A 72,089-nucleotide genomic window follows, 5' to 3' on the forward strand; every position below is an offset into this window, starting at 1 on the left:
TTGGTTATACAGTATTTCATTGATCCTTGTCATGTCATACATTATCATCATCATATATATTAGTAAATCAAAAGCTTTCCGTGTCCACAATCCGGCAAGAAAAATCCTTTTTATTGGTAAATCAGACTAAGAAAATTCAGTGGCTTGGCATATTCCCTTTATGGCTTCATTAAAAAAAAAAAAATAATAATGTTTTTTTTAAAATGTTTTTGTTATTTGTTTAATTGTGCAGGGTTATTGGAGCAGTGTTGATTGTGGTTGGACTATATCTTGTCGTGTGGGGTAAAAATGAAGAGAGCAAGTTTGCTAAAGAAAATTTGGCAATTCCCTCAATGTCTAAGAGAACATCTTCTAGCAAATCTCCTCTCATCCAACCATTACTTTGTTGTCAGTGTGAAAACGGTGATCACTAGAAGCCACTACAATCTACATCCAAAAGTTGTACCACGCCAACATTTTCAATTGTTGAGGCCAAACCTCCCTTTTTTTTTTTCTAAAAAAAAAAAAACACACACACACACAAACAAGGGAGAGGGAAATGGGTAATTGTTGAGGCCAAACCTGTCTTTTGAAAAGTCTTGATTTTTTTTCCTCTGTTGAGAATCCTCAAAATAATTCGATAACCATAATTTAGTGAGAATTTTCCCCAATTCTATACAATGGTATGTTTCTTTTCTTTTTTTGGTTACCACCAAATAAAATCATATCCAAGAGAGCCTTGTAAAACATATTGTCGCCATGTTTGCTAGTCCCTGAACTTCTTGGAACACTGGTTGAGGAGCAACTTGGATGTGAATGTGCGTAATCATCTTTTTTAATGTTGCCATGATGTGAACATTCTCCAAGCTAGCTAGTAAAGTGATGTGTCTGAATTAGCTTCACTCCTTGATTTGATTTTATAAAAAGGATTATCTCTCTGAAACCTTGCATCCATGCCTCATATAATGCTTCTCTGATTATGGATAATTGGTTGTTCTCATCATTGCAGGAGTGCCATCAATAACAAGCTTTACTAATTGATTAGCCTAAATGACTTTTGATCACAAAGGCACCTCCATTCCAATTAGTTTCACACGAACGCTTTTTTGTGTCACCTATTATTATGGCTTGCCAATTTTGATTTTGAAATGAAATTTGGTTTTCAACAATTATGACAGTTGTTGAACCATTTTGGAGACAATCATTTGAATTTGTTTTCCATTCTGTCAGGAGTTTTTTGGTGTTTGAAATGGCTTGTTGAACATCAACAGTTTTATTTTCAAAGATAACATTATTTCTGTTGGTCCAAATCACCCAAAGAGTGGCACTAATATCTTTAAGAACTTTATCTTCCTGTCCATTACCTGCTTTGCATTTTTTGAGAACGGTTATCAACCATTGTCGAACAGATGGAATAGCTTCAGATCGAATGTTTTGAGACAAGACAAACCATAAAGCTCTGGCAAAAGGACATTTGAGAAAAAGATGATCCAACGTTTCATCTTCTTGATCACACATTACACATTTGGGATTGACCATTATTTGTCTTCTGATTAGCTCCATTCTAGTGGGTAACCCATTGTGTAATAGTTTCCATAAGAACATACAAATTTTGTATGGGGTTTGTAGTTTCCAAAGATTTTTCCAACCCATTCCATTCATACCATAATTAGCTATCCCATCTTGCTCCATGGTAACTAATTTGTATCCCTCATCAACCTTGTATATCCCTTTCTTTGAATGAGACCATAAAATTTTATCTGGAAGTCCAAACTTTGAATGTGGGGTATTTATAATCTCTCGTGCAACTCTTGTGTCATATATATTTGCAATGAGTTCAACTTTCCAAGTACTTGTTTCAGAATCCATAAAATCTTGAACTGTGCCTTTGTCAAGTCGGTATTCCAACAATGTTGTTTCATTACAAGGTTTATACCATAGCGGATCCCTTAATTTAATGTTATCACCCATTCCTACTTGCCATTTAGCTCCTGAAATTTGTATTTCTTTTGTTTTCCATATTCCTTTCCATATCTAAGATGTAGTAGCTGGACATCTTTCCATACTCCAATGGTTAGGAACTTTTGGAAAATACTTTCCTTTAAGAGAGGTGGCTAGTAGTGATTGAGGATTCTGAGCTATTCTCCACTATTGTTTGTCTAGGAGGGCTTGATTGAACTATTCTGTCTTCCTAATACCTACACCACCTTTTTCCTTAGGCTAGCAAATTATATCCCATGCTATGGTATGTAATTTCCTTACTTCTGTAGTGTTTCCCCACCAAAAATCTCTAATGATTCTATCAATTCTGTTGCATGTGTCTTTTGGTAATCTATGGATCAACATAGAATATATTGGCATGGCTTGCATGATTGATTTAATTAGAGTTAACTTCCCAGTAGATGATAGGAGTTTACCTTTCCAAGTTTGCAGTCTACTTTATAGCCGATCAATGATTTAGTGGCCAATTTCTTCCTTGTTGTTCTTCGGTCCACCGGGATCCCTAAATATTTCACAATCTTTGCTTTAATGTTTACTTGCAACTTTCTGGCTAAGTCTTCTTTTATAGCTTCATCGTAGTTGGGACTAACTACCATGACTGATTTGGTACCATTTATCTTTTGACCAGACATTTCACAAAAACTTTGAAAGGTTTGGCTCAGCTTGTCTATGGTTTGATTGGCAACTTTGAAGAAGATGATAATGTCATCCGCAAACATGAGGTGTGAAATAGGAAGCTTTCCTTTATTTATTTCCACTCCCTTTAGCATGCCTTTAATTTCTAAATCCTGCAACATGCATGTAAGAATATTTGTGCAGATAATGAATATGTAAGGTGATAATGGGTCACCTTGTCTTATACCATAATTGGGTTTGAATTTTTTTGTAGGAGCTCCATTGACTAGAATGATGTATGTCATTGTGCTGACACATTGCATCACCAATTGAGTCCATTGTTGGCTAAAACCCATTTTCTGAAGTGTGGCTTCAATAAAATTCCAACTTAGTCTATCATAAGCTTTGCTTAAATCCACCTTCAATGCAAATGAAATGAAGTCTTCCCTTTTTTTCTTCTTAATTGTGTGGAGTAATTTATGAGTCAAAATGATATTGTCAGTGATCAATCTGCCCTTAATAGATGCATTTTGATGAGGAGTGATAAGATCATCAATGATTAGTTTTAGTCTATCTGCTAAGACTCTGGCAACAATTTTGTATGCCACATTGCATAGGCCGATAGGTCTGCACTCATAGACTTCCTCCAGATTGAGATTTTTAGGAACCAAAGTGATAAACGTGTTATTGAGTTCCTTAAGAATGTAGCCTATTTTGAGAAAGCTTAATGTTGCTTGTATTACTGTTTGTCCCATTGTATCCTAACGTTTCTAGAAGAGCATTGCAAGAATGCCATCTGGGCCTGGTGCTTTCCAAGAATCCAGTTGGAAAGCAGCCTCTTTAATCTCCTCTATATCAAACTCCCTATCCAATATTTGTCTATGTAGGTGCGAGAGTCCTGGTAGTGTGTATGTATTCAAAACCTCCATAATACTCTCTAAACTTTTGTTTGATTCTGATTGGAAGATACTTTGGAAATGTTGTTGTATATGTTCCCTTAATTTCTGATCTTCATCTATCCATTGATCTGAGTGGTTCTTGATTTTTGTGATGTGATTGGTTGCTCCTCTTACGAACAATAGCATGGAAGTATCTAGTATTTCTGTCACCTTTTTTTGTCCAATCCTTCCTTGCTTTTTGTGCCTAAAACACTTCCATATTTAGAAGTTGTTGGAGTTCTTTATGTTTTTGTTGGACAATTTCTGGAGTGTCACTATGGTTCTATATATATGTAAGCTCCTCATTTATTTTGGAAAGTTTATGGTGTAAATTTCCAAATTCATTTCTATTCCAAGTGATGCAAGCTTGCTTGACATTGTACAGTTTAGATTTAAGGATGTAAGCAAGGCAACCTGAAATTTTTTGCTGCCATTCCTTCTGGATTATTTGTTTACATCTTGGGTGCATTAGCCACATAGCTTAGAATCTGAAGCCTTCTTCTATAGATGGGAATGTTGTTGATGTCTAAAATTAGTGGTACATGATCAGATACCGTGATAGGCTAGGCTTCAAGAGTGCAATGTTCAAAAGTACGTAACCATGCATTGTTAATGAAAGCTCTGTCTAATTTTTCCAGGACTAGAGCATCCCCATCTCTTTTATTTTTCCATGTGTATTTGACTCCAGTTGATTGTAATGGTATCATTTTTGTTTCTTGTTGACAAGTGTGTAATTCTGATCCTCTTGGGCACTTTTGGGAGGTTGAAGATTGTTTATCTCCATTAGATAACACTTGGTTGAAATCACCAATCCAAATCCAAGGTCCATTTATATTCTCCTGGAAGGAGACAAGTTGGTTCCACACTTCCTTCCTTTTACAGGTTTTTGGATGCTCATAAACAAAAGTAAAATAACACAAACCAAAAGTAAGATGTTTCATTCTAATATGGATGAAATTTTTTGAGGCATCTAATACAATCAAATTGATATTTTTCCAGCACAACAAAAGCCCCTAATAATCCTACTCTTTCTACTTCACAAAAATTTTCAAAATTCCACTTATGGGTCCAATACTTTCCCCTTCCTTTCTTCTACTTTGTCTCCATTAAAAATAAGATAGAAGGGTTGATAGTTTCAGCGATTTCGAAGATAAGCTAAACTGCATAGGTATTGCCGAGGCCTCTATAGTTGCACACCAATGTCCTCATGATTGCTGCAGAGGCCTTTCTTAGGCTGCTTGCGAAAGCCTTATGTTAGACAAAAGTTGCATTAAATTAGTAACTATACTCTGCTGATGTTGAGATCCTGCATTCTATCTGCTCCAGATAAATTTATTCTCTTGAACCTGAGTTGATCTCCCTGTGAATCTAAGTTTATGAATAAACTCATTATTCTCAAACTCAATGTTTTGAAGTGAGGTAATTATTTGATTAGCATCTTCTTCCAAGTTGCGAGTACTATTGCTAAAATTCCACTGCTCCTGGCTCAGTCTTCTACTATTAACACTACCTGTCTCTCCCTCTTCCTCGTCACGCTGTCTCTTAGGGGAAGATGGTCTTGAGCCAAAATCTGCGTGTGTAGAAGGAAGTAATCCTTCCATTGATGTAGGCCTACATGGAACATTGTCTTCAATTGCAATTCTTGTTTGCCTTCCAAGAAGTCAGTTTGCTGCTGAATTTGAGTCGTGGTTAAGAACAAGATTTTGAGTATTATAGAACCACATAGGGAATAGTTGTTGAACAAAGAGGCCCATTGATTGTAAAGAGTTCTGAGAAAGCAGCTGAACTAGACTAAGAATATAGCCAGGGGATTGTGTATTAGACAGATAGACCATCATCTCTATTCCCATTAAGAATGGGTTGTTAGTGCTCCTACGTGCTTCTAATTCCAAATTATGTATTTTGCTGTGTGAATTCTGCCCGTCAATAGTTCCTTGATTCCAAGGGCTCTCTTGTGGATCATCTTGTTCCATCCTAGTAAGATGACCAGTTGTGATTTGGATTTCATCCAAATCATTTGTTGTTTCACTACTTTCCCCCACATGAAAATGAGAATGCCCATTCCACCTTGTTTCATTTGAATCCTCATAAGCCTCTGGGCTGTTCACTAGAAACAGCTTTACACAGAAATTTTGGCAGCCATCACATTCCATGTTGCATAGTGTTGCTGATTCCTAATCTACATTAACAATTTTTGCATTAGTCCATCCACTGAAACCTTATTCAACATCAACTAATCTTAGATTAGAGCCTTTTGATGGCATCCAAAATTCAGATTGGTTTGCATTTTGGTCGGTTGTGGGGTTGATATGGGATTGGGTGGTTGGGGTGTTTAGTGGATCACGTTCATGTTCTGAGTCCATAAAAGGATTATTTTCCCAAAAGCTATCATTTGTTGGAATATTAGGATTGATGTGGCTAGCTTCTTGGTGATGTACATCTAAATCATCTAAATTGGTTACCACAAATCTATCAAATCTAGAAAGAGTAAAGGAATAGTGAGTCGTCGTGTTATTTGGAGGATGTGGTAGTGTATTGAAATCCTAATTTGGGGGTTGGTGTGCTGGTTGTGATTGAGTTTGATTTGGGTGCTGATGTGTTGGTTGTGTTTGAGGTTGGTTGGGTTCAGTATGACTAGGATTAGAGCTAGAATCATAACTGAACCTTATGGTCCTACGACTTGGATGCCTACGAAATGCTCTGATGTCATCAGTGTGCATTACTTCCATAAGATCAAGAGCAAACTCCATGGGGTATTGAACTCGAATTCGATAAGCCTGGTCTCTCAGAAGTTCTTCTATATTAAACATGTCCATATGGCATTATGAACAGGCATGACCTATGATTCCACATCTTTTGCAAATCTTGAAGACTCTTTCATATCTATATTCCACCCAAGTATATTGCTCATCATCCCTTTTAAGAATGAAGCTAGCTATCAGTGGAAACCATGGGTCAATCTTAACTTGAATTCTCATAAATGCCAGTCAATAGACACAAATTCTCCCATCAAGTTTCCAAGGAAATGAGCAAAATCAATATCATGGTATTCTAGTGGGAGATTGTGTATCTGTACCCATAGAGCGGCAGAGAATAGTTGTGTTTGGCTAAGTGTGAGGTTAGGGGTCCATTGCTCCACAACTATGTAGACACTCAATTTTGCACCCATGATTTAATCAAGGAGAATGACTTGAATGACTATCCATGTACCCTAAAAATCATAATTTCATCACATGCATCATTTTGTATTTGCATTACATGCATTAATTCATTCATTGCATATCATAAAAAATGATCTTGAGATTCTAACGATTGCAACGGTATTTCTAGTTTTCAAATCGGACCATCGGATCTAAAGATATCATATGATCAAGTTTGCACGGTTAACATGTATTGTGTCTAGGTAGGATCGACCACACATGATCAATTTAAATTAATTCTGATTGGTTAAACAATTAAAATTAATTAAATAATTCTGTGATTGGTTGATATTTAGTGTTTAAAATAGGGATGCATGCATAGGAATAAAAGGGATGATTGGATAGCATTAAAATTTTGGATAATTTGAACTTTATCAAGATTTATTTTAGGGTATTTATCTATAAGATAATTGTTTTTAAAAAGCCTGAATTATCCAGAAAAGAGGCAAAAAAATTATAAACGGAGGATGAAAACGGGCAAGGGAGACCATCACTCCACTCCCTTGACAAGATCAGGAAATTTTTGTTCAGCCCCTTGTTAGATTCGGGAAGGCATTGGATGAGCCTAACCTTGGGATACCTTGATTTCAAGTAGTACCCCTGCCCCTTTAGACGGTGAAAGTTATAGACCCAATTGACATCATGGTGGGTTAGACCTAAACCCATTTTTTCATTGAGGGCATCCACGGAGCCTAAGATCCTAAACATATTGGGAGCACACTGAGTGGGAGCCAACTTATGAGCTTTAAGGTAGTCTCTAGTCCACCCATGGGGATTTTCATCCCTCTTTCTATGAAGGCAATCATTGGAATTACTACCTCCCCGACTTGCCTATCCTTGTGCCATTGACCCTCACTACAGTACCTGATGCCTACTCCTAGAGGGATCTTGTAACGAACCCTAAAGCTTTCTATCCCCTCCTTGGAATCTACTAAGCTCTTAAACCTACCCATTTCTAGAAAAGGCTGGAAAAACTAGAGAGATTGAGAAAGGAAGTTAGAACCGATGAGAAAAAGAAAGAATGTGAAGAAAAGAGGAATGTGTAGAAAATTAAAGAGTAAAAATTCAAGAGGACTTACGGAAAGAATAAAGGTGTCCTCGGACAGGTCTTTAGTATTTGTAAGGGCTCAGGTGAGTTGAAAAGGTGTGTAGGTTCAAGGTATATGCACTAGAATGAAATGAATGCAGGTTTAAGAGATATTTATACCAAGGAGAGAGTAGAGAGCGGGAAAATTCCCGCTCAATTCCCAACGAAGCCCTCAACCTTAGGATTCGCATCACACCGTAGAACGTAGGGGACAAAGAGCTGCCAGAATTTAATGAGGACATGTCTCGAATGTTGTAACGCCAAGAGCGTGTCTTGGGCAGTCAAAAGAGCATCTTTATAAGCAAAGGAAGGGTGAAATGGGCACGAAGCTAATTTAGGGATATTGAAATCCTCCTTTCTTCCTGAGGAGCCAGAAAGGAGAATCTCGAGGGGCTATTGTAGGGCCCTTGGGCCCAGAAGTTCATTATTTACCCATATATTGGGCCTATGGCCCAAGCCCAAAATAATGATCTTCCCGAGGAGGAGAAGTCTTCGTCAGAGGAGACTATGCTGATGAATAAAAGGTGGAGTTTGATCATGATAGCTCAAGAGAGCTCGTCGAGGATGAAAGAGTCCTCGGCTAGACAAAGCCGAGGTCCTATAAGATGGGTTATCAGCAAGGATGACAATCTCGGAAATTCAGTTGGAGCAGACAGGCATTGCAGAGACATCAGATAAGGAGGAATCCCGAAATATCTTAGAAGAAAGGTGCTACCTCCGCATTAAATGCACTGCAGCTAACTCTCTAGCCGCATTAATGTGGAGGCGATGCTTGAACAGTGGTTTTCAGCCTTACAGCTACTACATGAGGACTTATAAAAAGTGCTGATGGGACAAGTATCCAGATCAACCATCTAGAGTGCACGTGGAAGGTGGAAATAGAAGGAGAAGACAGTATAAAATGAGAAAGAGGGAGTAAGACAAGGGATCGAAAAATTCAGGAAAGAAACATTGTATCAATCTACAGTCAAACTTATAACGTTACCTAAGAACTATAAATAAGAACCAGGGTCCTTGGACTTTGCTGAGGACCTTTTTTCTTCATATTACAGTTGTTTATTTTCATCTTTTTGTCATCAAACCTATCTAACTCGTTGTTCGATCAACCCAAGCCTAGTTTTCTAACCCATTCTCTACAAATTTATTGTTTTGGGCTTTTTAGGCCTAAGTCCATCCACGTATTGGGTTAGGATTTCAAATTTGGTCCTTACAACCTTATATTACATACTTAATAAGTTGTTCCAACCGGTTTTGAGCTCTATTTTCTTTGCCATTCTTAGGTTATGTTTGGTAACAGTTTTTGTTTTCTATTTTTAAAAATTTGTTTTTGGGAATAAAAAAAAGTTTTCTTGTATTTTTTAAATAAAAAACATGTTTGGTTAGTTGAAATTAAAAAGATTGTTTTTTGAAGAAAAAAAATAGAAAATACTAAAAAATGTTGTTACTAGGATTTGAATTCTAATGCTAACTCATTAAATGAGATAGATTTATTAAATTAAATGCGTGTTTTTATTGACTTTTGAAAATTAGAAACTAAAAACAGCATTTTGCATGTTTTCAGTTTCCTTCACAAATTGAGTTTTGAGAACAATTTTTTGTTTTCTGTCCATTTTGGGTTTCCAAACAAGTTTTTTAGTCTCAAAAACAGAAAATTGTTTTTGAAAACAAAAAATAAAGGGAAAAAAAAAGCTACCAAATATACCCTTATATTTTTTCGTATGTGTAGGAGAGACAGACCACCAATAAGAAATTCTCTTTTGTTACAACTCTTCTTCCTTGGCCTTATTGGGTACTTTTTCTTTTCTTTTTTGAAAGGAATTGTAGATTAACATATGATTAGCAAAGTTTTTCCCAGTTACAGTCTTGGCTTTCAATTCTGGCAGGATAACATGTGATCAAGGATTCTATCTTCTGGGTTTGAACAACACTTCAGCCACCTTTGCTTCTACAACAGAAAATTCAGTTCCTGCTATAACCTTTCTCATGGCTGCCATATTCGGGCAAGAGAAATCATTAATCTTCTTATCTCTTTCTAAGTCTAATACCTTTAGTGAAATAGGTCACTAAGAACCAATATTGATTTTGCAGAATGGAGCAAGTACACTTGAAAAGGAAAGATGGTATAGCCAAGGTGCTTGGAACTGTTTCTTCTGTTGCTGGATCTCTTGTGATTACTCTTTACAAGGGACCAACCCTATTTGGATCAAATTTAAAGTCACACCAATCATATTTCTTAGGGACAAGTTGGACTTAAGACTGCATCTATCTTATTGGTCACTGCCTTTGTTGGTCCAGTTGGATTGTCTTACAAACACCGGTCTTAAAGAAATATCCAGCTCGGCCTTCGATTACCTCATACACTTAATTTTTTAGTATTTTTCAGTTTCTGGTAGTAGCAGCGCTCTTTGAGAAAGACTCCCAAGCTTGGATAGTTTCCTCCACTGATGAACTCTTTACTATTTTCTATACGGTTTGTAAGTCTAACTAATATCATGATTATCTGTGATTTGTATAGCGTAATAGTCTCATTGATCAACCATGCACATGTTTCAGTATTTTGATAAGAGGTGCAATCTTAGCATGTTCCTTGACTATCATGACAGTTTACGAACATTACTTTTTTCATAACAAATTTCATAATTGTTGAAGTGATATATGTGAGTGCATGGGTCCATAAGTGTCATTTGTGTCTATAACTCATAGTCAACCACTTTATCAAATATAAAATTTGTTGTAAAACAAGTTGTGTTAGTTGTATTGCCATGACAATTTAGAGTAAGATTTTCCATTATCAAGTAAACCTAATGGAATGATAGAGCTGGTTGCAGGGATTGGTGGCTTCTGCAATGGCATATGCAATACAAATATATGTAATTGACAAGGCAAGGCCGGTGTTTGTTTAAGTTTATCTACCTCTACAGACTTTGCTTGTTGCTATTATAGAAGACGTTGCTTTAGGTAAAGAATTCTACTTGGGAGGGTAGGTCTCATTACTCTAGTTACAAATCAATTTAATTTTAGTGGGTTCCAGTTAATTCAACTAGTAGAGATCGGGGTTCAAACTTGCCTACACCAAAAGTTGATATGAGTCTTAATTTGGTGATAAGAGCAATCATTATGGAGTGGACACTATAGATTAAAATATTATCTATAAAAAAAGAGATATATATATATATATATAGTTTTTTTTTTCCTTGAACTTTTCTTTGCGCGCCAAAAGTTTTATCATCTAAATTTTCTTACAAACAATACTCATGATTTCATAAGCGTTGTCCATATTTTTTAAGTATGTCCACGCTTAACAAATGTGTAATGAGTATTGATAATATATATTAATGTGTGTTTTGTAATTAGTTTCCTTTTTAGAGCTATGTACTAAAGGCTTAGGTTAAGTCTAGGTAACTTGATAGTAAATATAAATAAAAAATAAAAAATTCTAGGTAACTTCCCTTGATCCATTTCAATAATGTTTGTTAGATTTTATTTTTCTTTGTTCTGATATGCAGGATTATTTGGAGCAGTTTTTATCGTAGCTGGACTATACCTTGTTGTGTGGGGGGAAAAAATGAAGAAAGAAAGTTAGATGAAGAAAAGCCCTCAGTGTCTGAAAACAATAATGGAGAAAGTTTTAGCAATGTCTCAATCATCCAACCATGGCTTCCTACATCTAGCAATTAAATTTTTTTTTTTTTTTTTTTTTGATGAACCATCTAGCAATTAATTTTGTCTATCCACTTTTTACCAAACTTATGCAATTAGTAATGTACTATTGCTTTGGCTGTCTGTCATATGCGCGGGCCAAAAATGTGTGACATTTTAGATTTTCAAGGGCAAAATTATAAGTTTCTAGATTTTAGGAACGAAACTTAACATGTACCACATTTCAAGGATTTTTTCCTAGATATTATTTACTTTAAAAAAAATGGGTAAATTGCAATTTTGGACAATTGAATATGGTACCTTTTTTTTTTTTGGTCCCTATTGAGGACTCTTTTTATTCTCTTATGTTGCAATTTCATTGGTTAACCTATGTCAACTCATCACATTTTATGAAGAAAATGAATGGATTTTGGGATAAATTTTTTTTTTAAAGCCCAAAAGACCCTAATTTCAAACAACTACTTGGATTGGGTCTTTTGCCCAAACTTTTCTTGTGCATAACAGGTTGGGCTTTTGGCCCACATTTCTTCACTTCTTGAAATAGGCTCACGGACCACTTTTTTTTTTTTTTTACTCCTTGGATTGAACTCATAACCCTATTTGATTTACACTATTGAATGAGTTTATGGCCTGTACTTCTCTTGCATCATAAAATGGGCTCAAAGCCTGGATCTTACTAGTTCATGAATTGGATTCACAACTAACATTCTTACCGACATTAATTTGTGGGCCCATGACCCATACCTTCCTTTAAAAATAAGAATTGGGCTCAAGCCCATATTTTTTTCTCAATGGGTCAAGGGTCACAGACTCGGAAGCCATTTTGGTTTAGTTTTGGAAGAAATATGTTTTTTTTTTTTTTTTCCTCATCTTTCACCGAATAGGCTTCCCTAACGAAGGGCTTATATTTACACAAAATAGATTTTGGAAGAAACTTCAACTCAATTGCTTAATTTGGGTTACAAATCATGAGGCCCATTAACATCTTCAAGTATAAAAAATTTTGTTTTCCATGTTTTTCTTATTCTTCTTTCAAAGTCAATTTAATGTCGATTACATTCTCAAAAAATTTAATGTCGATTATACATCTTATCTCTTCATCGATTTTCGAATAGGAAAAGTCAAGCAGATTCGGGAGTATTTGTTTTGGCTACATGGGATTGCAATTTGCAAGCATGTGTTTGATCTTATTGCTTATCATTTCCGTTGGGAATACAAAAGTGTAAATCATAATTGATGGAGACAGAGAGAACCATGCAGCAAGTGTAGCACAACTGTATTAGGCATATAAATAAATAGAAGTGTAGAACTGCACTGACAAAGGTCAGAAAATTAGACACTTAAAAATTCTATTTTAATCTAATCTAAGTATATATATATATATATATATGTGTGAAACTCCTTTCTAAAGATTTGAACCATAATCGTTACCTATCACACCCCACAAGTACTTATATTTGTAGAGTGACTATTGTGTCAAGGGTACATAATAGTTACAATTGATTATTCTAATTCTTGATGGGTATTTGACTTGGATATGGTCATAAAGCACATTTTATAGTGGTTATCTAATAAAAAAATTAGGTTTAATTTTTTTTATTTTATTTGTAATTACACTTCCTTCTTTTGAGGTTTGGAGAAATGACACTCCTCCTCACATTTGAATACAAAAACCATTTTCCCCATTGACATTCGATTGACCAAATTTTGTGAAATTAATATTAAAAATATTGTGTATTAATCTACCTAGTTTCCAAATTATCTCTTTCTCAAAAAAAAAAAAATCCAAATTATCTTATTTTATAATTAAAATTTATTATTTTAAACTTTTAATTAAAGTGTATTTTAAAATATTAACTGTGATTTTTTAAAATAATTTTGAATGGGTTATGGAAAGATTTGTCGTTGCAAGTATTTTGTTACTTGATAAATTTTGCATTTTTATTCTAAATTTATAAGTTATTTTTCTACTTACCTTGGTTAAAATTTTGTAAAGAGATTTTTATAAAAATTTAGAATATTTTATTACTAATATAAACAAAAGAGGGGGGGGGGGGGTTAATTTCTTCAAATCTAAAGGGAGGGGAGTGTTTTTTTCCTTTTAGGTTTGGGGTGTCATTCCTCCAAATCTCAAGAGAGGAGAATGTAATTACCCTTTTTTATTGTGGAAGCTAGGGTTAAATTTTAGCTTGGGTAAATAGTTACACACATAGTTGTCAAATCGTGAATCGTATCGTGAATCGATTTTTGATTTTTTTGTATTGTGTATCGTATCGAATCTTATATCGTAAGATACACAAATACCTAATAAAATTATAAAATAATTATAGATATACATATATAAAAGGTATATTCATTATAAATTTGAAATATATTCAACTAATGACTAATTTAATCATTATTTTTGTAATAAAATTTAACAAAGCTAACTAAATAAATCAAATTAACTTATGTTTATAACATGCACATTCAAATTGATTAAACTCAGAGGTAATACATGATATATGAATCAAAATAATAATATCTTTTTATCATCTTAGCTAATCAACCCCATTTAAGTCAATATTATCATCATGTTCAGCATCTTGCAAAATTAATTTTTAATAAACATTTCCTTCATTATTATCAACATTTAGTTTTTTTTTTTTTATTCTAATAATTTTTTCTTTATATTTTTTCTTGGCATTCTAGCTTTTTAGACTCAAAATAATAATAACAAAACAAAAGATAATTATATTTTCATTTAATACATTATTAATAGCATGGAAAATAAATTTGCATATATGAAAGTGAGTGTTATAAGTATAGTCTAAATTTTGTAGGAGAAAGAGAAGAGAAGAAAAAAAAAACTCATGGACTTGCTATTTTATTAGACTCAATTAAGTTTCCTAATAATTTTGTGTTAAAAAAGTCTATCAACTTGTTTAAATCAAATATAACCACAAATTTTAACAAAAAACTCATTTTAAATTCACATGTCTATGTATCGTACGATACGTACGATTCACCGATACAATACGATTCATACGATACACACCTATGTATCGGATGATTCATGAGCACTAACGATACGCCCTTACGATATAAAACTTTTTGTACACGATACGATACGTATCGCGTATCGTACGATACTGACAACTATGGTTACACATTACAGGTTATTACTTAACAATAAATAATTAAATTTTAAAAAAGTGAATAAAAGCAGTGACGTGTCCAAACGCATACTTTATCTTGAACTGAAAATTGTGAGAATGAGTGAACTCATGATTGAGTTCAAAATAAAACATGTGTAAGAATGACTGTATACGGATTTGTGTACAAAAACACTACCCTTTTTATTATATATCTTCTCTCTAAGTCTAACAAGCTATGGGTCTCATAAAATCACAATCCTATGAAATCCGAGTATGTCAGAGAGGATACATATTTTCTAATGGTGAAAGATCTTGTCTTTGGATACATGAAACTAACTCATACTATTTTTTTTTTTTTTTTTTGGGTTCAAAATCATATTTCTTTTTCCAATTCACTTTTATGCATGTTGTGAAAATTGTGAAATAATCTATTTACGCAAATTTAAAAAATAGAGAAAAGAAAGTGTGATACAAGAAATTTACATGATTCAACAGAATGCCTATGTCCACAAGAGGCGACAAAATAAAATTTTACTATAACTTTAAAGATTACAACAATAACTTGAATAAATTCTCACACAAATCTAAACCCCAAATATATCCTTAGTTCTCTAACAAATTAATAATTAGTGTTAGAGATATATATTAAACATATATTAGCCCAATGTAATAGGCCCAAGCTCAGTCCTACTTGTACTAGTAGTCTAGGGTTTAGTCGCCAATATATACTCATGTTAGGGTTCATTGTAACATAGGAGGTTATGGTACTACACTCTTATACAATAAAGATGTAGCCCTTAAGAGATTCCTCCGTGGATATATGCCGTCAAGGCTGAACCACGTAACTCTCGTGTTCTCAGTATTCCTATTCTATGCTTCCTCTTCCGCATTCACTCTAGCATACACAATATGATATAACACATCGCATTGCTAATATAATACTAATATTCTAAAATTAGAAAATATTCTATTGTATTTAGACAAGAATTGCAGGATACTCTAGCTTCCTATCTCTGGAGCGCACAGCTCTTTGTTTTTTTTTTTTTTACCATCTCATTAGGAACTCTCTTGCATCTTCTCTCAAACTCACCATCTATTTTTTAGCTGGAGATTCAGCCGAAATGAAAATAGTTTCAGCACATGTAAGTTACTTGGTCAAAGAAAATGGCAAGCATTTATTGATAATGGAGTCATCCATTTCGGCTACAAAGAGCAATCCAAAACTGGATTGTATATCAGATGTTTATTTTTGGTAACCATATGTCAGATGTTTATGATTGGTAACCATATGTTAGATGTTGTTCCTTGCTTTTTGAAAATTCATGCAAGGTAACATTTTATGTTTGATTGTAATGTCAATCCACCGACATCAAAATTCAAGCCATTCCAGCAATGCACGAATAATGACAGACTATAAACTAATAAAAAAAAATCATAGAGAACATTAATTACGTGATGGGTTCCAAATTTCCTGTTTTTGAGATCCTTCACATACGGTCATATATACACCTTTGTCTCTTACTCCGACGAACAACTCAGCTTTACCTCTCTTACTCAACTCTTCCTTTGCCTGAAGCTGTTTTGACCTTCGCTAACAGAATGGGAGTAGTGCCTGAACGTACCAAACTGCACTTAGCCATGATTGTCTGCCAGCTAGGTTTTGCAGGGAACCATATTATCTTGAAGATTGCACTTAACATGGGTATAAGCCTGCTTGTTTTCCCAGTTTATAGGAACATCGTCGCGCTGGTTGCACTAGTTCCCTTTGCGTATTTCTTAGAGAAGTACGAGGTTAACCTCATATTACAAACTTAATAAGTTGTTCCAACCTGTTTTGAGCTTTATTTTCTTTGCCATTCTTATATTTTCTTTGTATATATGTATAGGAGAGACAGACCACCAATAAGTACTTCTCTTTTGTTACAATTCTTCTTCCTTGGCCTTATCGGGTAAGTTTTTATATTTTTTTGAAGGAATTCTGGATTAACATATGATATGCATGCAAACATTTTCCCATTTACAATTTTGGCTTTCAATTCCGGCAACAGAAAATTCGGTTCCTGCTATAACCTTTCTCATGGCGGTCATATTCAGGCAAGAGAAATTATTAATCTTCTTATCTCTTCCTAAGTCTAATACCTTTAGCGAAATAGGTCACTACAGTCTACAGCAATATTGATTTTGCAGAATGGAGCAAGTACACTTGAAAAGGAAAGATGGTATGGCTAAGGTGCTTGGAACTGTTTCTTCTGTTGTTGGATCTCTTGTGATTACTCTTTATAAGGGACCAACCCTATTTGGATCAAATTTACAGTCACACAAATCATATTTCTTAGGGACAAGTTGGACTTTAGGTTGCATCTCTCTTATTGATCACTGCCTTCAGGGCCGGCTCAACGAATTTGGGGGCCCTAGGCAAAAGTTTTAAACGGGGTCTTTTATTATAAATTAATATATATTTTTTCAATTAAAATTTATTTTTCTTGCTTTTTGAGAGGCAAAATTACTAATTAAATTTTTGCATTCAAGTTCCGCTAACATTTCCTTTTCAATTGATAATATAGCTAATCCACTTAATCTTTCCTGTGACATAGTTGATCTTAAATATGATTTTATTAATTTTAATTTTGAAAAACTTCTTTCTGCGGAAGCAACTGTAATAGGTATAGTTAGTAATATTCTGAAAGCAATACATGTATTTGGAAAAGATTCTAGCCTTTTTATATAATTTAGTACATTAATTGGAGAGTTATCATTTATTTGCAAAACTTCTTTTAAAACTTTTAGTTCTGAATATAAATCTAAGCCATCAATATCAGAATAAGTTTTATGTGTAAGAAAACATTCAAGATTAAGACAATTTTTTTTCAAACTATCATCATCTAGTGATTTTAGTTTTTCAAAATTAAATAAAAAACCAAAAATATTTTCATATATTTGAAATTGTTCAAACCTACTTTCAATTGAAAAAATAGTTTGATCTACTATATATAAAAAATAATTAATTCTAAAATATTTTTCAGCGGATTGTGTTGTCTCATCATTGACATTCTCATCAAATTGTTTCTTCCTACGAATTATACGTTTTTCACGAAATATAGACTCTATTTCCATTTTGCTTGCAATTTCTTTAGATGAATTCATAGCAGATGTAAATCCATATTCTCTATATTTTTTTAAAAAAGACATGAGACCTTTTAATTGATCTATAGCAATATCAATATGCATGTCTTTCGATTGTAAATTTTACTAACAGAGTTAACAGCAAATAATATATCATACCAAATAGTCACAGATAGCAAAAACTCAAAACTTTCAATCTCATATGTTGCTAAACAATCAGCTTCACTTTTTGTTTTGGGATCTTCACTTGTTTTTGCCAATTGTAACAAAGCATCTCTTATTTCTAGAACTTGAAATTTTATTGCTTTCACACTTTCAATTCGACTTTCCCAACGTGTTTGTGACAATGGCTTAAGAGTTAAACCTGTCACATTATCTTGTAAAATGTTCCATCGTTTTGTGGAAGAAGAAAATAGTGTGTATATTCGTTGTACTACTCCAAAAAAAGAAATAGCTTTAGGACAAGAATTAGCCATATCACACAGGACAAGGTTGAGATTATGACAACCACATGGTGTGTAAAATGCTTTAGGATTTATATCAAGAATTCTTTTTTGTACCCCTTGTTTTTTCCCTTTCATATTAGACCTATTATCATATCCTTGTCCACGTACATCATTAATATCAAGTTCAAGATTTTTTATTGCATTTATAATTTCATTGAAAAGACCTTTTCCAGAAGTATCATCTACCTTTAAAAATTCCACAAAATGTTCGTCTATTTTTATCGGACTTATTGAAATATCCACACATCTTAGTATGAGAGTCATTTGTTCTTGATGACTTACATCGGGGGTACAATCAAGTATAATTGAAAAGTATTTTGCTTCTTTAATCTTTTTTATAATTTTACTTTTAATTTCATTTGCTAATAATTGTATCACTTCATTTTGTATATTATGTCCAAGATAATGATTATGGATTGCTCCATTTTGAATACGTTGAACATGTTCTTGCATTATTGGATCAAATTCTGCAACCATTTCAATTATACTTAAAAAATTTCCGTTATTTTCTTGATAGATCTTTTCGTTTTTTCCTCGGAATGCTAAATTATTTTTACCAAGATTTTTTACCACCGCTATTATTCTTAATAACACTTTTTTCCAATGATCTTTCTCTTTCTTAATTTGTTCTTGGACATTTTTATCAATTGTTTTATTCTTCAATAATCTAAGTTCTAAATCAATCCAAGTATTCATATTAGTAATATGCTCATTAGTTGTTTCGTGATTTTTAAGAATATAACTAATATTTTTCCAATCCTTAGTTCCTCCATTAGCTAGTTGATTTGTATTAGATTTTCAATTAAACAACTTGCAACAAAAACAAAATACTTTATCTAGGTCTTTCGAATACACTAACCATTTTCTATCATGTTTCTCTCCATTTGGTAATTTTCGAATATAATGCATAGTAGAAAAATGTCTAGAGTTCTTATCTATAGGAAAGTTTAGATTATCAACTCTTATTGGACCATTTTCTACTAACAAATCTCTTTATTTTATATCAATAGTTTTCCATTGACTTGGATCAAAAATATTTGTAGGAATATAATTAGGTTGATCATTAATACTTTCACTCTCCTCTAAATTATTTTGAGCTTCATTATCAAGAATGGTGACATTACATGTTTGAACATTATCATGACCACCTTCATTATTATCATTTTGTTGTATATTTTCATTATCTTCTAACTCTTTTTGATGAATTTCTTCTTCATTTATGAAACTTTCACTCAAATTTTCTACAAGATTTTGTTTTTTACTAGTAATAAATTTGTCCATAGTTCCTTTTTGAGATTCAATTAGTTCTTCCCTTTGTCTTTTCTTTTTTAGTTTTTCATATCCGGATGGATATTTTCTAGTAGACATTTGTAATTAAAAAAGATTTACGAATAAATGAAATACAATCTATAATAATAATAAAAATTACAATTTAACTAGAATAATATAAATTTAACGTATAAAACAATAGAACCTGGTTTATAAAAAACACAATTGTAACTTTACTTAATATGATCACTTTACACTTTAAACCTGCACAAAAAAAATTAAAATTAATATTAATACAAAATAAATTATTCTAAATTTATAATTTTGTTATCAATACTCTTCACTAACAAAATATGTAGAACTCAACTTGATTCACACATTCACTAATACTAAAAGTTCATCACGGCATCACACTAAAAAAATCTGATTTCTTAAAAAAAAAAAAAAAAAATCAAATATCAAAAAGCAAAAGGCAAAACGTGTTCTCTGATTTTTTAAAAAAAAAAAAAAAAAAAATCAAAAATCAAAAAGCAAAAGGTAAAACGTGTAAGGCTTTCTCTGATTTCTTAAAAAAAAAAATCAAAAATCAAAAATCAAAAAGCTAAAGGCAAAACGTGTAACTGTGTAAGGCTTTCTCTAGAAGCCACAGCCAGTGAAGCTTTTTTTCACTTTTTGTAAAGTGAAATCAATGGTCCGGATGATGCTTCTAGAGATATCTTTAAGGGCCCGGATCAACCTTCTAGAGAAATCTATTTCTCTTTTCACTTTTTGTAAAGGCAAATCATTTAGTCTCTGTGTTTGTTCTCTTGTCGCAGCTGCTTGTGCTCTTTACTCAGCAGCAATGAGCAATAGCAGAGCTGAGCAAACTCCTCTTCAACCAAAAAAAAAAAAAAAAACCCAGCAAACTATGAAGAAGACGAAAGAGGCAAAGGAGGAGAAAACAAAAAATGAACCTGAAATGAAGATCTGTGAACACATCAAGTCTGTTGCCAACACCAATTGATGAGTAAGTCAACAAAAAAAAAGAGTGTTTTTTTGTTTTTTTGAATCAAGATGGAGACTGGAGAGAGTCAGAGAGTGGGCGATTTTTTTCTTCTTTCTGCCTTTTGTAATATTTTCTTCTACAAACCAAAGATTATTGCTTTTTGTAATCTTTTCTTCTGCAAGTTAAAGATTTGATGATGGGATTTCATGTCACTTCAATGTAAGTAACGGGCAAATTTTTTTTTTTTTCAAGATGAGAAACGGGTGTTTTGTGATCTTTTCTTCTGCAAGCTAAAGATATCATGTCACTTCAGTGAGAAACGGCCCCCCCCCCCCCCCCCCTTTTCTTTTCTTTTTCTCCTCAAATGAGAAACGGGCCCTTTTCTTCTGCAACCTAAAGATGTGGTGACTTAAATGTGAGAAACGGTTTTTTTTTTTTTTTTTTTCCTTCTTCAGATGAGAACACTATTATATACTACGTTTTTTTTTTTTTTTTTTTTCATCAGATGAGAACACAATATTTATATACTATATATATATATATATATATATTTTTTTTTTTTTTTTCAGATGAGAACACAATATTATATACTATATTATTGCTACTTGGGGGCCCTCTTACATGTGGGGGCCTTAGGCGGCCGCCTAGCTCGCCTATAGGTTCAGCCGGCCCTGACTGCCTTTGCTGGTCTAGTTGGATTGTCTTACAAACACCACTCATAAAGAAATATCCAGCTCGGCTTTCGAGTGCCTCGTATGCTTACTTCTTTAGTATTCTTCAATATTTGTTAATAGCAGCAGTCTATGAGAGAAACTCCCAAGCCTGGATAGTTAACTCCACTGATGAACTCCTTACTATTTTCTATACGGTTAAGTCTAACTAATATCAAGATTATCTGTCATATCTCATATGTATAGCGTAATAGTCTCATTAATCAACCATGCACTTGTTTCAGTATTTTGATCATAGGTGCAATCTTAGCATGTTACCTAAGACAGTTTACGGGCATTACTTTTTTTATAACAAATTTCATAATTGTTAAAGTGATATATAACAAATTTCATAATTGTTAAAGTGATATATGTGAGTGAATGGGTTCATAAGTGTCATTTGTGTGCATCTATAACTCATAGTCAACCACTTTACTGAATATAAATATTTTTGTAAAACAAGTTGTGTCAGTCGCATTGTTGTGACAATTTGGAGTTAAGATTTTTCATTGTCAAAGTAAACCTAATGGAATGATAGAGCAGACTGGTGTTTGCAGGGATTGGTGGCTTCTGCAATGACATATGCAATACAAATATATGTAATTGACAAGGCAGGACCGGTGTTTGTTTCAGTTTATCTACCTCTACAGACCTTGCTTGTTGCTATAATAGAAGCCGTTGTTTTAGGCGAAGAATTCTACTTAGGAGGGTAAGTCTCATCACTTTGGTTACAAATAAATTTAATTTTAGTTGGTTCTAATTAGTTCAACTAGTAGAGATCTAGGATCAAACCCACACCTACACCAAAAATAGATGAGAGTTTGAGTTTGGTGATAAGAGTAATTATTATGGAATGGAAGCTATAGGTTGAAATTTTATATTATAATAATAATAATAACTTAATTTTTTTCCTTGAACTTTTCTCTGTCAAAAATTTTATCATTTAAATTTTCTTACACATAATATCTATTGTGGGGCCCAATAATTTGTGGCCCTGGACCATTTTTACATTGGGGCCCAAGGCCCGAGCCGAGGAGGGATATAGCCGAGGACGTATAATAAAAGTCTAAGTAGTCTTGAGACATAGCCGAGGATGACTCTGTCCTCGGCATTCCCAAGGTCCTCCTGAAAGAAAGGGCAAGAACGGTATAGGAACAGTTTTGGAAAAAATCTAAAATATCTATGTCGATAGAGAAAGGGATGCTGGATAGTATAACGCTCAAGGACAAAGGGAAAGCTGCCATTACTGCCATTGAATACTCTGCACCTGACAGAGCCATGCTCTTCAGCTTTTACAACCACCCCCAACCACTTTGGGTATGGGCTGATGGGATAAGTATCAGTCCTGGAAAGTCGATCCTACACGTGGACGTAGGATAAAGGGTACAGGCTAATATAAAAGGAGAAGCAAGCAATCCGGAGAAGAGGCTGAGAAAAAAGGCCAAGAACCAGAGCCTCCCAGACTGTTTTAAGGAGAAAGACTCCACGAAGCGAACATGGCTTACTTTTGTATGAACACCATGATCACCCACCGATCAGTGACTAAGACCTAGCCCTTCAAACCCACGCTCTACAAATGATATTGTTTGGGCCCTCTTTACGTACGAGTCCAATATCATCTTGGGATTGTCACGAATTGAGTTCCTACAATTGGCGCCGCCTGTGGGAAGGGCTTGTGTCTTGGCACAGACGGTGGGTTGAGACAGTCCCCCCATCATTTCCAACAGCCGGTTGTAGTGTTCTAGCATAAAGTTCCACTAGGGACTACGTTTCTTCAATAGGGGCTACGTTTCAAAGCGTCAGTGGCGCGGATGGTTCTAAGGGCTTGGCCGAGGAGTTAATCCCCCTAAACCAATGTCCCACGCCATTGCCGAGGGGTTAATTCCCCCAACTACTTAAAAAATCAAGTTTTGGACAGAACCAAGGTATTGCATGGTCCTCGGACTCAAGCCTATGGGGAAACCAACTACTTAAAAAATCAAGTTTTGGACAGAACTAAGGTATTGCATGGTCCACGGACTCAAACCTATGGGGAAACCAACTACTTAAAAAGTCAAGTTTTGGACAGAACTAAGGTATTGCATGGTCCTCGGACTCAAGCTTATAGGGAAACCAACTACTTAAAAAATCAAGTTTTGGACAGAACTAAGATATTGCATGGTCCTCGGACTCAAACCTATGGGGAAACCAACTACTTAAAAAAAATCAAGTTTTGGACAGAACCAAGGTATTACATGGTCCTCGGACTCAAACCTATGGGGAAACCAACTACTTAAAAAAAATCAAGTTTTGGACAGAACCAAGGTATTGCATGGTCCTCGGACTCAAACCTATGGGGAAACCAACAACTTAAAAAATCAAGTTTTGGACAGAACCAAGGTATTGCATGGTTCTCGGACTCAAGCCTATAGGGAAACCAACTACTTAAAAAAATCAAGTTTTGGACAGAACCAAGGTATTGCATGGTCCTCGGACTCAAACCTATGGGGAAACCAACTACTTAAAAAGTCAAGTTTTGGACAGAACCAAGGTATTGCATGGTCCTCCGACTCAAGCCTATGGGGAAACCAACTACTTAAAAAGTCAAGTTTTGAACAGAACCAAGGTATTGCATGGTCCTCGGACTCAAGCCTATGGGGAAACCAACTACTTAAAAAATCAAGTTTTTGACAGAACCAAGGTATTGCATGGTCCTCGGACTCAAACCTATGGGGAAACCAACTACTTAAAAAGTCAAGTTTTGGACAGAATCAAGGTATTGCATGGTCCTCGGACTCAAGCCTATGGGGAAACCAACTACTTAAAAAATCAAGTTTTGGACAGAATCAAGGTATTGCATGGTCCTCGAACTCAAACCTATGGGGAAACCAACTACTTAAAAAAAAATCAAGTTTTGGACAGAACCAAGGTATTGCATGGTTCTCGAACTCAAACCTATGGGGAAACCAACTACTTAAAAAATCAAGTTTTGGACAGAACCAAGGTATTGCATGGTTCTCGGACTCAAGCCTATGGAGAAACCAACTACTTAAAAAAATCAAGTTTTGGAAAGAACCAAGGTATTGCATGGTCCTCGAACTTAAACCTATGGGGAAACCAACTACTTAAAAAATCAAGTTTTGGACAGAACCAAGGTATTGCATGGTCCTTGGACTCAAGCCTATGGGGAAACCAACTACTTAAAAAATCAAGTTTTGGACAGAACCAAGATATTGCATGGTCCTCGGACTCAAACCTATGGGGAAACCAACTACTTAAAAAGTTAAGTTTTGGACAGAACCAAGATATTGCATGGTCCTCGGACTCAAACTTATGGGGAAACCAACTACTTAAAAAATCAAGCTCTGAACAGAACCAAAGTATTGCATGGTCCTCCGACTCAAACCTATGGAAAAATTAGCTACTTAAGGAGAATTCTAAGTCGCTCAGTTCTCAGACTAAATACCAGAAAAGACTAAGGCTACGGAGGTCATTAGGAAGATGGCAAAATGCCTTATTACTCAGCGACCTGTAGGGGCTGTTCATTTTGGGTTACATATCCTCGGATGATTACTTCCTACATAGCACCGAGCATTCAGCCATCATCTCGTTCAGTATGGGGTATACAACCCTTTTTCAGGTCGGTCTTATTGTGCAAGATAGCTTCAATAAGTTCATAATAACATCTTTTTTCTTAATAAGGGTTTCAGCCCTAAGTATCGTTTTCTCAGGTTGGCATTATTATGCTAGACAACTCTAATAAGCTCATAATAACATCTTTTTCTTTTTTCTTAGTAAGGGTTTCTGCCCTAAGTATCATTTGTTCAGATCAGCATTATTATGCTGGATAGTTTCAATAAGCGCAGAGTAAAGTCTTTTTATTAACAGGGATTTCGGCTCTAAGCATCGTTCAGAGTATAAAAATGAAAAGAAGTCATACAGTAGTACGTCCATTCACGGCATAACCATTGCAGGGAAGAAAGAATACATAGAATAAAACAATAGCAACTTTTATTAATATAAAGAAGTAGTACAACGTACAATGAAGGGCTTAAACAAGCCTATATAGGAAACAAATTACCAGAACTAGAATAAAAATAAAAAAAATAAAAAGCAACAAAAATAAGAAGTCTCGCTAAATTCTGCTCTAGTAGCTGCCATATTGAGAGGAGGACCTCTTTTGATGGATGAGGAGAAGAAGAGGAAGAAGGAAAAGCACCAGGATGGATCTGGTGATGGGAAAGAAGAAGAAAGGGGGACAAAAGGAGGCACCAGTGAAGGAAGAGAGGAAGAAGCGGGGATACTTAGTTCCTACATCAGCCCTTACTCCTAACACGCTAGTGCCATATTAGCTATACTCATAGGAGAGTGGATGGTACTGATGATGAGCAACCCCAACTCAATTGCACCAAAAACTTGATGCGATTAGCTCCTGCTTCGGATTTTGGCTGAAAGAGGATGAGAAATATCTTGAGTCTCTGCCAACCCTGTCCTGACTGAGCCATCTTAAGTTTTGGAGGGACACGGTGTTTTTGGAAAGGATGTGATCTCTTCACCCCCATTTCTACCTTAGACATATCACACTATAAGATTTGACTATGCTGATAAGGAAAACTTTGAGCGCAGCTTGAGGTTTAAGGCTTTAGAAACGTCAAAGGGTCTTTATGCAAAGGAAGTACCCTCTCATCTTGCTTCTTATATGAAAGGTAAATTTAGTGGCATTTAATCCGTACAGATTTCCAAGAAAAGCTGCAAACGATATAGTGTCTGTTCAACTCCCCAATGTCATCTATAACTGTCAGATTTGATTGGCCTCGTAAAGGAAATTTATTAAAGACGCGCCTCGTACACTGAAACAGCAGGGGCGCATCGTGTGTAAATCTAGAAGAATGTCTCGTAACCCGGCGCATTTCCTAAGCAGATGAAGAGACACCAACATTAATGAAGGGCAGAGCTAAACGAACTGCAATAAAGGCTTGGCATCACCAAAACCTTCCTCTCTGACCAAGAGGTCGGACAACAGAATTTTGAGGGGCTATTGTGGGGCCCAATAATTTGTGGCCCTGGCCAATTTTTACATTGGGGCCCAAGGCCCGAGCCGAGGAGGGATATAACCGAGGACGTATAATAAAAGTCTAAGTAGTCTTGAGACATAGCCGAGGATGACTCTGTCCTTGGCATTCCCAAGGTCCTCCTGAAAGAAAGGGTAAGAACGGTATAGGAACAGTTTTGGAAAAAATCTAAAATATCTATGTCAATAGAGAAGGGGACGCTGGATAGTATAACGGCCAAGGACAAAGGGAAAGCTGCCATTACTGCCATTGAATACTCTGCACCTGACAGAGCCATACTCTTCAGCTTTTACAACCACCCCCAACCACTTTGGGTATGGGCTGATGGGACAAGTATTAGTCTTGGAAAGTCGATCCTACACGTGGACGTAGGATAAAGGGTACAGGCTAATATAAAAGGAGAAGCAAGCAATCCGGAGAAAAGGCTGGGAAAAAAGGCCAAGAACCAGAGCCTCCCAGACCGTTTCAAGGAGAAAGACTCCACGAAGCGAACATGGCTAACTTTTGTATGAACACCATGATCACCCACCGATCAGTGACTAAGACCTAGCCCTTCAAACCCACGCTCTACAAGTGATATTGTTTGGACCCTCTTTACGTACAAGTCCAATATCATCTTGGGATCGTCACGAATTGAGTCCCTACATCTATAATTTCATAAGTATTGTCCTTTTTTTCTAAAGTATATCCACACTTAACATGTGTAAGGTGTATAGATGATATATATTAATTAAAAGAGATGCTACATCCACAACATTTTTACAATATTTTTACAACAAATTATGGGTGGTTAGTAGTTATTGGTTCAAATTTGAACCTAACACTAAGATTACTTTTTGGCCCCAACAATAATAACCAGTAACAACTTACTATTTAAGATTTGTTGTGAAAATATTATGAACATATCATTTCTCATTAATAAATGAATTGTAATTAGTTCCCTTTATAAAGCTACATACTAAAGGCTCAAGCTAAATCTAGATAATTTGACAGTAAAAATATATTAAAAAAAAAAATCTAGGTAACTTCCCTATCCATGTCAATAATGTTTTATTAGATTTATTTTTCTTGGTTCTGACGTGCAGGATTATTGGAGCAGTTTTTGTCGTAGCTGGACTATACCTCGTTTTGTGGGGAAAAAGTGAAGAGAAAAAGTTAGATGAAGAAAAGCCCTTGGTGTTTGAAAACAGTAATGGGGAAAGTTTAAGCAATGTCTCAATCATCCAACCATCGCTTCCTACCTCTAGCAATTAATTTTTGTCCATCCACTTTTTTGTCATATGCGCTGGCCAAAAATGTGTGACATTTTAAATTTTCAAGGGCAAAATTATAAATTTTTAAATTTTAGTAACGAAACTTTTTATTTTTTATTTTTTATAAACACCCATTCAATACTTTCATTAACTTGAAATAGAATTACACTGGGTTACATCGATTTGAATTTGATCAACAATTTTGGGCGGAGTATCTTCTACCCAACTATTACAATCATTTAGAAATTTGGCTTGCCTAGCCAATATTTGAGCAGCTTTGTTACCATTCCTTCAAATATGGGACACCTCCCATGCATTGAATCTCTTTAGCCCCTCCCTTATTCCATCCACTACCAAATAGATAGAACTTGGGGGTACACTCTACCTCCCTAGAAACATAACCACCAGTTGTGCATCACATTCTATTATGATGTCTTTTAGTTCGAGGTCCCCAGCAAGCAGCATACCTTCCTCAACAGCTTTGGTCTCAATTTCCAATACTCCTAGGGGCAGATCAAGCTTCTTACTAATGGCCCCCATGATCTCACCCCTTTCATTTCTTATAACTACTCCCACACCACAACCCCTTATATCATCAAAGATTGCTCCATCTGTATACACTTTGTACCAACTTGGTTTTGGGGGTCTCCACATAGCCGTATCAGGTGTAGGGGGAATAACTTGAGTCTGAAATGCAGGCTGGGTCTCTTTCGTGTACTCCGAAGCTTCCCTAACTATCACTTCATGGTTTTTGCATTGGCCTCCATGTCTCACATGGTTCCTTTTGTTCCATAAGCACCATACAGTGATTGGGAACAACTCCTAATTAAAACCCGTGTCCCTTTCCTTAATCTCCCACATGATGTCTATGAAGTCTCTAAGGGGTTCTTGGAAGCAAGGTAGCTTTAACCTTGTGCAACTCCACATTGCCTCCACTAATTTGCAACTCCATAAAGCATGCCCCGAGGACTCAGCACTCCCACATATATCACACCCCTCATCCACATTAATTCCCCGAGCCTTCAAGCAAAGTTTTGTGGGGAGAATGTTTTTACAAGCTCTCCACAGTAGGTGCTTGATCTTGCTTGGACAATTTAGTCGCCATACGATCTTCCAAATTGCCTTCATCCCTGAGTTGTCCGAGTTACTTCCTCCCACTCCCTAGTTAAAATCTTCTTTTAAAACCTTTTGTGCCACCTTATATGCGCTTTTTACTGTAAATCTTCCATTTGTAGTTCATGCCCATATGATTGAGTCTTTAGGGAGTCTGCCACTAATGGGGATGCTTAACATCATCTCGACTTCATGAGGAAGAAAAATGGTTTTTACCTTCGCCACGTCCCAAGACCTTCTGTCTGTATCCAGCAACGTCGACACCTTTTCCATACCCGTGTACCCACCAATTGGGCTTGTCACTTTGAAAGACTCCAGGGAAGGAATCCATCTGTCTTTCCATATATGGACCCTTTCTCCATTTCCTATACACCATCTGGACCCACTATCAACCACCTTTCTAGCTGCCAACATACTTCTCCACGCGTTCGAAGGCCTTCTTCCCAGCTCAGCCTCATTGAAGCTACCAGTCTTAACATATTTCGCTTTGAACACCTTATGAACTAGCGAGTTTGGGCTTTGTAGCATTCTCCACCGTTGCTTGGCTAGTAGCACTAAATTAAAAGCTTTTAGGTCCCTAAACCCCATACCTCCTTCCGCCTTTAGGGTGCACAACTTTTCCCATGAAACCCAAGCCACTTTCCTTTCCCTATCCTTTTGATCCCACTAGAAGTTGCTCATTATTGAATTCAACTCTTTACACAACGTGTCTGGAATTTTAAAACAACTCATCATGTACATTGGCATTGCTTGAGCTACTGCCTTGATTAATATTTCCCTTCCGGCATGAGAGAGAAGCTTTCCCTTCCATCTAGCTATTTTTCTCCCTACTTGGTCCTTGATGCAGTTAAATGCCTTTCTTTTCCCTCTCCCCACAAGCGATGGCATCCCTAGGTACTGGTCATGGTGCTAAACTACTCTTGCCCCCAATTTCTCCTTCACATAATTTTTAACCTCCCCACTAGTATTCTTGCTAAAGTATAGGGAGGTTTTTTCCCTATTGAGTTTTTGCCCCGAATCCCCTTCGTAATCTTCAAGTACCTTTAGTACCCTATCATGATCTTCCCTCATGGCTCTTCAAAACACTATGCTATCATCGGCAAAAAGCAAATGGGATATTCTCGAGGCTCCCTTACAAACTGCAATCCCCCTTAGATGCCCCTCTCTTTCCTCCTTTTTAATCATAGCCGATAGACCTTTGGCACACAAAAGAAACAAATAAGGGGATATTGGGTCACCTTGACGCAAACCCCTTGAAGGAACTATTCTCCCTTTTGGTTCACCATTGATCAACACTGAGTAGGAGACCGTAGTTACGCACATCATTATTAGGGAAATCCACTTATCATGAAAACCCATCTTTCGTATCATAGCCTCCAATTACACCCACTTGACCCTATCGTAGGCCTTGTTCATATCAAGCTTAATTGCCATTAACGCCTCCTTCCCTTTCTTCCTTTGGTCAATGCAGTGCATGGTTTCGAAGGCGACTAGCACATTGTCTGTAATGAGCCTACCCGGAACAAATGCGCTCTGAGAGTCATCAATCACCGTTGCCAGAACTCTTTTTAGTCTATTCGCAAGATGCTTAGAGATTAATTTGTACATAACATTGCAAAAACTTATTGGTCTAAATTCAGTAATTTTTTTAGGGGATCTCACCTTCGGTATGAGGCATATATGTGTTTCATTTAACCCCCTCGACATTATGCCGTATTGAGGGCAGTGAGCACACAATTGACAACCTCAGATCCAACAATATCCCAATAATGTTTAAAGAAAATCAGAGACATACCGTCCGATCTGGGGGCTTTTGTGGGGTGCATTTGCTTGAGGGCACACCATACTTCCTCGGCTTTAAAGGCCGCAAGCAACTCTTCATTCATATCCGGAGAGACACGATTTGTAATTGAGTTCAGGCTGGCATCAAAGCTGGTTGGCTAGTTTGACTAGTAAATGTCTTCAAAGTAGTCCATGATATTGCTCTCAATACCTTCCTTATCTTCCACCCACACTTCATTTGTGTTTTGCAGCCCCACAATCAAGTTTTTCCTATGCCTTTGGCTCGTCGTGGCGTGGAAAAGTTTTGTGTTTCTATCTCCCCATTTTAGCCAAAGAGCTTTGGACCTTTGATTCCACATTACTTCTTCTCTGGCTTGAATTTCATTGATTTCCTTTCTTACCTTCTGAATCTCTTCCGCTTTCCCACGTAAGTTGTCCCAAAATTCCAATTGTTGGAGCCTTTCCTTTTTTTGTTTCAGCACTTTGTTAATGTTACCAAACTCCTTCCAATTCCAGTCCTGCAATTGTTTTTGGCATCTTTTAATTCCATCTATTATACCACACTTTGCCTCAACCCAACCCGGCTCCCATGCCTCTTCCACAATCTCTCTACACCTCTCTTCCCTTGTCCACATGGCTTCAAAAAAGAAACACTTCCTTCCTTGCCTTTGAGGCTGTTTATGCTTGAGAGTAAGCATTAACATACAATGGTCTGATACGGACATTGCCACGTGCCTCACTCTCACCTCAGGAAATAAATCCATCCATTCTTCCGTCGCCACCATACGGTCTAGCCTAATCTTTGTCCGCTGCTCACCCCCCCCCCATCACACGAGGTATATTTTTGCCCTATGAAGCCTAAATCAAAAAGCTCGCATCTGTTCAAACACTCCCTTAACTCCTCCATCTGTTTAGCATCTCTGTCCAGCCACCCAATTTTCTCGTTTGAGTGAGTGATTTCATCGAAATCACCAAACACAATCCATGGCATAGAATACTGATTTTTGAGAATTTCCAACAATTGCCAAGAGATAAAGCATTTATCTGCATCGGGGTGCCCGTAAAAACCCATTGCTCTTCATGGAGTTGGTACCGAGCTCCCATGGACTTCCACGTCAATATGGGAATTTGAGCAACTCCTAAATCTGATGTCTGAGCCCTTCTTCCACAACATAGCCAAACCTCCGCTTCTTCCATCGCTAGGGACCATGATACCTTGCGTATACTCTAATTTGTTTTGGATCCCCTTCATTTGCCTTCCCCTATTTTCGTTTCTGCTAGGAAGATCAACAGTGGGTCTTTTGATCTCACCTTATCGGCGAGTGTCTAAACTGCTAGGGCTGCCCTAAGGCCTAGGTAGTTCCATGCCAAGATTGTCATGAGGCTCAGCGATGCTGCCCCCAGCAACCGCCTCTCCACCAACCTTTTGTTCTTTCTCATCTTTAGTTTAACAGGTATGTTTCCCTACCTTTCTGCGTTTTTGTTCTAGCATGTTAGGGTCTAATTCACAGAGTGGGGTTGGGCCCTCACGCTTTGAAACTTTGTGGCCTTTTATTTCACATTTTTTCTCTTTTTTCACTTCATGGGCTAGCCGTTTCCAGTGCCTGTTATTTGGGCCAATTTTTTCTACAGTCCAACCCTCTGCCCCATCATAAGACATAGCCAAAGGGCCTGGTTCAGCTTCCAGACATAATGGGCTTTATGATCTGCGAAAGATACTTGGGCTTGGCGCAAAGTTCTTTTTTACATTTTTCCCTTTCACGTGATCTTCACTTTTTTTCCCACTGCATACCCTCTGCGTCTTTTGTCTGGTCTTTGGATTGGTCCAATTTCTTCTTTTCTACCTCTACCTTCTTTCCATCTTGTTTTTCCACCACTTCATTGACCCTCCCATTTTTGTGTAAGCTCTCTGTTACTCTACCCAACTCCTTATCTTTTGCTTTTGTTTATGTCAGGGGGCGCTGCTCTATGAATGGCAGACCCACCTCATAAGCCCCACTAGCCTCCCCTGTCACCTCATGTGTCTTGTTCATCGCCGACCTCCTTCCCGGTTCGATGCCGGCGTTCCACTGGCCTAAAGTTGTGTCTGTTCCTCTCCCTATACCAGCCTTTGGTGACTCCTACATATATCTTCTCATTATTTCTCCCCTCATCCATGCTCCGTACTGTAGCTCTTCATTCTCAGTCCGATTGTTGCATTCACCTTGGTTAGGGCAGTCTTTCAATGCGTGGCTAAAGAGGCCACACCGATAATAGAAATTAGAGAGTCTCTCATATTTGAAATTGACCCACCTACTTTCCCCACCCTCAACGGTGATCTTTTTACCCCGGACCAGTTTCTTGGCTACATTAAGTCGCACCCTCACCCTTAGACATCTTCCCCATTGAACCCCAGAGTCTTGGACGTCTACCTCCATCACCTCGCCCAGCTTGGCCCTGATAGCCCATCCTATTTCCCTCGTTCTACAATTCAGAGGGAGGTTGAAAATATGAACCCAAAATGGTGCCCACTTGATCTCTATTTCCTTTGGGGTTAGCTTTCCATCAAATTCTTGGATTAGAACCAACTGCTTCTCAAAACTCCATAGACACATTTCCATTACCTTTTTCTTATACCTTCCATCCCCAAATTCCACTAGGAATAGATCCTCCTTAACCTCAAAAATTTGTATGCCCTTGTTTGGCTACCAAAGCATTCTCATATTTTTCCTAAGTGCATCAAGACTTATACTTTTGTGAGCCATAATCCTCATCACCACAATTTTTCCCTAATTCCTTTGCAATCCTTGTACTGTTCACATCAAGCTTGATAACTTCATCTTCTTCCTCTGTAAAGGAAAGTTTACTCCATAACACCTCAATCTCCTCTGCCATGATAACTTCGTCTAGACCTTTCCTTGAAAACAAAAGAGGACTCCTTTTAGAAGGGAGGACTGCCACAAGCCCTCACACTATAGGGGGCATACTCACTCTTGCAAAAAAAACTACAAGACACTCAACTGCTGCTACATGCACTCAGGCATGAAAGCACTCAGTACCTAATACTTAGGAACGAAACTTAACATGTACTACATTTCAAGGATTTTTGCCTAGATATTATTTACTTTTTAAAAAAGGGGTAAATTATAGTTTTGGACAATTGAATATGGTCCTTGTTTGATTTTGGTCCCTATTGAGGACTTTTATTTTTATTTTTATTTTTATTTTTATTTATAGTTGGATGTTGCAATTTCATTAGTTAACTCTTATCAACTCATCACATTTTATGAAGAAAATGAATGGATTTTGGGATAAGCTTTTTTTAAAACCCAAAAGATGCCAATTTCAAACAACTACTGGTTTGGGTCCTTTGCCCAAAATTTTCTTGTGCATAATAGGTTGGGCTTATGGCCCACATTTCTTCACTTCTTGAAATGGACTCACGGACCACTTTTTTATACTCCTTAGATTGAGTTCAGAACCTTGTTTGATTTACATTATTGAATGAGCTTATAACCTGCACTTCTCTTGCATCTCAAAATGGGCTCAAGGCCCGAATTTTGCTAGTTCATGAATTGGATTCACAACTCACAATCTTATCAACATTAATCGGTGGGCCCATGACCATACCTCTCTTCAAAAATAAGAATTGCACTGAAGCCCTTTTTTTTTTTTCCTTCAATAAATCAAGGCTCACAACCCATTTTTAGTTTGGTTTTGGAAGAAATATGGGGTTTTTTCTTTTCCTCATGTTTCACCGAATAGGCTCCCCTAATAAAGGCTCATATTTATGCAAAACGGATTTTTGGAGAAACTTCCAGTCAATTGCATAAATTGGGTTACAAATCATGAGGCCCATTTACATATTTTAAAAGACCTAAGCCTTAACAGGTAAATAATGAACTTGGGCTAATTAAATAGTCACTCACTTGGTAAGGCTATTAATGTCACTACAAGACAAATATTGAGTGGAGATGGGGAGAGTGCACAATTCATGTATACAAATTACCTTCTTAGTGAAAATGAGAGAAGAGGTTCACAAGCACAAGGATTTTGGTTCTTCACTGATTCAAGTGAATCAATTATATATTGACAAATTAATTATTGATAGACAATTTAGGAGCATTTCTCTAATGATGTCCTACGCAATGGCTTAAGTTAAGCGGCTTGGCTAGGCCTAGGGCCAACATTGTGATGACAACTTATAGAAGTTTGTGTTACAATCGAAAATACTAATAAGAGATAACTTATTTTTTCAACTGAGAAGGAAAACAGTGATGGCATTGGTATTTCAAGCAAATGATAGGTCATTTATTCAACTTCTTTTTATATATTATTCGTACACATTATTCATTTCATATTTTAAATGTGAACACTAATAATAATAAAAATGTACACATATTACATATGAATTATGGATGTTATTTGTATGAAGTGTCAAAAAAAGAGTTTGATAAAATGATCTTTCTAAAGTATATTTATTAATATAAAATATTAATAGCTTGATGATATTCACTTTATCACTTATTTTTATTACTCATTTGTCATATCCAAATTTTTTACTCATACCTCAATGTCATGGTTTTTTTTCCGTCGTCTTGTGAACATATTGATTCTTTATTCATTATAATACATATTCCTAGAAATTTTAATTTTATGCTAAAATTAGCTTTGCAGGTGAGATGCTTTTCTTTTTCCAGCAAGCAAACATATAGATGATTTTTCTTAAATTTGGCTGCAAAATTACATTTAAATCCATAGTCAATACTGGATAATAGTTAGTATCTCATCAAATCGTTTATATATATATATATATATATTTTTTTTTTTTTTGATATAAAGCTTTGGCTTGTATTCATCAAACAAAAGAAATTGGATTACAACAAAGATGACAGAGGCAACGAACAAGAAACTACCCATTACAATCAGCTTGAATCAGCTCAACCAAAACAGAAGGATAATCCCCTACCCATACCTGGGAAGCTTCACTAACTCTAGCTATATGAGCTAACTCATGGGCAACTTTGTTGTACTTCCTTTTCAAATGTTTGATCTTCCAACTAGAGAAAGAACTCAGCAAAGCAAGAATTCCTTGATACAAATGACCGAGACTACCATCCACAAACTTCGCAGTAATATCACTGACAGTAGATACAACATCTGACTCAATTATAACTTGAGATATCTTCATGTTACGAGCAAGTAAAATTCCGGCCTCCACAACAAGAGCTTCCACTTCAGCTACTGAAAAATGGCCTTGGAAATATTTGCAGCAAGCTGCTGTAACTGCCCCACAAGAGTCTCTAATAATAGCCCCAACATTAGAGTTTCTCCCATCCACCGATGTCGCCCCATCAACATTCACCTTGAATACTCCAGAAGGCGGAGGAGTCCACCCACCATATTCAGCATCTTGATTCTTTTTCAACGCCACCCTTGCCATCCTATACTCATGAAGATATCTAATGGCAAAACCCCAAATATGGCTCGGCAATCTACAAATTGACTAAAAAACAACTGAATTTCTGTTATGCTATATCGACCAAGCAACGCCAAAAAACATTTCAAGATCTCGGACTGTTCTTTTATCAAGGATTTGTAGCGCAACATCAAAAACATCATACAGCTCCTGCCCATTCTCATCAAAATGGATATCCCAACAGTCCCCAACCCTCTTCGCCACTACAACGAATGATAGAGTGAAAAATTGACTCCATCTCTCTTCCGCAGCAAGGACACAAATCAATCTCTCCAATACCTCTCTTCTTCAAATTCACCATAGTTGGAAGGGCATCTACACATGCTTCCAAGCAAAGATTTTGATCTTTGATAGAATATTTAGGTGCCAAACCTTCTTCCACAACCGCTCCCTAGGATCCCCGCAAGAGCTTTCTCCTTCTTCAGACGAATCCACCATATTGAGAGCTACATAGTAAGCACTTTTGACGGTAAAAACACCCTTCATATTTCCAGCCCAAATAATTTTGTCCTCAGGAAGATTATAACTAATTGGGATATTAAGAATCGTTTTTGCTTCAAAGGGCAAGAATATTGACTTAACAAGATTAGCCCTCCATCATCTAGTGTCATAATCTATTAGAGCCGAAACCATGGGATAATCATCAAAACTACAAGGTGGAGAGACCACCTTATAAGTTGTGGGGGTAGGTAGTCACTTGTCTTTCCATATATGGATTAACTTTCCATTGTCAACTCTCCAACGCGAACCCCTTTTAATAACCTCAAGCCCTTGCATTATGCTCCTCCAAGCATAGGATGGTCTAGATCCCAAACTAGCATTGAGGGCATCTCCATGGGGATAGTATTTAGCTTTATAAACTCAAGCTACTAGAGAGTTTGGGTTCATGAGAAGCCTCAAACCTTGCTTTGCTAGCATGGAAAGATTGAAAGCCTGAAGGTTTCTAAAGCCCATCCCACCCTAAAGCTTAGATTTGCACAACCGCTTCCAACTCACCCACGCAATTCTTGACTCCTGTCCATGTTGCCCCCACCAAAACTTTCTCATCATACCCTCTATATCATCACACAATCCCTTTGGTAATTGAAAACAACTCATAGTATACGTAGGGATAGCCTGGGCCACCTCCTTAATGAGGATCTCTCTACCCTCTATAGACAGAAGTTTTTCCTTCCACCCCGCCAACTTTCTTCCCACCCTTTCTTTAATCACTGCAAAAACTTCATTCTTTGATTTTTCCAATAATAGAGGGGAGACCCAGATACTTACCATGCCGAGAATCTTGCATAGGCCCTAAAATCTCCAAAGCCTCATTTTTCTTTTCCTCCTCCGTGTTGGCACTAAAGAAAACAGAGGACTTATTTGTATTGATTTTCTGACCAGAGGCCGCTTCATACAAATGAAGAATTTCAATCAACTGTTGACATTCCTGGCTATTGGCTTTACAAAAAAGTAAACTATCATCCGCAAAGAAGAGATGTGTAATCTTAAGGCAACCTCTGCAAATGGATAAGCCATTGATCATGATTTCTTACAGCCTTACTAATAAGAGAAGAAAGACCATCTGCACAAAGTAAGAACAAATAAGATGATAGGGGATCTCCTTGACGAAGACCCCTCAATGGAATAATGTTACCATAAGCTACACCATTAATAAGCACAGAGTAGGAAACAGAAGTAATGCAACGCATGATCATACAAATCCAGCTATCATGAAAGCCCAATTTTTTCATAACCTATTTAATGAAGCCCCATTCCACCCTATCATAAGCCTTACTCATATCCAATTTAATTGCCATATAGCAATCCTTACCATCTCTTTGTGGTCTAGATAGTGCATGAGCTCAAAGGCTATAAGAACATTATCAGTTATAAGCCTTTCAGAAAGAAAGATAATTTGATTTTCAGATATTATATAAGGGAGGACTAATTTGAGGCAATTTGCTAAGACTTTAGAGATAAGTTTATAGATCACATTGCTTAGACTAATTGGTCTAAAGTCTGTCATTTTAGCTGGATTGTTAGTTTTTGAGATAAGTGTAATGAAGGTTTTATTTATATTAGTGATAGAAATATTGGAATTTAAAACATTTAAAACCATTCCCACAACATCATTACACACAATATCCCAATATTTTTTTTATAAAAGATAGCTGACATATCATCTGGGCCGAGAGACTTGGTCGGATGCATCTGCTTTAGGGCAGCTTCAATCTCATCTCTTGTGAACTACTTGATCAAACATTGATTCATTTCATCTGAGACTTTAGGATCAATAGCTTCAACCACCTCCAGAATCTTATCAGGATGGGAAGTCATATAAAGTTTCTCAAAATATGAAACAGCCACTTCAGCCACCTCCAAAGCTGACTCTCTCCAAATCCGCCTATCATCCATAAGCTTGGAGATGGTATTTTTCTTTTTTCTCCCGGAGGCCTTTGTGTGAAAATACTTTGTATTGCGATCCCCAAGACCCATCCATTGAACCTTAGACCTTTGTTGCCACATAATCTCTTCACAATCTAGCAAGTCATTAATTTCCTTTCTGAGCTTATTAATTTCACAACCATTACTTCCATCATGATCTCTCAACACTAACTCATTAAGGGCTTTCCTTTTATTCTAAATCTGCCTTGGGACCAAACCAAATGCTGACCTGTTCCACCTTGATAATTCATCAGCACACTGCCTAAGTCCCACCACCATGCCATTCGGATTATACAAATTTACACTATCATTCCAAGCTGCCCTGATAATATCCTTGCATTCATCTTTTCTCGTCCACATTGCTTCAAATTGAAACCTTCTTTTCCGGGGACTTTGCGAAACAATGGAATCCGTGATTAAGAGCACACAATGGTTACTGGCAGATTCCACTAGATGATGTACTCTCATATCCTTGTAGTGATCACTCCATTCCTTCGTAACCAGAGCATGATCCAACCGAAGATACATCCTATTTCTTCCTTCTTGCATATTGCACCATGTGAACTCTGAACCACAAAACACAGGATCCATAAACCTACAACAATCAATTGCTTCCCTAAAATCATCCATCTGTCTCTGAGATCTTTGAGTTCCCCCCATTTTTTCTCCAGCTGACACAATTTCATTAAAATCCCCGAAACACAGCCACGGAAGCTGAAACTTTTTACTAAGAGCTTTTAATAAATCCCATGACTCCTTCCTTCTATGGACCTCAAGATTTCCATAAAGCCCAGTAATTTGCCATTTAAACCCTGAATCTTCAGTAATAATGGCATCAATATGCCTATCTGAGTAGCTCTGAACATCAACAATGATTTCCTTCTTCCACAAAAAAGCCAAGCCTCCACTTCTTCCATGACTTAGAATAACTAAACCATTAATAAAACCAACACTCACCTTCTTCTTCTCCATGCTCTTCTTTTTTAGCTTTGTTTCCGATAAGAAAACAAAATCGAGATCCCATTGTTGCACAAGGTTGCGCAACGCTCGAACTGACCGAGGGTTCCCGAGCCCTTGGCAGTTCCATCCTAAGGTCCTCATTTTTCTTGGCAGTGCTGCTTAGCAGTCACCGCCATTTCGTTAAGAAAATCTGAGCTATTATTGCAACTTTCCCCTCTACGTACCTTCTTCTGAACTCTTCCTTCAGCTTCTGATAAATCCTCAAGGCATTCCCTTCTTTTATTTCCCACATTCAGACCCTTAAGCCCCATATCCTCTTCTTAGGCTTTACCTTTCTCTCTAGCAATTTTTTTCCACTTACCTCTAATTATGGGTTCATTTTCAGATTCTAAACTTAAGCCCATTCCGCTTGGGTGACACTCTTTATGGGTCTCATTTATAGCTTTAATTGGGCTGGACATTTCAGGCCCTTCACTACAAGGCCCAACGTTTTTAAAAGTATCAGCTGACATAGCATCCTCCCACGGTTTGGATAGCCCTCCAGCCAAACTGATATTAGTTTTGTTCTCTTCTAACCGAGCTTCCTGACCAACTTGTAACCCACGTGCTGCCCCATCAGCCTTGTCCCATTCGTTCAGGCTATCACCCACACTCAGATTTGAAATTAGATCCTTTATCAGTGTCTCAAAGCTCACAGCCCTCTTCACCACTAACCCATTGCTACTATTCCGGCCATCAACTACGTCATCCTTTGAAAAAACTGAAGGACCAGAATTTGCCACCGTACCTTCTGGCCGAAAGCTGGACCGATCACCCTTCACACTGTCCGAACTTCCACCGTCCAAGCCTTTTCCTTTTTTCATTTCTACTTCTTACCACACTTCCAGCTCTTAGCCATTCTCCATACTGCCTCTCTTTCACACCTCCATATGGCTCACATGGCAATGCTTATCATCATGCCCAAGAATTCCACAAATATAACAAAAGGTAGGGAGACGTTCATACCTGAAAATGATTAAGCATCGCTCTCCCTCTGTGTTGGTGATGTTCCCCCCTCTTCTAAGAGGCTTATCAATGGGTATCTCTATCCGAACCCTCATAAACTTTGCTTGCTCTGTCTGTAGCGACCTTTTATCCACTTCAAGAACTCTGCCAAGTCTACTTCCTATATCTTTCCCAGCATCTTCAGACATATATTCAAATGGTAAACCCCAAACTTGAACCCAAAAAGGAGCATGGGTAAAAGAAATATTTGATACTGTTAACCCCTTCCTCCACCAACATAAAAGGAGAAGATTATTCTCAAAGTTCCACGGACCACTTCTTTCAACCCACTCCAACTGACACAATGAACCAAACTTAAATTGCCATACATTATTCCCCACCTCCATGATCCTTAAATCCAATCCCATCTTCCACACTGTCTTTAGAGTATTCTTGAAAGCTCTTTGATTTTGTTGTCGGTCAGTGAGGAGGCGCCCAAAGAGGCTTAACGCACATTCTTCAAGAAGCTCTGCTCTAGCAACATTTGTAATAACTATATCATCTGCCTCCACTTTTGTTAGTTGTAGCTTTTGAAAATTATTCAAAACCTCTTGCTCCATGGATTTGCACTGCATAGGCTACTACCCAAACCAGCTTGGATGAGTAGGCCAAGAAAAGACCCTTTACAGAAAAAACAAAGGGAGAGACAATCTCTATCTAGAGAGAGAAAACGTACGCTCCTACAAAGGGAGAGAAAGAGTTTCATCAAATCGTATATGCTCCAAAATAAACGACATTATAAATAAGTAGAAACAAATTTTTTTCCATGTTTTTCTTATTCTTCTTTCAAAGTCTATTTAATGTCGATTATACACCTTAACTCTTCATCGATTATTGATGAGGAAGTCTAACAAAGATTCTGGGGGATTTCTTTTGGCTACATGGGATAGCAAAAAGCATGTGTTTGTTTGCCTTTTTGTTTATCATTTCCGTTGAGAATACAAAAGGGAGTAAATAATGGATACAGAGAATAATGGACACTGTATATCCTAACAATTGATTATTCTGATTCTTGATGGTTATATATATATATATATATATATATATATTTAACGAACATTTTATAGCGGATATCTAATTGAAAAATGCTGCCCAGATCAGTTCCCTTTTCCAGCATTCAATTTGGTTTAATTTCTAGCCCTTTTTTTTTGGAAGGATTTAATTTTTAGCTTGGTTAAATAGTTACAGGTTATTACTAAACAATAAATAATTAAATAAAACACGTGCTATACGTTGCAGAAAATAGCACATCAATCCAACTATGATACAATGATACTGTTGCATATCAATACATTTTTTTTTTTTGGTTGCATCACATGTATGCATTTTTCCTCTCTCAGAATGTGGATCTCTTTATTCTCAACCAAAAAAAAAAAAAAAATGTGGATCTCTTGATCGTATGAGATTCCTCACATTTGTAAGAGAGGGAGATATCTTCTCTCTTAGCATGCATAGAACTCACTCATACAAATCATTTGTTCAATTCACTTCTATGCATGACTAATCATAGACTATAACCTAATCAGAAATCATAGAACACATTAATTACTGATGTTAACTTTTTCATGTTGTTGGATTATGTGGCCAAATAGCCCACAATGTGTGCAGTGGTTAAATATTATTTTATATGAAAAAGAACATTGCACAATATTGTATATTATAAATAAGATAATTATGAATAGCTAGCCGCAGACCCACACGATACGTGGGAATATAAATATTACGTAAAGAGGTGTAATACATACATATATATATATATAAAACCATTACTTCAAGTATTGTCTATTTTATATATATATATATATATATAAAGAAAAAGATTTTTACAAGTATTTTTTTTTAGATCTTTTTATCTCTACAAATATATCATTTTATTATTATTATTTTTTTATATTTGATTAATATTTTTTTAAGGTGAACCATATTGTTCTAACTTCTATTATAGTGTATTATATTTGCTTAATATACAACTAAACTTTATAGATTGAATTGAGAGTTATAAAAGCATAACAGGAGGTGTAAAAGTTGAAGAAGAGGCAAATTATAAAAAAGTGTAAGGAAATATAACGGTAAAATAGTGGGGAGATAAATAGGCAAAAAAGAAAGGGAAAAGTTTGAAGAAATGTAACAGTAGGTGTGTGAACTATTAGGAAGAAGAAAAGTTTTTTTTTTTTTTTTTTTTGGTTGAAAATAGGGGAAGAAAAGTTTAAATAGAGAAAATAAAATATAAAAAATAAATGAATGATGTGGCTGCTGATGTGGCTCAACAGGAGCGTAACAATAATAAATACTACGCTTCAACTTTTAATAATATATAGATGAAAATGCATGTTTGACTATGATTGACAATGTGAAGTTTGACTCAGTTGAGATTTCTTAGGGCATGTTTGGTAGACTATAATAGGCGTTGTAATATAATAATTATTCCTATGGTTTAGTTATTCTTTAGTTTGATTATATTTTTATTACAATGAATAATCATTCTTTATGAATAACTATTCTTCAAATTGGGAAATAACTATTCCTCTTTAAAATGTTGTATTAGCTATTCCTTAGTAAGTGCAATAATTTCAAAACTTAATATATTTCTAAGTAAACAAACTTTCCATATACATCTAACAATTATAAAAATAAAAAATCATAAGAAATAACACATATCTCTCTTAAATTTAAAAATAACGATTTTTAAGGAAATACAATTGTATGTGTAGGATCACGATTCGTGGCGGACCGTAACAGTGTCGGGTTCGCACGTAAAACGGCCCTAACAATATCATTTGTAGAGCGTGGGTTTGAAAGGCTAGGCCTTGATCGAGAGGCGATGGGTTTTTCATGGCGTTCATACAAGGTTAAACGATCGTCACCCCTAGAGTACTTCTCCTGGAGGTGGGCTAGGAGGCTCTTGTTTTTGGCCATTTTTTCCCAGCCCTTTCCCAAAGTTACTTAGTTTTCCTTTTATACTCGCCTGTGTTCATTATCCTTCATCCACGTGTAGGGTCAATCTTTACATGGCTGATACTTGTCCCATCAGCCCATATTCAAAGTCGTTGAGGGTGGTTGTAAAAGCCAAAGACTGCGGCTCTGTCAGGTTCAGAGCATAGAATGGCAGCGAGAGCAGCTTTCCCTGGATATTTTAGATCTTTCGTCCTGATTTCGGTCCTATACCGTTTTTACCCTTCCTTCAGGGAGGGGAACTTTGGGTCTGCCGAGGACTGAGCCGTCCTCGGCGATATCCACAGGCTATTTTGTCGGGCTTGGGCCATAGCCCTCCTCGGCTTGGGCCTTCGGATTTTTCCCAGGTAGACGGGCCCGGCTCATAAATCATTTGGGCCCCACAATAGCCCCTCAAAACCCGGCTATCCAACCTCTTGGTTGGAAAGGGGGGTTTTGGCGATGCCAAACCTCTTCCTATGGCCCAATTAATTTGGCCTTTTAATAATGCTGGCGGCTCCTCATCTGTCCAAGAAACGCACCGGTTTATGAGGCAGCCTTTTGATTTCGCGCTTGACGCGCTTGTATCGTTTGGGCATCCTAAAACGTGCTTTTAATGACCACTATTTACGAGACTGCTTTAATTCGGCGGTTTGTTTTGATGGGGTGGAGAAACGGAACCGGCATGTTCGTGTTGGCAGATTCCTTTGGATATCTGAACCTATTAAATGTCTCCCGCTCCCCCCTCAGTATAAGAAGGAAGGGCGGAGGTTATTGTTTTTGTAAATAATTCCTTCTCATCTTTCTGAGATTTGAAATATTTGGCCTCCCCCAGGGTTCATTTTACCGAAGGGTTTACGCACTAAATCGTGATACACTTTACCATAACGACGAGCGATGCGAGAGCCAAAACCCTCTCATAAACGCCATGTTCCAATAAAGCTCATTATGGCTCAATCGGGACAGGGGTGGCGAAGACTCAAAATCAACCTCACCCTCCTTTCAGTCAAAATCCGAAGCAGGGACTCGTCACGTCAAACTTTCGGCGTGACTGAGTCGAGAACACCCATCATCAGTACCAACCGCTCTCCTATGAGCATACCTAGTATGGCTCCAGTGTGTTGGGAGTCAGGATCGAGGCAGGGACTAAGTGTCTCTACTTCTTCCCCTCTTCCTTCACTGGGGCTATTCTCCGTCTCCTTTTCTTAGTCTTCCCAGCACCAGTTCCACCCTGGTGCTTTCACTTCTCCCTCTTTTGCTCCTTTTTCTTTCCTTTCATCTCTTCTCTCTTCTTCTCCTCCTTCTTTACTCATGTCCTCCATCTTCTTCATTCATCTCCTCCATCTTCTTCATTGATTTCTTCCTTACTATTTCCTTCTCCGCCATTTCCTCCCAAAGAAGGTTCTTATCATAATATGAGCGGTATTGAGGCAAAGATTGGAGAGACTTTGAAGACGAGTTTAAAAGACGCCTGGGAGTTTACTTATCTGTACTACGGATGTAACCGTCGCTTAGGCAGTTCACATTTTGCATAGGCTCGTTCGAGCCCCTCTTTGTACATTGTAATAGTTTTTCGTATTAATAAAAATCGTTGTTATTTTATTTCGCATGTTTTGTCTCTATGCCTTTTTTTTTTTTTGGATCTACAAACGCTGCTCGGCACAATAATATAGCATCTAAATCAATGACGACTAAAACCAAAAGATTTGATAATAAAAAGATGTTACCATAACTTTAATAGAAATGCTTGGCATAATAAGGCCGATCAGTGAAGAGTCATACTTACCCCATGCTAGCCGAGGAGAAAAACGAAGGCTTGATGTCATGTATGGAACAACCATTTGAAGATATATCACCCACCAAATGAGCGGCCTTCTAATATGACTAAGTGCTGGGGCGTTCCACTCCCTTCCTTACACCTTAACTGGCCTTAACCTTTTATGGTGTTCAAGCCGTGGATGAAGTGACCTGACATTCTTACCAAGTAACCCATCTTACGAGATTCAAACCTTGTCTTATCCAAGTATTTGGTTTCCCCATTGGCAGGGATCCGAGGACCATACAAGGCCTTGGTTCTGTCCAAAACGTGTAATTTTTATAATTCTTTGTACTTGGTTTCCCCATAGGCTTGAGTCCGAGGACCATACAAGGCCTTGGTTCTGTCCAAAACTTGTAATTTTTATAATTCTTTGTACTTGGTTTCCCCATAGGCTTGAGTCCGAGGACCATACAAGGCCTTGGTTCTGTCCCTGGGCCCCTATGTTAAACGGGCCTGGTCCGCGAATTTACTGGGCCCACAAATTAAGAGGTGTCTCCATAACCTTTGATCACGCGGTACCTTTTGGCGTCCCAGTGTTCGAGGTGCACCTTCTCGAGACTCCTTTAGCCTCAGGGTTGCAGACGACGTTGGAAATCGAGCCAGAGACGTTTTGTCTGTAGCGTTCCTTGGGACGCTGCGCGAATTAAATGCCACCGGTTTACTTCTGGGTATAAATGGGATAGGGGATCACTTCACTTGCACATGAACTCTCCCGTTCCCTTCAGAACTATATTTCTTCCATATCCGCGATCCCTCTTTCTAGTGCCACTGCCCCAAAGCAAGATGTTTGAGGCTTGGATAGGGACGAAAGGTCTCCATACGCTTCAGAGGCACCGAATCCTCAAGGTGATATGGTATGGACAAGGATGGCACAGATTTAAGCCAGTCCTCCATCTTGAGGGGAGGAAGATGGTATTCCTCCTTCTTTTAATCAAAACCCGAAGCAGGTTCTGGTCATGCCAGATTTTTGGTATGTCAGAAAAAGGAATTTCCGCCATCAGCACTGTCTACTTTGTGGTAGGCAGATTTTTGCGAGGGCTTCCCAACTTCCGACTCCCTGCACCTTTTCTGTAGATGGTGTTAGCCTGAGGTCAGGTTCTTTTGCTGCCTGAGTTACGGGCGTGCCAAAGCATGGAAGAGGAATAAGGTCTCGAGGCAGAAGCCAACCTCTCCTCTGAACTGCCTCCTCGGCTTTATCTTCACTCTCTTATATTCTTCGTTACTCACGTAGTTAGCTTCGATGTAGGTTTTATTTCAGCCTTCCATTGTACACTGTACTGTTCTTTTGTCTTAATAAAATATGGGTCTATTTCTCTATACATATCTTTCTTCTCCGTAACCACTACTTTATGCATGAATATTAAGTATGAGCTTGCTCTTAATGATATTCTAGGCAGAGAAACGCCTTAACACAGATTCCTACTAGTTTAGACTTACAAATATTATCAAGTATAACAATGGTAACTTTCAATAAATTAAATTCTTGGAACTAACCGGGATAAGCGCTGAGTACTACGCGATGCATGCTAGACCAATGTCCGAGAACGATAATCTCTAAATAATTCGTCTGAAAGGGTAGCCAAGTAGCGAGGGACTTTGATTGTGCTTTTGGGTAATGAATTGCGTCGTACCGGATCAACCCCTTTGACACTAAGGACCCGAGGGCAGACCGTGGAATCCGTGCATTCGAGGTATTAACCCATTTGTGAACTAGGAATCCTCCTCGGATGGATTTTGAGGTTTACGTGCCATAGTTTTTTTTTTTTTTTAATAGTTGGTTCCTCATCCAAGTAGTTGGTTTTCCCACAGGCTTGAGTCCGAGGACTATGCAATGCCTTGGTTCTGTCCAAAACCTAGTTTTCCACATCCAGGTAGTTGGTTTTCCCACAGGCTTGAGTCCGAGGACTATGCAATGCCTTGGTTCTGTCCAAAACCTAGTTTTCCACATCCAGGTAGTTGGTTTCCCCTGAGGCTTGGGTCCGAGGACCATGCAATGCCTTGGTTCTGTCCAAAACCTAGTTTTTCATTACATCCAGGTAGTTGGTTTCCCTGAGGCTGGAGTCCGAGGACCATGCAATGCCTTGGTTCTGTCCAAAACCTAGTTTTCATTACTCCAGGTAGTTGGTTTCCCCTGAGGCTTGGGTCCGAGGACCATGCAATGCCTTGGTTCTGTCCAACACCTAGTTTTCCATCATCCAAGTAGTTGGTTTCCCCAGAGGCTTGAGTCCGTGGACCATACAATGCCTTGGTTCTGTCCAAAACCTAGTTTTCCATCATCCAAGTAGTTGGTTTCCCCAGAGGCTTGAGTCCGTGGACCATACATGCCTTGGTTCTGTCCAAAACCTAGTTTTCCACATCCAGGTAGTTGGTTTTCCTAGAGGCTTGAGTCCGTGGACCATACAATGCCTTGGTTCTGTCCAAAACCTAGTTTTCCATCATCCAAGTAGTTGGTTTCCCCAGAGGCTTGAGTCCGTGGACCATACAATGCCTTGGTTCTGTCCAAAACCTAGTTTTCCACATCCAAGTAGTTGGTTTCCCCAGAGGCTTGAGTCCGTGGACCATACAATGCCTTGGTTCTGTCCAAAACCTAGTTTTCCATCATCCAGGTAGTTGGTTTCCCCAGAGGCTTGAGTCCGTGGACCATACAATGCCTTGGTTCTGTCCAAAACCTAGTTTTCCACATCCAGTAGTTGGTTTCCCCAGAGGCTTGAGTCCGTGGACCATACAATGCCCTGGTTCTGTCCAAAACCTAGTTTTCCCATCCAAGTAGTTGGTTTCCCCAGAGGCTTGAGTCCGTGGACCATACAATGCCTGGTTCTGTCCAAAACCTAGTTTTCCATCATCCAAGTAGTTGGTTTCCCCAGAGGCTTGAGTCCGTGGACCATACAATGCCCTGGTTCTGTCCAAAACCTAGTTTTCTCTTTGCACGGGGCCTTGGCTGGCCTTTAGCTTTAGGAGAGTTAGCTACTCAGCCAAGCCCCTTGAGTTTATCTATACGGTTAACGTTACCAAGCGCCTAGTTTGTTCTTTACGAGGAGCTTTAGCTTTTAGGGGAATTAGCTCCTCAGCCAAGCCCCTCGTCAAGAAACGTAGCCCCTAGTGAGATTTTATACCTGAACTCTATAACCAACGATTAGAAATAACAGAGGAACTGTTTCAACCTACCACCTGCGCCAACACGCAAGCCTTTCCCACAGACGGCGCCAATTGTAGGGTCATGATTCGTGGCGGACCGTAACAGTGTCGGGTTCGCACGTAAAACGGCCCTAACAATATCATTTGTAGAGCGTGGGTTTGAAAGGCTAGGCCTTGATCGAGAGGCGATGGGTTTTTCATGGCGTTCATACAAGGTTAAACGATCGTCACCCCTAGAGTACTTCTCCTGGAGGTGGGCTGGGAGGCTCTTGTTTTTGGCCATTTTTTCCCAACCCCTTCCCAAAGTTACTTAGTTTTCCTTTTATACTCGCCTGTGTTCATTATCCTTCATCCACGTGTAGGGTCGATCTTTACATGGCTGATACTTGTCCCATCAGCCCATATTCAAAGTCGTTGAGGGTGGTTGTAAAAGCCAAAGACTGCGGCTCTGTCAGGTTCAGAGCATAGAATGGCAGCGAGAGCAGCTTTCCCTGGATATTTTAGATCTTTCGTCCTGATTTCGGTCCTATACCGTTTTTACCCTTCCTTCAGGGAGGGGAACTTTGGGTCTGCCGAGGACTGAGCCGTCCTCGGCGATATCCACAGGCTATTTTGTCGGGCTTGGGCCATAGCCCTCCTCGGCTTGGGCCTTCGGATTTTTCCCAGGTAGATGGGCCCGGCCCATAAATCATTTGGGCCCCACAGTATGAATAAGAAATTTCCTAAAATAAATGTTAAGTTTCATTCTAATGTTATAACTCACAACTAAACTAATGAATAGGTTTAGTTATTACATTATAACACATTTTATTCCTAATAATAAATATTACAATTCCTGTCGTAATCCTCATTCAGTGTACCAAACGTACCCTTAGAAATAATGAGTTGTGGGTGGAGACAATAAGATAGATAAAAGAGCAGACTTAACCTTCAAATAAATGTTAGAGATTTTAATATTTTGTGTTGTAATTTATAGGAACTGAAATGAATGTTAAGCAATTTTTATGGGTCTTTAAATAACCCATTTGAGCTCTTTCAAAAAGTGAATAAACACACGAGAATCCTTTGGGAAAAAACCAATGGCAATCTAAACACTATTCTCTCTTATCTCTCTCATTCATTTAATTGTACGTTTAAATATTCATTGTTTTACTAAAAAAGAGTTCTATTTTAATTTTGCTTCATCTACCACCGCACACTCTTGGTGCAATGGTGACTTTACAAGTATAAATGTTTGTGACGTGTGGGGGGTAAAGGTCGGGGTTCAAGTCTCCAAAAAAGAGTTTCACATACATATATACTTAAATTAGATTATAGTAGAAATTTTATTTTGTATCAAAAAAAATTTTGCTTCATATGCCACAAACCATTGAAGGGTACCAAAGCGAGAAAGAGTAGTAAAAAATTGTTTTTAAAAAAAAAGAGTAGTAAAATAAACTTTTTCCTGTTTGTGGGATCCTTCACATACAATCATAAACGGACCTTTGGCTCTTACTCCTTGGAAGTTGGAACAACTCATAGCTTTACCTCTTAGTTACGTACTCAACTCTTTTTTCTTTTCTTTTTTTCTTTTTTCATGTGGAAAAAATTCCATTAATAACTGAAATTGAGATACAACAAAGCAGAAGCACAAACACAAGTCTTAGCTACAGTCCAGATGGATAAGGTGTTGGACCATCGGAGGAGAACAACCCTTCCAAACTCTTTTGCTACGTACTCAACTCTTTTGCTTTAGTTTTATGAGATACTATATTTCTCTTTCCTTTTTTATGTCTGTGTCGGATTCAATGGCTGAAGCTGGTTCAGCCTTCGCTAACAGAATGGAAGTACTAGTGCCTGAACGTATCAAGCTGCACTTAGCCATGATTGTCTGCCAATTAGGTTATGCGGGGAACCATATTATTATGAAGATTGCACTTAACATGGGTATAAGCATGCTTGTTTTGCCAGTTTATAGGAACATCGTCGCTCTGGTTGCACTGGTTCCTTTTGCATATTTCTTAGAGAAGTACGCGGTTAAGCTTATATTACATATTTATAAGGTGTTCCATGTTTTGAGCTTTATTTTCTTTGTCATTCTTATTCTTTTTTGTATATATATAATATAGGAGAAACAGACCACCAATAAGTGCTTCTCTTTTGTTACAATTCTTCTTCCTTGGCCTTATTGGGTAAGTTTCTTTTTCTTTCTTTTTTAAATAGCTTCTAGATGAATATATGATTGAAAGAGTTTATCCCAAATACAATTTTGGCTTTCAATTCCGGCAGAGTAACATGTAACCAAGGATTCTATCTTCTGGGTTTGAGCAACACATCAGCCACCTTTGCTTCAGCAACAGAGAATTCTGTTCCTGCTATAACCTTTCTCATGGCTTCCATATTCAGGCAAGTGGAATCATCAATCTTCTTTATCTCTTCCAAACTCTAAAATCCTTCAGTGAAATAAATAGTAAGGCAAACTGTTATATGATTTTGCAGAATGGAGCAAGTACACTTGGAAAGGAAAGATGGTATAGCTAAGGTGGTTGGAACTGTTTCATCTGTTGCTGGATCTCTTGTGATTACCCTTTACAGGGGACCAACCCTTTTTGGATCAAATTTACGGTCACACCAATCATATTTCTTACTTTCCTTAGGAAATGACACGGGGAAGAGTTGGAGTCTAGGTTGCATCTATCTTATTGGTCACTGCCTTTGTTGATCTAGTTGGATTGTCTTACAAACACCAGTCTTAAAGAAATATCCAGCTCGGCTTTCAAGTACCTCATACACTTACTTTTTTAGTATTTTTCAGTTTCTAGTAATAGCAGCACTCTTTGAGAAAGACTCCCAAGTCTGGATAGTTCACTCCACTGATGAAATCTTTACTATTTTCTATACGGTTAGTAAGTCTAATCGATATTAGGATTATCTGTTAATTATTTGTATCGTGTATTGCATTATTAATCAACCACATATTTCAGTATTTTGATAATAGGTTCAATCATAGCATGTTTCAAGACTATCATGACAATTTCAATAATGTTACAAATACAACTTTTTTTACAACTAATTTCATAATTGTTGAAGTAACTGACTGAGTAGTGGTGGGTCCTTGAGTTATATCCTTTGCATTGCTATGATAATTTAGAGTATGATTTTTCATTATTAAAGTAAAGCCTAATGGAATGATTGAGCAAACTGGTGATTGCAGGGATTGGTGGCTTCTGCAATGACATATGCAATACAAATGTATGTAATTGACAAGGCAGGACCAGTATTTGTTTCAGTGTATCTACCTCTACAGACCTTGCTTGTTGCTATAATAGAAGCTGTTGCTTTGGGCGAAAAATTCTACTTGGGAGGGTGGGTCTCATCAATCATCACTACAACTAGTACTACCATTCAATTTTAACCTTTTTTTTTTCCCCTGAACCTTTCTCTGCCAAAAGCTTTATCATCTATTTCTATAGTCACTCAAGGTTCAGGCCAAGTTTGGTAAGTGCCAGTCTGGAAGCCTAGTAGTGAAGCTAATTGTGTCTTCGTGCGCACAATCAGACTGAAACATTTGGGAACATGGCATGAGACTAGTCGTATTATCCCGATCATGTCAATAATGTTTGTTAGATATCATTTTTCTTTGTTCTGATGTGCAGGATTATTGGAGCAGTGTTAATTGTAGCTGGACTGTACCTTGTTGTGTGGGGAAAAAGTGAAGAGAGAAAGTTTGATGAAGAAGAGCCCTCAGTGTCTGAAAACAGTAATGGAGAAAGTTCAAGCAACGCCTCCCTCATCCAACCATTACTGTCTACATTTAGCACTTAATTAATTTTGTGACAAGAAGAGTTAGTGTATGCCCCACTGTCCATCGAAATTTTTACCAAACTTAGAAAATTAGTAATGTACCTGTTTCTCATGTGCACGGGCCCAAATGTTGGAGGAAGGCAAGCAAGGAGCCAAATAGTAATAGACTGCAATAATTGAAAAAGACAATAGTGTTCTGGGAACATGAGTTTGGGTTGTGAAACTTCTTTGTAGTTTCAACAAATGAAAAGATAGTATGATTGTGGTGAACGCTACTCATTTGACATAAAAATACATTTAAAGATGATTATATTACTGAAGATATTGCTGATATTTTGACATCAATGATTGTATTTATTGCTTTGCTGGACTCATTTTGCTCCATATAAAAAAGTCATGTACCCATGGATGTGACTCAAAATTTACTTTTCAATCATTGTAGAGAATTTCTTTTTTTTTTTTTTTTTTTTTGGCCTTCTAGAAGAAATTTTAATGGACAACTGCCAACAAATATTTTCAATTTCAGAAATGCTCTTCTTGATGACAAGCTTTATACTTAAACTTCGCAAAATTCAAATAAATTAAAACTTTAAAGTGCAAATACGTAGTTGTATAACTTAGATGCTACCAAGGCATTATAGTTGCTGCATGCTCTAGATTGACATCAAAAACGAAAAAGTAACATACCAAAAATGACCCCCGGCTTGACAATGCTCTTTGGATAATATATAGTACCTATTATCAATGGCAAGTAGTCTACACGTATTGCAGGTAATTTAGGGTTTTACTGATATATGCCTGAGGGTATATATTAGTAAATTATTTTAAGAATTTTTTTTTATAAAAAAATGAAAAAATGACTAACTTTTTTTATCAACTTTTTTCAAATTCTTATAAATAAATTTCTTAAAATAGATGATTAATGTATGTCATAGGGACATACATTAACCAAACCCCTTTACTTTGATATTGTATATATTTTTGTTATGTTTCAAATTGATTGTGTGGGAAGAACTTTAATGAAGTTTTTTTTGGGGCGTCGTTTTGATCTTAATAGGCTTATTTAACAGGTCTAACTTATAATTAAGAAAACATGAATTTTTGTGTGTACATTGCCCTGATGGACACTACACTTTTGAAGCAAATGGTGAAGCTAAAGTTATTAGTGCCTGAGGTTAGGACATTACCAAATTTGTAATGAAACTTATTTTTATTATTGGTAATTACATATGCATTAGGTGGATCTTGAATTTATGACCTCACTTTTGACGTTGCTCTTAGAAGGGGAAGAGGTGCCATTTGAGTAGAGCTAATTGGTGAAATATGTAGTGATTAATGCTAACTTTATATATATAATTGGAATTTATTTTGAAAATAAAATATTCCATGATGCTACAAATTAGATGTTACATGCACTATTCTATTACTACTTAGAGCATTCTCATCAAGAATGCTAAAAATGCTAAAAGCCAATTTCTCTACCAACATACAAAAATACATACTACATCAAAGCTCTCAAATGCTAAAAATTTTGACACTTAGCTGATAGCTCACTGTAGTTGAATGTTAAAACCAAAAAAAAAAATTTTAATCTCTCAGCCTCTGAGGGGCTGTTTGGATTTATGATTTCCATAACTCATAACTCTGTTTCCATAACTTATAACTCAAAAATGGTGGGACCCATGACTCAAAAGCTTGTTCGGATTTTGTTTTCAGTTGTTTCCATCACTCAATTCTCTGATTTTTGAGTGATGAGTTATGGAAACTGAAAACACATTTTAGCTGTTTTCAATTTCCATAACTCTGTTTTCAATGGCAATTTTGTAATTAAATCCACAACCTGGGTCCCACGATCAGAGCAAAGTCACACCAGGCGCTGCTTTTGACAAACCCACCAACGGCTCCTTCTCAGTCTTCACACCAAAAATCAACCCACACAAAAATATCCCACATCCAACCTCAGAGCCCCTCACACACACACCCTCAGCCCAGCCCCACCTCAACCAACCCACGCTGGCCCGAGCTCAAATTGACGAACATGATGCTTGGAAAACCCAGATTTTTTTATAATCTTTCAAGTCCTAGAAAACCCAGATTTAGCACCACATAGAAGCATACAAAACCCACTAAAATTAAACTTAGAAATCTAAACATATGAAGTTCAAGATCAACTCAAAATTTAACATCAAAATCCATAATCAATATAAAAACATGATTTTTACTGGGTTTAGGGATACAGATCTTAAAAAAAAAAAAAAAAGAAGAAGAAGAAGAAAAAGAAGCTGTAGAAGAAGCCGTAGAAGAAGAACCCAAAAACCCACAGATCTCGTCTTTTCCCCACCGTGCCGGCGGCTTCGAGGTCACCATCGGAGGAAATGGAGACCAAGCTAAAGAAGAAGAAGCCATAGAAGATAAAGATAAAGAAGAAGCAGCTCTAATAAGCCAACAAGATCGACGCCTCCCACCCTGCAACATTTGGAATGAGTGACCGTTCATAGAGGAATATTTTCTCCTCTGCGCCCCAGTCCAATGCACACACACTTCAACATCGCACCCTCTCGGTGCGGTCGAAAGAAGCCCCTGTCACAAAGCTCAGCATAAAGAAGAAGAAGCAGCAGCTAAGATAGACGGTGATGATTGTGTCAGCGGCTTCACTGGGTTTGTTGAGGGTGTTGGGGAGAATATATGGGCTGAAGGGGAAAAATATGTGGGTTGAAGGGCTGAAATGAATATATGTTACGCAGGTAGGCTAACCGTAGCCTGACATTGTGCTTAGGCGTGGGTCCCACAAAAAAGTTGAAAAATTGAGTGAAGTGTGCCAAACAAGTGGGTATAGGGAATTGGGGTATTTTAAGTGATAAGTGATGAGTGACGGAAATTGAGTGAGGAGTGATGAATGATCAAAAAAAAAAAAAAAAAAATCCAAACTATAAGGTTGAATTTAATCAACCATCTTGTTGGCTTTATTTCGTGCCAAATTTGCTTGTAATTCAGCATTTAGAAACTTTGTATTTAGGTGGGAATCATGTAAGGGTAGTATATGAGAGAGTGTGAAGAAAAAGATTAAGAGTGTGCACTCAGCAGGACCTCGTGACTCAATCTCGCGTCTGGCAAGTCGCCAAAGCTGACACACATGTGAAGTATGCAGAGAAGCTGAAGAGTCACGCCAGCTGGAGCACTACAGAACAAAACTTCCAATCTGACCAGATAGTTAGCTCGCGACTTAAACTTGCGACTCAGTCAAATTGCGAGATCAAGTCGCCAAACCACTCTATTTAGGAAAATTTGACCTTTCGCATTCCAAACACACACCAGTATAAATATCTCTTATACCCACATACTGTAGAGAGCTTCCAGAGAGAATTTTGAGAGAGAAACTTTAGAGAAAAACAAAATTGACTCATCCACAATCTTCATCCTTTGATTCTCCAAATTCCTCTGCTCTCACGCTCTCCATTAATACATCCTTGAGAGGTACATTTATCCAAAACCTTTTTCTCACCATACCCATATCTATGAGGAGGCTATTTGGTGTTTGGGAAGTAGTTAGAAAGAGACCAATTGATATTGGTTGATGCTATGGGCTATAGCAGGATCCAGTAAGCTAGAGAAGACAAAAGTTCAATGTAATCTCATTGGAGCAAGAAACTTGGAGGGCTTAGGTACACTAGGCTTAGAGGGTCTTCTGCTGTTCATGTATCCTAACTTCATTCTCTAGTGGATTATTAACTATTTGGAGGGCGGCGGAAAAGTTTTACGCTGAGGACTTCTGTTTTCTCTTCAACCTAGTTAGTTTTTACGCGTAAGATACGCGTATTGATCACGTACGTCCGTAATCTATAAAAAGACTCACGTCTCCAGTTATATTGGCAATGATACGGAACTATACGCGTTAATTTGAGGCTGAAAGTATAATAAACGTTTGTAACGGAACAGGTATATATCGGCTTGTTTAGTATGTCTTGATTGAAGATACAGCTTGTTAAAAAGTAACTTTCCTAATGAAAACGGTTGGCTTTAGGCATCAAAAGTCAAACATGATATATAATGGTTTTGCAGCTTTTGCCTAAAAGTTTTGTTGTGTTAAAAAAAAAAAAAAAACACTTTTAGAAATGTATTCCAATCAAACTTTTAATATATTTCTTATTTGATTTTAAAAAAATGTTTAATATATCTATTTTATTAAAGTTGTAAATCCAAAAATAAAAATAGAAGCTTACAAAATAACCATTGTTAGTTCTTAAAAAATGTTAAAATTATTACAAGTTTTAGTATAAAAAGTGTACAAGTTGATGTGACAATGAATACGATTAATGTAATTTTACAACGAAATAATAGAAGTGTGTTTTTGTTTTTAAGAAATATTTTTTAAAAAATTTATGGGTGTTTTTTTAAAAGTGGTGCTTTTATAAATTTATAATAGTTGACACATCAATTTGTTAGATCTAAATAGTAAAATTTATAGTAATCCTAGCATCATTCTAAAAGAAATTAATTTTGTCGGAATGTTCTAAGGATTAAATCACACTTGGCAAAAGATAAAGGTCACGATACAAAAATTATTGCTTTTATCTTTAAAAAGTATAGATATATGTTTCCGTATTTTTGTTACGATTTTTTTTAAAAATAAACGTAATATACTCGTATTATACACATAGCGTTCTTTCTCTGTTTCCGTATTTTTATGCCGATTTTTTGAAACGTACTTTTTAAAAAGATGCCGAATTAAACCCATCTGTATATTTACAGTATCAAACGCATACCGTATTTTACTAACTATGCTCTTCAATAACACATCGCTGTGTTGTCTTTGTGTTTGCATCTCTCTTCCTTTGATCTTTGCCATTTAATTTTTGTTGTGGTTGTGATTTTATTTGGTTTAGATTGTTTTATCAATTCTGGTTTAGCTTATTTTCATATTTCGCACATACATTGTTTGATAATAAGCTTGAATTGGTAATTTGTAATTTAGGGGTCTAAACATTCAAGGTGTTTTACACACTATTTGAACCTTCACAAACAAGGCCTGAGCCTCTCCCTCTTTCTCTCTTTCTCACGCTGCCCCTTTTCCACATCTTTTCTATTGGCTCTCCCTCAACCCATCCCTTCCCTTCTCCCACGCTTGAAGCCAAACCTCACCTTGAAACTCTCTGACCAGCGTGGGCATCAACGTTGAGGTGAGATCGACGTGGGTCATCAGCATGGAGATCTGTGGGTCATCAGCATGGAATAGTGGTGGTTGTTTGGGTTTCATGGGTTTGGGTTAAGGGAAATTCGTGGGTTTGGGTTTTGTGGATTTGGTATGGTGGGTGGGCTCTTTTGGTTATGGTATGGGTGGGTTCGACGTCGTCAATGATGGTTGTGATTGTTGTGGCCGTGGCAGTGGTGGCTGGTGGCAGTAGGTGTGGGTTTGAGTTTGTGATTTGATTTTGGGTTTGTTATTGGTTTTGAGATTGTGATTTGGTTTTGGGTTTGTTTTTGTTTGTGATTTTGTGATTGGGGGTTGAGGTTGTGGGTGGTGGTGGCTAGTGGCAGTGGGTTGGGTTTGCTATGGGTTGGGTGTTTTTGTTTTGGAGAAGAGTGGGTTGGGTTTGCTATGGGTTGGGTGTTTTTGTTTTGGAGAAGATACACGTACAAAAAGAGAGAGGAAGAAAGAAAGAGAGAGGAATTGATGAGGTTGAGAATAATAAATAACTAGTCGCTAACTCGTGCGATGCACAGGAAAACTATTAGAAAATAATAAAGCATGCATATATTAAAAGACAATTTAAGTTCATGTGTGCTTGCAAGGGATACATACCTAAATAGTTCTTGTGGTAGAAATAAAAGCCTTATCTTTGAGATAAAGAATTGATGTAAACAAACTAACCTTACATAAAACAAATTAAAAAAAAAAAAAAAAAAAAACATAAAACTGATGTCACGGGAAATTCAGCCACATAGTAGTAATATATAAATCTCTTAAAACCTAAACCTAAACGTAAGGACTAAATCTATACCGTGAGTTGTAGATCTTGAATGTTATACCGTGCGTTTAGGGCTTCCTACATCTGGAGAGAGAGAGAGTTTGCAGAAACCAAATAAAATCTCTCTATAGCTTAAGAAACACAATATACTAAAATCAAAGAGATAAAATTTTCAGAGGATAAAATATTATAGATAATTTAAAAGAATTTTGGTTTAATTCTTGAACACCGCAACTCCATAAAATTCATACTAATAATAATATTTTATGATAGCACAGTTAGAATTTTGGTTTAATTCTTGAACATTGAATTGGAAATTGATTATATGAGTATTCAATGGTGAACAAAGTACTATGTATTAATTAATATATAAACAAAACTAACCTTACAAAAGCTGAACTTTATAAGCTAAAATCTATACCGTGCATTTTAGATCTTGAATGCTTTAGGGCTTCCTACGTTTGGAAAGAGAGAGTTTGCAGAAACCGTGGTTTTATATTTCTTAACTTGAGAGAGGGGTAAGGTTGCTAGGGTTTTGTAGATCTTGAATGCTTTAGGGCTTCCTACGTCTGGAGAAAGAGAGAGTTTGCAGAAACCGTTACTTTATATTTCTTAACTTGAGAGAGGGGTAAGGTTGCTAGGGTTTTGAGGAGTTATAATTTTTATTTATTTATTTATTATTTTTTAAATATTGTGCTGACGTGGAAAATTGTGGTGCCAGCAAAGGTTTCGATTTTATATAAATATATATATATATATAAAAAAAAATATATATATATATATATATATATAAATAGATTATAAAATAATTAAGGAATAATATTTTAATGAAGTGTTAAATAATATAAAACCTTTGATGGTAGGTATATTATAAAGTAAGGTGTTAAAATTGATAAAGTAGTATTTTGAGTTGCTAAATGTTATTTTTTTAGCATTCTTGATATGAATGCTCTTATAATCCTTCAGAGAGCCTTTTCTTTTTCTTTTTTAATTTTTATTAATTTTCAGAATATTGAGAATAATTTGTGGAACCTATTTAGTCATAGTTGCTTCAACAATACAATAAACGGGTTGTGCCAGTGAACACAACTCTTACTTCTGCAGGGTTTAGAAAGTTGTTTTATTTTTTGTGATGAGAATTCTCATCACAAAGAATTCTCATCACAAAAAAAGAAGGTTAGTTGTTATACCTAACCTTCTTCGAAGAAGGTTAGTTGTTTTTCTCAAAAAAAGAAGAAGGTTAGTTGTTATACCTAACAATTGAAGAGCCTTAACGTAAACGTACCATGCACAAGTTTTGGTGATATTACACGTGAAATCACTTTCAATATTAGTTCTAGAGACTTGACTTATTTGATAATGTTTATATGGTGATTAGCCCTTCTAGGGTTCTATATACTTTAATTTGAATTCTATGGTTTCATGTAAAATTGTTTCATGCATATAATGTAACAAATTAAAGAGTTTGCCTTTTTGTTTTGACTTACATTCTTAGATTTGAAAAGGTTACTCTTAGAGAAGTACAGGGCTAACCTTATATTCCATAGAATACGTACATATAAGTTGTTCAAACCTGTTCTGATCAGTACAGGGCTAACCTTATACCGTACATATAGGTTGGAACAACTCATGAACTTTATTTTCTTTACCGTTCTCATTTTTTTGCTTGGCTTTATTGGGTAAGTTATATATATTTTTTATTTTTTTTATTTTTTTGAAGGAATTCTAGATTAAATAGCAAAGTTTTTCCCACCTAAAATTTTGGCTTTCAATTCTGGCAGGTTAACATGTAATCAAGAATTCTATTATCTGGGTTTGAACAACACTTCAGCCACCTTTGTCTCTGCAACAGAAAATTCAGTTCCTGCTATAACCTTTCTCATGGCCGCCATATTCGGGCAAGAGAAATCATCAATCTTGTTATCTCTTCCTAAGTCTAATACCTTCAATGAAATAGGTCACTAAGCAGCAATATTGATTTTGCTGAATGGAGCAAGTACACTTGAAAAGGAAAGATGGTATAGCTAAGGTGCTTGGTACTGTTTGTCTGTTTCTTCTGTTGCTGGATCTCTTGTGATTACTCTTTACAAGGGACCAACCCTATTTGGATCGAATTTACAGTCACACCAACCATATTTCTTAGGGACAAGTTGGACTTTAGGTTGCATTTATCTTATTGGTCAATGCCTTTGTTGGTCCAGTTGGATTGTCTTACAAGAACCACTCTTAAAGAAATATCCAGCTCGGCTCTCGATTGCCTCGAATGCTTACCTATATAGCACAGATACCAACACGAATACGCAATATATTGTATGACATGATACGTAATACGATGACATAGTATTTCTTGAAAAATTAAGATATGACATATCAAAGATACGACAATTAATTAATATTTATTTTTAAGTATATATATTTTATATTTGAAATAAATTATGTTTATTTTGGATTCAAAAAATATGTAACAATAATGAAATATTTGGAAATAAATTTAAAATTAATTTAAAGACAATAAAATATTGTTTAAAGTACAAGTAAAATTGTTCAAATAAACTAGATAGTTCAAATAAACAACATTAAAAAAAAAAAAAAAGAATAATTGAACTAAAAAAAAAAAATTCTTCTTGAGTGCGTACTTGATACGCTTCTATTCATATCAGATACATGGCCGACACTAATAGTACGTTTCTTCTTGAGTGCATACTTGATACGTTGGTAATTTTGCCATGTTAGTGCTTCCCAAATGCTTACTTCTTTAGTATTTGGTAATAGTAGCAGTCTTTGAGAGAAACTCCCAAGCTAGGATAGTTAACTCCACTTATGAACTCCATACTATTTTTATACAGTTCGTAAGTCTAACTGATATCATGATTATCTGTCTTTGTATAGCCTAATAGGCAATAGCCTTATTGATCAACCAAGCACATGTTTCAGTATTTTGATAATAGGTGCAATCTTATCATGTTTTGTGACTATCATGACAATTTATAGACATTACTTTTTTTCACAACAAATTTTATAATTGCTAAAGTGGTGTTAGTGCATGAGTCCATGAGTCTTAGTTATGTTTATCAATCAAGTCAACAACTACTTCATCAAATATAAAATTTGTTGTAAAACAAGTTGTGTCTGTCGCATTACTGTGACAATTTAGAGTAAGATTTTTCATTATCAAAGTAAAGCCTGATGGGATGATAGAGCAGATTGGTGGTTGCGGGATTTGTGTGGCTTCTGCAATGACATATGCGACATAAATATATGTAATTGACAAGGCAGGGCCAGTGTTTGTTTCAATGTATCTACCTCTTCAGACTACAAATCCTGCTTCTTGTTATAATAGAAGCCGTTGCTTTAGGCGAAGAATTCTACCAGGGAGGGTAGGTATCATCACTCTAGTTACAAATCAATTTAATTTTAGTACGTTCTAGTTAAAAAAGAATGGTAGATAAGTGACGCTTAAAGTTAAAATGCCATTTGAAACTTCCTTTGTACTAAAAAAAAAAATCAAATTTGATTTGTCAATGTTTGATGGTAATTTAGTGCATTCACGTGGGGTGTCAGGCAGGGCACACTGCCACAAGTTACAATAAAAAGCTAATGTCCTTTGCCTTCATTTTTTTTTTTTTTTTACCATTAAAATAGTCACAACAAACATTTGAAGTCTTTGAGCATTACAGTTGATCGCATAGCGCAGTGGATTAGCGCGTCCGACTTCGGATCAGAAGATCGTGGGTTCGACTCCCAACTAAAATTAAAAATATTCTTAATTTGCCTTCTAACCAAAAAAAAAAAGTCTTAGAGCATTAACATATGCCAAAAAAAACTCTATTTTATTTTTTAAAATGCTACTTTATCAATTTTATCATCTCATTTTATTACTCACCTAACATCTCAGTTTCTATTTTTACATACAATTAATTAAAATAATATAAACCATCCTATCAAATAATAATATAAATATAAAGTGAGTGAGACATAGTGAGAGAGAGATAGCAAAATTGAATAAAATATATTATTTTAGTTAACAAACTCATAAATAGTAAATTCTAAATAAAAGAACTTACTATTCACAAGTTGTAAAAAAAATTAGGTATACATACCTGGATGGAGCTCTTTTTTAGATGGTTAGTGGCTATTTTGGCAACTTGGGGGGTTTTTACACCTCCCAATGCAAATGCTCTTAGAAATAAAAATTTAAAAAGTAAGAGAGGTAAGCGGCTGGAGGGCTAGGTGTGAAGAAGAAGAAGAATGGCCGGTCACTTTTGGATGACAATGCTATGGGTTAGATGATATATATATTAATATATATATATATATATGTGTGTGTGTGTGTGTGTGTGTGTGTGTGTGTGTGTGTATTTTAACTGTTAGTTTCCATTTTTTTTTGTTTTTATTTTACCGGCCGATATCAGATTTCTTTCTTGATATGGCTGGTACAACCCAGTAAGTTCCGCTATGTAGAGCCGCACGAAATAGTTGTCTTTCTATTTTGGCTAAGGTGTCGGTACAAAAAATTCTAATCGTACTGGTCAGTATGGTACAGTATTCACTCCCTTACCTGATGAGTGGAGAAGAACAATAAGTGAAATGTATATACTATACAACAAAATATACTATCATCATGCCAACCATTTTTAAATGAAACTATTTATCTCTATATATGTCTAATTATGGTTTCAAAAAATGTTAAAAATACCCTTAATCTAATTAGATAATCTTTATTCTTAAAATATAAAAAATGAGGTTAAAATTGTAATTTAAAAAAATTATTAAAAAAAACTATCAAAGAAATTTTTTTCCTAAAAATTAGCACACTCTTTATATAAATATATCTTACGCATGTTTAATATTTTTTTTCCCCTAAAAACTAGCACACTACTAAACCCAACCATTTATTCTATTTCAAATTCTATATTTTAGTTTCTTAAAAATTCATTTATGTGTAACCTCACTAACAATAGATAAATTCAAATTAAAAAATTACATTAAACTCAAAATTATAAAAAGAAAAAGAAAAAAAAGAAAAGAACTTCATTGCACGGGCGGAGTGTATGTGATGAGGCTAGTATATTTTTATTATAAAGATCTAGAAAGGAAAATTCATTCTATATGCTTAATAAGAAGACAAAATAGTTTACAAATGTACTTTGTGATATATCTTATATAGATATATGGTGGAAAATGTTAAAGCCACAAACCTTTTTACAAACTGTTGATGTGGTGAGTTGTTATTAATAAATAAATAAATGATGTTGGTGGTGGACTTAAACAAGAACCAGTAAAAGTTTGCTATATCAATAATTTGTAAAAATATTGTAAAATAGTTTGTAATTATAACATTACTAAATATGGCTTGAAAGTACATGCAAATATGCTACATTAAAATACCATCAGGATTAAAGTCAAGCTCATACATTGTTCAGTGGCAATCAAGAGCAATTTATTATTTATAAATGTTATATAAGATTGGGGTAAACAGTAAACACAAGGGCAGAATTCATCTTTTTGCTTCGCCCGGTTGGCCCACAAAACCAACACTATGGAGCCTTCACCGTCGAGAGTCCCAACCCTTTAGAAAGGGAGAAAATTCTGTGTCGCAGAAATTCGTAAGCCCCCTTCTCACATGGGGGTGGGAGGGGGTGGGACACAACTCTTCCACTGTTGTGACATTGATTTCTGTGGGGCATTGCCAGCTGAAGGCTGCATTGCTTGACAGCACAAACTTTGCTTGTGTATCTCACAATAATACGCCAATTCCACCTCCATTCTTTGCATGTGTAGATTGAAAAACTATATTTGCCTTAGCACAAATTAAAATAGAGGAGGCGGTTTTCACTTTTCCTGAGGTGAGATTCTGTACAAGTAGTAAGTGATTTAGCATCCAATAACTCACTGTACAAAATTTGCCCCTATTGAGCAGTGCACCCGGTTGAAACACAGTTATAGCTACCCTTCTTTCAGTCCTCACTGACCATAGCAGCCAAGATATATAGTTAAAAAATCAGTTCAAAATACTGTAGTCCAAGTATAGAATGTGATATAGCGGAAGTCTAAAGAAAGCATACACGATACTCTCTTTGATGAAGCAGAAACTAGTTCCTAGTAGTAAACTTTGGATCTATAAGAGTTTTCTTAAATCTATAGAGTGATAAGCTTGGAATCCATCTGAGAAAAGTTTGAAAAAATTATTAATTTTATTAATAATAATCTCTAAAAAAATGTTTACAAATTCAAGGGTCTATTTAAAGGATCTTTTAAACTTGACACTAATCATAACAGAAACTAAATTTGATTTAAAAAACATTAAAAGTACCTAAAAATAAGAAAATAAATAATATAAACCTAAAATAACGATAATTGCAAAAACAATACCAAAAATAACAAATTACATATTCCTTTCACTTTCGCTTACTCTTATAAATGATATAATTATATTCCTTAATTAGCTTGGAGCCTAAACGAGTTTTATTTAAAAAAAACGTGTAATATAGTGGTCCACATCTAATAAACTTCAACTTCAAAATGTATATAAGGCTCCACATTCAATGGTTTTGTGAGGAACAACTCCTCTCTTATCTCTTTTGCTGAAGTCTTAGGTGATAGTGCAGAGCGATACTACATATTTGTCTTTCTTTTGTGACGTCTGTGTCGGATTCAATGGCGGAAGCTAGTTCAGACTCTGCTCAAAGAATGTGTGCAATGCCTGAACGTTCCAAGCTGCACTTAGCCATGATTGTCTGCCAGTTAGGTTTTGCGGGGAACCATATTATTATGAAGATTGCACTTAACATGGGTATAAGCCTGCTTGTTTTCCCATTTTATAGGAACATCGTCGCGCTGGCTGCACTAGTTCCCTTTGCGTATTTCTTAGAGAAGTACGAGGTTAACCTTATATTACATACTTAATAAGTTGTTTCAACCTGTTTTGAGCTTTATTTTCTTGCCATTCTTTTTATCTTTTTTTGTACGTATAGGAGAGACAGACCACCAATAAGTACTTCTCTTTTGCTACAATTCTTCTTCCTTGGCCTTATTGGGTAAGTTTATATGTGTATATATATATATTTGGAAGGATTCTAGATTAACATATGATATGCAAAGTTTTCCCAGTTACAATTTTGGCTTTCAATTCTGGCAGGTTAACATGTAATCAAGAATTCTATTATCTGGGTTTGGACAACACTTCAGCCACCTTTGCTTCTGCATCAGAAAATTCAGTTCCTGCTATAACCTTTCTCATGGCTGCCATATTCGGGCAAGAGAAATCGTCAATCTTTTTATCTCTTCCTAAGTCTGATACCTTCAATGAAATAGGTCACTAAGCACCAATATTAATGTTTATTTTGCAGAATGGAGCAAGTGCATTTGAACAGGAAAGATGGTATAGCTAAGGTGCTTGGAACTGTTTCTACTGTTGCTGGATCTCTTGTTATTACTCTTTACAAGGGACCAACCCTATTTGGATCGAATTTACAATCACACCAATCATATTTCTTACTTTCCTTAAGAAATGTCAAGGTGACAAGTTGGACTTCAGGTTGCATCTATCTTATTGGTCATTGCCTTTGTTGGTCTAGTTGGATTATCTTCCAAATACCACTCTTAAAGAAGTATCCAGCTCGGCTTTCGATTGCCTCGTATGCTTACTTCTTTAGTATTCTTCAGTATCTGGTGATAGCAGTAGTCTTTGAGAGAAACTCCCAAGCCTGGATAGTTAACTCAACTGATGAACTCCTTACTATTTTCTATACGGTTCGTAAGTCTGACTTATATCATGATTGTCTGTCATTTGTAAAGCCTTATTGATCAATCATGCACATATTTCAGTATTTTGATCATAGGTGCAATCTTAGTATGTTTTGTGACTATCATGACAATACATTGACATTACATTTGTTACAACAAATTTTATAATTACTAAAGTGATGTGAGTGTACGAGTGATTAGTGTTATTTGTGTTCATCACTCACAGTCAGCCATTACTTCATCAAATGTAAAATTTGTTGTAAAACAAGTTGTGTTTGTCGCATTACTGTGACACTTTAGAGTAAGATTTTTCATTATCAAGGTAAAGATTAATGGGATGATAAAGCAAACTGGTGGTTGCAGGGATTGGTGGCTTCTGCAATGACATATGCAATACAAATATATGTAATTGACAAGGCAGGACCGTTGTTTGTTTCAGTGTATCTACCTCTACAGACCTTGCTTGTTGCTATAATAGAAGCCATTGCTTTAGGCGAAGAATTCTACTTGGGAGGGTAGGTCTTATCACTCTGCCTACTGATCAATTTAATTTTTACTGATCAATTTAATTTTAGTAGATTCCAATTAGTTTTACTAGTAAAGTTTTCTGTTGTTGAATTAGAGATTTAGATTTAAACCCACCTACACCGCAAAAATTGATGGAAGTCTTAAAGTGGTGATAAGAGCAATTATCATAGAATAAATGTCATACGTTGAAATCCTATCTATAAATAATAATAATAATAATAATAAATTTTTTTTTTCCTTGAATGTTTCTTTGCCAAAATTTTAATCATCTAAATTTTCTTACACATATAGTGTCCATAATTTCACAAGTGTTGTCCATAATTTTTAAGTGTGTCCACACTTAACACATGAAATAATAATAATAATAATAATAAATCTAGGTAACTTCCCTTGATCCATGTCAATAGTGTCTGTTAAATATTATTTTTCATTGTTTTAATGTGCAGGATTATTGGAGCAATTTTTATCGTGACTGGACTATACCTTGTTGTGTGGGGAAAAGGTGAAGAGAGAAAGTTAGATGAAGAAAAGCCCTCAGTGTCTGAAAACGACAGTAATAGAGTAAGTTCAAGTAATGGCTCCATCATCCAACCATTGCTTGCTACTTCTCGTAATTAATAATTTTGTCAAATTAATTTATTTTATTATTCAATTTATTTTTTGTATTATTTATAAGTTTTATTATATTTTTTAATATTATTCATAAATATTATTGTACTATTACAATTAATTTTTATTTTTATTTATAATATTTTCAACCATAAGAGTTTCAATTTTGCTTTTTATTTTTAACAAAGTAAGCCGTTCTTCCGTTTTCATCAAACTTTTATATTTTATATTTTATTTTTTAGAATCAAAATTAGCAATGTACTATTATTGCTCTAGCTGTATGTCACGTGCGCTGGCCGAAATGATGGATGAAAGCAATTGATCACCTTGCCAATAGAGTACAATAATTGAGAGACAAAGGGGTGGGTCTGTCCCATCAAAAAAAAAAAAAAAAAGGGGTGCGTCTGTGATAGTTTGCACACGTGAAACGCTTCTATGACTGTCAGGCAAAAAATTAGACAATTAGGGGTCAGTATATGAGAATATGTACGGATAAAAAAAGTGTGAAAATAAATATAATTTTGTTTAAAAATTAAAAAATTTTGTTTGAAAACTTGTATCAAATATCTCCTTAAAGTTTTTATTTTTTATTTTTTGAAGAGTGAAGATATTTTGTCGATACTTTGACATCGATGATGATTATCAGGGTGTTTGTTATTGTTGATTAAACAACAGTTTTCATTATTTAAATAATATTACACATATTTTCACACACTTTTTTATCTACACGTATTTTTACAAAACAACAACAACGTTATTAGAAATCTCTTACCAAACAGGTCTTATATGTATGTGTATATATATGTGTGTACGCGTGCGCGCCCAATCCCCTGCTGATGGGCCAACCTTGTAACTAGGCTCACAATTTATTTATTTTAGTAAACTTTTGAATATCCTACAATGGGTAGCTCTTGAATAGGTTGACTAAAGACCCGTTAAAGTAGCTGACCTCTCTAATCAAATATTTTAGTCCTTGCTCTCTAGTGTCTAACCCTTTGCTCTCATGTAGTTCTCCTCTTTATAGTCTTGCCTTAGTAAACCACTAATGATTACCTTCCCCACCAGTCATATGGAAGGGGTCCATTTAAATTATTCCTAACAAAAGAATGTCATACTTTGGAAATAAGAGCTTTGGAACCTGCACTAGGCATCCATTGTTGCTCGGTAGCGATATTATCCAAGGCACTATCGAGGTTCTTCAGACCGAGCTCAAATAGCACTAGACTTAATGTTGGTACCACTACAATTCTGATCTGCCGGACACAGTGGACCTCCTCCCTAAGTAGAATTATCTATTCTAATTGTTTGGGCTTATGGCTATTGGGACAAGGGTAATGGGTCCATGACCGTACAATATATATATAAATATATATATATATATATTTATTTATTTATCAGCACATCGATATAATTATCTTTGCTTGACTCGGATCTGCTCATATAAAAAGGTCATGTACCCTGATAAGCTACACTTTTTTTCTTTTATATTTTGAGTAATGAAGGATCATTCTTAAGACGCTTGGTATAACCGCATCAAAATATACTTTCCGATCAGCTACAGCGTAGAGCATTTTTGCCATCTAGAAAATTTTAATGGACAACTGCCACCAAATGTTTTCAATTTATTTCAGAAATGCTTTTCTTAATGACTAACCTTTTACTTGAACCTCGCAAAATTCAAATAAACTAAAACTTAAAAGTGCAACTTCACACTCGTATAACTTAGATGGCTGCTACGTACCTAGGATACATACTATAGTTGCTGCATGCTCTAGATTGACAGCAAAAATAAAATAGTAACATACAATGCTCCTCTTTTGGATAATAGTACCTAGTATGATAGTAGCAGTAGCAATATAGCTTCGTGCCTTCGTTATTGTGGTTACGGTGCCAAGCAAAATAGACATAGTCCCATTTTTTTATCTCAAGAATTGCAGATTTGCATGCCGAAACTTGCTTTTCGTTGCTTCGATCTTGTTCCATCATTATAAGCACTTTGAACTATAAGTCTGCCATCAAGAGTTCATGCCCATTGTAAAGAGTCTTCTATTTGTCTAGGACTCAAATGAATTCTTTTGATGATTAAGGCTTCGTGGAAGAAATAAAATATCCACCAGCTCCTCTCTCCATGTCATGGATGCCTCATCAATTAAATCACACACAGCCAAAATATATTCAATTGATGAGGGGGAGGGAAAACTACCTTAAAAGTACTCGGTGTGGGTAGCCATATGGATCATCCCAAATTTGAACTTGGCAACCATCACCTATCCTCGATCAATACCCCAAGTGTAGCACATCCCTTCTTGCTTAGCATAATGCTCCTCCAAGCATATTATACATTTGAAGATATATATTAGCTTGGAGAAAAGAAGTGGAAGGAAAATATTTTGATTTGAGGACCCTAAATAGCAGTGAATCTTAACAAATGAGCAATTTCTAACCTTGTTTATCCTAAAGTGCAATTTTAAACAAATGCAAATCCAGAAACCCTAAGCCCTCTATCTTCTTTGTCTTACAAAGCTTGTCCAACTCATCCAATGAATCTTCCTTTCACTCCATTACAGTCTCCACCAGAAATTACTCACCTTGAAATTGAGTTTTACATAAAGGCCATTTGGAATTAGGAAACAACTCATGGCATAAGTTGGGATGGATAGAGCAACTGCCTTCAACAAGACCTCTCAACCTGACTGTGATAATAATCATTCCTTTCAACCTTGAATCTTTTGCCACACTTTGTCCTTCAATGCTAAGAAATCCAAAGATCCTTATCTTCCAATAATTGGTAGTTGTCCCACTATTCATCTAACTTAGCCTTGCAAAACAAAATATTGTCATCTGCAAAAAGGAGATGTATTAGTTTAGGACCACCACTACTAATTGCTACCCCAAAGATTGTACTAGAATGCTTCGCATTTTTTGAAGAATAAAAACTTCTATCCACTCTGTAACACACATTTTTAGTTTAGAAAATGTGTGTATAACATGGTACATGTAACAAACACTCATTATAATTTTTTGAAAGAGTTACAAAACCTTTAGTGCATAAGAGGGAGATGCGTTGATTTAGTACCACCGTTACTAATCGCTACTCTAGAGTGTCACGAGTGTGTACTAGAATGCTTTGCATTTTGTAAAGGATAAAAACGGTTACACACACATTCTTAGTTTAAAAAGTGTGTGTGTAACAGAGTACTTATAACAAACACTTATTATAATTTTTTGAAAGAGCTACAAAGCATTTAGCACATAAAAGGGAGATGCTTTGGTTTAGGACCACCCCTACCAATTGCTACCTCAGAGATTGTACTAAAATGCTTTGTATTTTTCATTAAAAACTGTTACATACACATTTTTTAAACTGAAATCCGTAAGTTGAAACCATGAATCCCATGGGTTGGACTGTGGGAATGATGTAATTGTAACCCTTGGCTTGCTCATTGATTATAATAAAATAAGTAACAAAGGTTACACAGTGCATAGTTAAAAAAACCCAACAAGCATCAAATCAAAGTGCTTCCATGATTGCCTTGAGATAACTCATTCAACATACCTCTCAAAAAAAAACTCATTCAACACGATTGTAGACTTTACTGATAGCAATATGATTAATACGACCAACCCATTTCGTTTTTATATGAATACAACATTTCAAAGGTAATCGAAAGATCATTCGGGACATTATTAGTGATATGACATAACAAAACCAGTATCAAATGTAATATGATAAGGATATGCATTTAATTGATCAGATAAAACTTTTGTGGGTTTTACTCCCTTCCCATTTTTTTTATAAATTTTTTTTGCACAAAATAAAAATTTTAATTTAGTCTAATATAAATGTGTATATATATATATATATATATATATATATATATGTAAAACTCCTTATTGAAATATTAGGATAAAGGGTCTTCAAAATGAATCCCATGGGTAGGAATGATGTAATTGTAACCCTTGGCTTGCTCATTGATTATAATAAAATAAGTAACAAAGGTTACACAGTGCAGAGTTAAAGAAACCCACAAGCATCAAATCAAAGTGCTTCCATGATTGCCTTGAGATAACTCATTCAACACGATTGTAGACTATACTGTTGTCAAGTTTGATAGCAATATGATTAATACGACCAACCCATTTTGTTTTTATATGAATGCAACATTTCAAAGGTAATCGGGAGATTTGGGACATCATTAGTGATATGACATAACAAAACCACTTTGAGTATCAATGTAATATGATAAGGATATGCATTTAATTGATTAGATAAAACTTTTGTGGGTTTTACTCCCTTTCCTTTTTTTTTTTCTTTTTTTCTTTTTTTTTATACAAGAAATTTTTTTTTTAATCTAGCCTAATCTAAATATATATGTGCGTGAAGTTTTATTTCGGAAACTTGAACCCCAGCCCTTACTCCTTACACTCTACAAACATTTATACTTGTAGAGTGACCACCGCACCAAGGGTACTGTGGCTCCCTTCCCATCTTAAATTCTCTCATTTTCTCACATTTTAATATAAATGAAAGACATTTTGTAGTAGGGACAAACCTAGGTGGGGGCTCCCCCCACCCCCCCCCCCCACCCCCCGCGCGTCCAATTTCTTTTTTATACTTATTATATATATAATTTTTATAGTTGCCCCCTCCCAAAACCTTAGATCCCCTCCAACTAGCAACTATCCAACCCAAAAACTTAACAAAAACGATAAAAATATTCACAATGGTAATTGTATTTTAGCACACAAAAAAAAAAAAAAAAAAAAACCTATTTTACCACCAAAAAAAAACCATGTGTTATTGGAGAAGCTAAGCTAAATTTTTTTTTTCAACTACAATAAACTGGTATTAAGATTATCTCTCTACCTTCAATTAAAAAACTCAAATTCACTCTCTTCCCTGTATTATTTTAATAAGTTATTTATTTTATTTTAAATGAAGTGGTAAAAAAATACAACATTTGATGTTGTATGATGTAAGGACCCAAAAAGAAAAGCCCAGGCCCACTTAGAATAATGGCTCCTAGTCCTTCAAGCCAAGCCCAATACAATGAATTTTTAAGAGAGTGGGCTTCTGAGTCAATTGCAATGCTAAGAAAATTACAAGCTTAGGACCAATAGAACCAAAGCGGCTAATATGAATTAAAAGAACAACAATTCAATATAAACTCTTTCTCGAGCAGGTCCAAGGATAGATCTCTCATTAATAAGCAAGGGTGATATTTTTACAAAATGACCATTTGCTCTCTCTCTGTCTTTTTTATTAGAGAATGT

At 36.2% G+C, this 72,089-nt stretch overlaps 4 protein-coding genes and 2 pseudogenes across 4 annotated transcripts in view; 5 read left to right on the forward strand and 1 right to left on the reverse strand.

Annotated features, from left to right (window-relative positions):
- The window catches only part of LOC115950641 (protein WALLS ARE THIN 1-like), a 3,953-nt gene extending 3,445 nt beyond the window's left edge, over positions 1–508 (forward strand). Inside the window, exon 7 of the mRNA XM_031067864.1 lies at positions 233–508. Coding sequence (XP_030923724.1) covers positions 233–413 — 181 coding nt within the window. The 3' untranslated portion in view covers positions 414–508. The remainder of the gene's footprint in view (positions 1–232) is intronic.
- A 7,934-nt stretch (positions 509–8,442) lies between these two features.
- LOC115950169 lies at positions 8,443–11,498 on the forward strand (annotated as a pseudogene).
- A 4,718-nt stretch (positions 11,499–16,216) lies between these two features.
- Positions 16,217–27,515, forward strand: LOC115950170 (protein WALLS ARE THIN 1-like). Its single transcript, XM_031067411.1, has 7 exons — positions 16,217–16,401; positions 16,504–16,568; positions 16,609–16,711; positions 16,805–16,930; positions 21,137–21,368; positions 21,768–21,919; positions 27,347–27,515. Exons 1-7 carry the CDS (start codon positions 16,217–16,219, stop codon positions 27,513–27,515), a joined length of 1,032 nt encoding a protein of 343 aa, XP_030923271.1.
- A 12,656-nt stretch (positions 27,516–40,171) lies between these two features.
- On the reverse strand, positions 40,172–40,858 carry LOC115950171 (uncharacterized protein At4g02000-like). Its single transcript, XM_031067412.1, has one exon. The coding sequence runs from the start codon at positions 40,856–40,858 to the stop codon at positions 40,172–40,174; it is 687 nt and encodes a 228-aa protein (XP_030923272.1).
- An 8,862-nt stretch (positions 40,859–49,720) lies between these two features.
- LOC115994844 lies at positions 49,721–52,311 on the forward strand (annotated as a pseudogene).
- A 12,188-nt stretch (positions 52,312–64,499) lies between these two features.
- LOC115994845 (protein WALLS ARE THIN 1-like) lies at positions 64,500–66,881 on the forward strand. The gene is made up of 6 exons (XM_031119132.1): positions 64,500–64,807; positions 64,907–64,969; positions 65,071–65,187; positions 65,282–65,684; positions 66,042–66,193; positions 66,653–66,881. The coding sequence occupies exons 1-6, from the start codon at positions 64,590–64,592 to the stop codon at positions 66,822–66,824; spliced, it is 1,125 nt and encodes a 374-aa protein (XP_030974992.1). The 5' UTR covers positions 64,500–64,589; the 3' UTR covers positions 66,825–66,881.
- The last annotated feature ends 5,208 nt before the right edge of the window (positions 66,882–72,089 follow it).

Source organism: Quercus lobata, chromosome 6 (assembly GCF_001633185.2).
Source record: "Quercus lobata isolate SW786 chromosome 6, ValleyOak3.0 Primary Assembly, whole genome shotgun sequence".
In the NCBI taxonomy this organism is placed as follows: domain Eukaryota; kingdom Viridiplantae; phylum Streptophyta; class Magnoliopsida; order Fagales; family Fagaceae; genus Quercus; species Quercus lobata.

Excerpts from the sequence above, each read along its gene's own strand:
- LOC115950170 (XM_031067411.1), top strand. The coding sequence starts at position 16,217 with ATGGGAGTAGTGCCTGAACGTACCAAACTGCACTTAGCCATGATTGTC. Across the intron at positions 16,402-16,503 it reads TTTGCGTATTTCTTAGAGAA|GAGAGACAGACCACCAATAA; the intron begins GTACGAGGTTAA and ends ATATATGTATAG. Across the intron at positions 16,569-16,608 it reads CTTCCTTGGCCTTATCGGGT|TGATATGCATGCAAACATTT; the intron begins AAGTTTTTATAT and ends TGGATTAACATA.
- LOC115950171 (XM_031067412.1), bottom strand. The coding sequence starts at position 40,858 with ATGGAGCAAGAGGTTTTGAATAATTTTCAAAAGCTACAACTAACAAAA.
- LOC115994845 (XM_031119132.1), top strand. The coding sequence starts at position 64,590 with ATGGCGGAAGCTAGTTCAGACTCTGCTCAAAGAATGTGTGCAATGCCT. Across the intron at positions 65,188-65,281 it reads CTCATGGCTGCCATATTCGG|AATGGAGCAAGTGCATTTGA; the intron begins GCAAGAGAAATC and ends TTTATTTTGCAG. Across the intron at positions 65,685-66,041 it reads TCCTTACTATTTTCTATACG|GGATTGGTGGCTTCTGCAAT; the intron begins GTTCGTAAGTCT and ends TGGTGGTTGCAG.